This window comes from Molothrus aeneus, chromosome 13 (genome assembly GCF_037042795.1).
Source record: "Molothrus aeneus isolate 106 chromosome 13, BPBGC_Maene_1.0, whole genome shotgun sequence".
NCBI lineage: Eukaryota > Metazoa > Chordata > Aves > Passeriformes > Icteridae > Molothrus > Molothrus aeneus.
Genome location: NC_089658.1, coordinates 6,702,775 through 6,774,863, shown reverse-complemented (window position 1 = coordinate 6,774,863; position 72,089 = coordinate 6,702,775). Strand labels below are relative to the sequence as shown.

At 41.0% G+C, this 72,089-nt stretch overlaps 1 protein-coding gene across 1 annotated transcript; it reads right to left on the bottom strand.

The window, feature by feature from the left end:
* Positions 1–18,714: 18,714 nt before the first annotated feature.
* ALDH1A2 (aldehyde dehydrogenase 1 family member A2) lies at positions 18,715–70,878 on the bottom strand. The gene is made up of 13 exons (XM_066558572.1): positions 70,762–70,878; positions 47,817–47,921; positions 47,440–47,580; positions 45,714–45,843; positions 40,604–40,665; positions 37,768–37,896; positions 37,524–37,637; positions 28,494–28,596; positions 25,820–26,004; positions 24,936–25,100; positions 24,346–24,503; positions 23,514–23,588; positions 18,715–20,911 (listed from the first exon to the last, which is right to left on the bottom strand). Exons 1-13 carry the CDS (start codon positions 70,876–70,878, stop codon positions 20,839–20,841), a joined length of 1,557 nt encoding a protein of 518 aa, XP_066414669.1. The 3' UTR covers positions 18,715–20,838.
* Between the last annotated feature and the right edge of the window lie 1,211 nt (positions 70,879–72,089).

Genomic DNA, 72,089 nt, shown 5'->3' with positions numbered 1-72,089 from the left:
CAATGGTAGTGAGTACCATGAATGTTTATCATGGTGAGACATTATGGTGGGCATGTGAAGGATCAACTGATCAAACAGCAAACACAAACTTTTATCTCCACATATAGAGGAGGCTTCCATCACTAAGGAAGGAAGAGCCTGTGGAATTCTTACATTTCTAAGCAGTAATCATAATAGTGTACATAATATTCCCAATTTCTTCCTATTCAGCTCCTCGCAACTCTAAAAGATAGGATAGGGCTCTCAGACTGACCTGCTGTGACTCAGTTTGAGTCATTTCACTTCTCATTATCTCTGTTTTTCCTCAACTTGCTCATCTTACCCATTAAGCTTTAGGTTTTTAAAACAGGAACTTTCTCTTCCTGTACATATTTATCTTGTGTCTAACTCAATGGCCTTGATCTTGGTTGAGGCCTCTTGATGATACCAGAATACAAATAACAATAGCAGGCGCAGCAGAAACAATAACAAAGCAGGTTGGTTAACCTTTGATGGTCCTTTCCTGAGGCATCTCTAGGTATTAGAATACAGTCGCTTATTTGTTTATTTATTTTTCTCTCTGTGGTGATTTTGAGTTGGCATATTGTCATATTCCAGTGACAAGTCACCACACTCCATGCACTGGCTAGCTTTTTCAGTCACTGATCATTTTTTATTCCATGTAATTGTCTTTTGTTTGCAGCTGTTATTTTAAAGGTGACCCCTGACCCTGCTCAGGGAAAGAAATAATGAGTAGATTGCTGTCTGAGACTTTCTTAGTGTTACTACTCAGAGCAAGTGAATATCAGCAAGGGCTGGTACTGCTGCTCATCTGCACCTGCATGAAAGAAAAACTTGAAGGCTAGGGTGTGGTGGTGGTGGGTGTATTTTTTTTCCTGTACTTCCCCCCACCCTTCTCCAGCTGGTCCCTCATTTTGCTCCTCTCTTGTATTTCAGTTTCTCCTGTACTCATTTCTGTTGTGTGGAATTTGAGGTTTCTCAATACATTCCCTGCCCCCAGCCTGCGCGCTCCCCACGGACCCAGCTTCCTCTCGCACATTCCACACTGGATCATACCACTGTGGAGGCAAAGTGGGCTCAGGGAAGAGTCCATCTGAAGCCTCTCCGTCCCAGGCCCACTCCGTCATCATCCTCATTATCTTCACCATGCTGAGAGCACTTTCACCAGTGAAAATGCAAAGATAACGGTTCTCATGGCACTGAGAATTACAAATTCCTGAAATATTTCCAACATCAACCAGCAGAAAAACAGGGTGATAGAAAACAAATGGTGACAGGAAGGCATCAGGGAAATAGGGAAGAGAAATTTAGGGCTGTATTAGGCTAAGGCAAAAAAAAAAAAAAAAAGAGACAGAGAGAATAAAGCCAGGAGACAAGGGGGGAAAAAAAGCAGAAAGAGATGAAAAGCTGAGAAAATGTGAGAGCAAATCAAAGAATGAACAAATGAACCAGGCAGGCTGTAAAATGAAAGAGAATGAAATTAAGTGCATGGAACAAATATTCGGATAGTGATCAAGGATAGAGAGCAGATGCTGAATATGAGTGAGAGCCAAAACACAACAGGGATTAAAAAAATCTGTCAGAAGATTTGGGTAAATTCTTGTTAAGTTTGTATTTGGTTTGATTTGAGCAACCCATCCCTCATTTTAATTTCAGCTTGTCTGCTAGGAATCTGGTATATCCACAGCAGATTATTTTCAAGGGCTGTTGCTGGTGTTTTGCTTTGTGCTGGTTTTTCAACCAGTATTAATTGGGCCTGTCATCTGGGTAGGTCCAGGATGTAAGTGTTGTGACCTCTGTGGGAGAAGGTTTCTTCTATCACTTAATGTGTTTATGTTTGAAATACACGCTCAAACACACAGCCATCCAAACCTGCCTGCATCCCAGAGCACTCTGTTCCTGGGAAGGCTCGTGTTGCTGAGTGTGGTACTGGCACTCCCTGTATCCACCCTGGAGAGGGGAAGCCCACAGGAAGAAGGATCAGTGTGCTGATTGTCACTTCTGCATTAGGAACAGTTGTCATGTAGCAGTTCAGAGCACAACAAGGAGCTGCAAAACGAATCAGGCAGAAAGGAATTCAGCCAAATACAAACAGTTTTCCCTCATAAAATATTGAAGACAGGTACCATATAAAGCCTCATTTATGAGCTGCTCCCTGTTACAAACCATCTCTAGACTGGCAGCAGCACCTTTACCATACTGCTTTTAATAGAAGATATATCTTCCTTTGGTACTGTACTTTTCCCTAGAAGCTTGAGGGGAAAGTAATTTAGTTTAATAGCAGCCACCCTCATTTTGAAGCAGGCCTTGATTTAAAGCCGGAAGTAATTAAATGTAATGAAGCCCTAGGCTTCGGCACCAGGATCAGAGCTGTGTTATTCACAGCATACATACACATCCTTGTTGCTAATGTGTCACTACTCTGGTTTTTTCAATCACTGTGGCCTGGGTTTTTAATTCCTGCTCAGCAGGCCCTGGTACAGTATCTGTGAAGGTTAGCAGCTTTACAGTAATGGTCTGAAAACAAAATGAAGGCTTATCTCAGGTCTGGGGAGATTTCTTCTTTTCTTTATGAGAGTTCTGCTTATGATCTAAATATGGCTTTTTGTGCTCGATTTCTTTTATTGCTTATGCAGCAATGGTTTGTCAATTCCTAACTCTAAACAAAAGCCTTTGAGGCAATTATTCCCACATTTCCCTTTTGACAGCAAAATTTAAAGTAAACTTGCCTTTTAAAGGCACTTGCATACTGCTATTTTTTCTCCTTTCCCTCCTCAATAATTTAATCAGATTTCTCTGGATGTTCCCTGGGTGTTCTTTAGGTGTCCCTTGCTCAGCTTGGCATCTCTATGGCTCCTTCTGTTTGGCTTGTTAGCACTTTGGGACAGGGAGTTTGGAAGCTTCCTGAAGTCATTGGGAATTGTGCCATTGGCTTGAACAGGGACAGACTTTTTAACCTTGTGTTAACTCAGTGGTAACAGAAACCAAACTGACCTCTCAGTGTCTCTTTCAAGTTACCAAGATCCAAATATCAGATGTAATGTGTGACAGAATCCCAAAAAGAGGGTCATCAAAACAATCGAATCATACAGGAATGCTGTGGGATCCACCCGCCAGTGTAAATAACTCTGTGACCTCAGTTTCATTATTCTTCCTTTCTGATGTCAATAACTTCCCACCATAAAAGTGTACCATGAAATGGAAGATATTTGAGAAGTCTGCCTACCAGCATGGCTCTCATATTCAGAAGTTAAAGAAAAATATATCTTTCAGCAATATACATGTATGCATGTTTCTGCATTAATATGCAGAGAGACTCCATATTGGTTTTTAAAATTGTTGTTTTTAATATGTTATAACGGTCTATTGAAAGCTGGATCATACAAAGGTTTTTAATACAGGGACTCAGGAGAGCAATTTCAGCCATGTCCCTCTTCTTTCACCCAACAGATTGTGAATAGTCAGCCCGGGAAAAGGATTTTTTTTCCATACTGTAATCATTAATAAGGCTGAAATATACCAGTGCCACAAACTCTAATCTCATTGCTCCTCTAAATATACTGTGTTGATTAATTTGCCCTTACCAGACTATCCTCTAAAAAGCCCTAAGATTTTCATCATGTAATTACTAGAAAGGTATGGTCCCAATATTTTTAACAAGCAACTTTACTAAAATTACTCAACTAGGTCATGGAACTGGCTTAACAATGTGTTCTACTACTGGGGTGAGCAGCATTTTGTGAGTGGCCAGTTTGTTATTTTGGTGTCCAAACTAGGTATTCTACAGTTAGAGGTGAAGGATGCAAGTAGATCAGAGGTAATGGCAGCAACTTTCTTCTGGCAAAGCTGCACCTCCCATTTGCTGTTGCTTTACAGATGGGCTGGCTGATGGGTGCTATGGCCATTCCTTGTGTGGTTGAACTTGCTGGAAGCTGCTCCTTTCCAAGGATGCCTCTTTTCATCTTTTGTAACCCTCAGCTCTCTGCCACACACTAAGCCTCCTACAAGGTATTCATCCATGTGCTGACTTTTCTTGGCTGTGAATGCCATGGATTACTGATCCTAGTTTTTCTTCAAGTAATTACTTTTGCATGCTAATGGGTGAACAGTGTTGCACATTCTAGTGTCCTGTTTGAAAACAGTGAATTTTCAGAGCACTGTTAATATGGGTTGACATTCATGTAGACTGTTTGTTATGCCACAGGTTGTTTTAGCAGTCTTCTTGCTACTATCCTAGGTTTCTTTATATTATTCTTTTATCCAGACATCCAGCCTCTTTACTTGCTATGCTGGAGCAAAGCTGATCAAATGGCACTTATCTGTTTAGGTGGTGGAGGATAGCCAAGATCAGGGATTTCAGTGGCCAGGTTGTAGAGTCAGTTGCAGGTCAAAAAAGCTGTAATCATTGCACCATGGACTACACTTAAATGGGCTTTCCTCATTTACTTAGTGCACTTAGTCCCTGCTTGAGATTACAGTTCTCATATAATGGGGGATTGAAAAATAACTCTGCAAGGCATACATTGCTCATATTCTCATACTTATTTTTTTCCCCACTCTCTCCCCTCCCTTTTTTTTCTAGCACAGGCCATACACTTTAGAGTATAAGCTTTCTGTAGAAAATATATTAAAGTGAACACAGTTAATAAGGCATTTATGAAATAAGAACATTCTTGATTTCCAGGTTTGGGATGATCCTTGAAAGATCTTGTTTATTTCCCAGCAGACTTGTTGATCTTTTGCATGTATGCAGAACAATTACATTTCAAGGAAAGTGCTGTGTTATGGCCTTATTACTTAACAGATCTAATTGTTTCTTCCACTTTATACAGAGATGCCTTTCCAATTCAGTAGATCTTGAAAGATCATTCAGAGGAATAACATCAAAGCATACCTTGCATAGCAGTGGAGTCCCTCATCTTTGAGACATACTTTGCATCTCCTAAGAAGTGTCAGCTCTGCCCTCCACAAGAACACAGGTAATGTCTGATCTGTAAGACCTCCTGTAAACAACATGTCACCCCAACAGGCCCTTTTTGCCCTCACCAAATACAGGAAGGCCCAGGCCACAGCAATGGTCCCTGGGCAGATCTGGCTGCTGGAGCTCTGTTCTCAGCAAGGCTCAGCAGGCAGCTCCATGTTCACTGCCCATCTGGCAGTGTCTGTGGCCTGGAAGCCCCTCCATCTTTCTGATTTCACAGTAGACCAGTGCTGTCACTTAGTGAACAGTGTGAATGGGAATTATACAGCAACAAGTAACAGTCTCTCAGCTGCAGGGTTTAGGAACCTGCCTGAGGTATCAGGGAGAACTCTGGTCTCTGGCCCACCTTAGCAGCCCAGCCCCAGCCTGAAGTGCAGCCTGCACACCAGAGGCATATGCCTTCACAGCTTTTAAGTTTGGGGGTAGTGTTGAGCTTTTAACACAGTGTGCAAGCTTTCACTGCTTTTATTAATTACTTCTTCTCAAGTTTCCACATTTTATTTTATTATGTTAAAATTCCTGTAAGACAGTATGGTTTTTAAGCCCTTGTGGATTTTTTACATATTTAAACCCCTGTGGATTACATACAATACAGTGGTACAGCATTCATCAAGGTACAGGTCCAGTAGTATATTCCTGAAATCTGCCATGAGATCCATATGAAGTATATGGGTAAACATAACAGCATATTTAGTCATATCTTGTCTCACCTGATAAAAACCCCCAGTTTTAAATAAAAAATGGTGTTTATTCAAAAGTGATGCAATTTTCATGAAACTGCTTTATGCTTTTCATGAGATTAAGATGTAATATGCGCTAAGTTTCACAGCAATATTTGTGATATTATGAACTAGTTGTTATACTCATGACATTATTAGCTGCAATTTATTAAACAAAACACTAACAAACTGCAGTTACAATTTAGTCAGATGAAATTAACCTTACCATATATAAAATCACTTCTTAAAAATGCATGTAGTGTCATATTTCACAGTTACCATGACCAACTCTCTTTACTCCTCCAAACTGGAAGGCAGACGTGCAATCCAAACTAAGTAAGGGAAGATAAAACCTGTTCTCAAAGTAGCAACACAAAACACCTAAAAATACTGTTCCATATGAGCATATTTTCTCAGTTTGGAAAAAAATCATCTTCCTCTCTCCTCATAACACATGCAGAGGTCTCTGCACTTGTCGCTTGCTGCACAGATTTCCACCGGCTGCTATAAACTGGGGGAGGTAGTTTTGGCTGCTTTATCTCAAAAAAGCAATGGATTTCGTTGAAGTCTTTCCCTCAGGGGCACCGTTCAGCTGCTTGGGCAGAGCTGTTGTGCGGGCTGTGAGAGGAGGGCAGGGCTGTGCTCCACCAGGGGTTTGTGCTGCCACACCAGGTTGAGGGCATAGGGATGGGTAAGGGCTGAAGGTGAGGGTGTGACTGCTGAGCCCACAGTGCCAGCCTGCCACATACCCCTGGGGCTGGGGACAGGGGCAGGGTCCCAGCATTGGGGCTGGGGACATCTCCCAGCCAGCTTGGCTTTGCAGCACTTCTCTTCATGTGCTGTGTCCAGATGTGGCCCAGGTGAACCTGTCCTGTTCCCTGCCTGGAATGCTGTGGTGCGTGGGGCTCACACAGGAGGTCTGGCAGTGCTATGGGGACAGTAGGTGTGGGTGGGGGCGAACATAGAGAGGGGTCAGCACAGCCTTTGCAGTCTGGCCCAACCAGTCTGAACCAGCCACTTTGCAGCTCTCCAGGCCTGTTAGTTGGCCTGGAGCACATGTGGCCTTGGGGATGGTGCTGTGACAGAGATTCTGCCAGGCTGGTGCAGGTGGCTGACATTTGTCTGGCAGCATGAGTGGCAGCCCCCAAAACCTGGGAGGGGTGTGTGGGTTAGCTACAGAGAGGGAGCTTAAACTGAAATCTGCCTTTAGGTCAGTTTGTCTTCTTCTAAAATAAGTGTGTGGGCTACAACCAGAGTGGTTTTATAGCAGGTGAGAACAGCATGTGTTTGATACCACATTTAAGAGTACAAGAAAAGGGGGCTGTGTGTACAGTGACTGGAGAGCAGGACAGGAGGGTTGTGTTTGCCTCAGCTGGGGAATTCTTGATTTGGAAGTGCCATGGCTGCAGCAGCATCCCAGGGTGGGCGGGCTGAGCAGGTGCCTGACACCTAAGTGCTCACAGGGGCTCTAGGAGGCACACGGTGACAGCAGTGGTGATTGTTCCAGCATGTTCAAAAAACCCAGCAGAACATGTGTTCTGTGACTGCGTACATTTTCTGAAAGCACAAGAAATCATCTTATACCTGGGTCTGCTTTAGCTTTTTAAAGGAATATACTGAGTGGTTAAATGCCTTAATGGCAACTATGTGCAACCTGACAGCTGATATTTTCATGATGATACAAAGCTGTTAGATCTATTAAAAAGTCCAATAATCTAATCCCCTAAATAAGTTATATTAAAATCATGTAAGTACATAATGCAAACATTGTAGTTGTTTTCCCTCTTTACAGCAATCTTACAGCTGTTGCTTTGCTGGGATTAATTTGTCTCTGAGGGGTTTCAACACTGTCCTCCCCAGTGCATTATGAGAGCCTGTAATGTCATGTAATCGGTGCCATGTTATTTTTGTCGAAATCTCTGGGAGTGATGTAAGAGGAAAAAGGAAACTAGCTAACTCCCAACCATTTGACCAAAGGTTAAATTAGTCTTGGCCTTCTCCCAGCCGGACCTGAAGCTTCTCAGTCAAACATTTGTTCTGCCCTGCTCAGAAAAATGTGATGTCTTTTCTTGTCTTTTCTCCCTCCCATGTTTGTTTTGTTTTGCTTTGTTTTTCTTTACCAATGTCACTTGTTATCTTTAGTATTATGCACATATTTGTTGAGGAACGCGTCACTGGGGCAACAGATGTTACCTACTGGAAGGTCAGACCTTTGGTTCATGATTCTTTTAGATGCTATGGAATGCTATGGGCATGAAGACTACATTTTAAGTTGGTCATATTACCCTGTGCAAGAAAACATTTATTTATTGTGTGCAGTAGATGCACAATTTCAGTCCAATCCAGTCCAAACAGGCCCAAGCATGGCTCTTTGTAAGACTCCAGAAGCTGTTTATCTGCTTGAAGAAAGCTAGAAAATCTCACAGCAGCAGTATTTGGTAGGTGATATGAGAGTTTCTCTGCAGACTTGTTCCCCCCATGCACAGTTTGAGAACCTCCTGGCAGTACAGAGTAACAAGCATCTGTTGTCTGTTTTCATGTCCATTCCCATGTGCAGTGATAAGTTCTGGTTTAGATTTTTTTTCCTTCTTAGATATATGTGTACACATTTAAGGCAAAAAATGGTAAGTTTTTTGAGGTTCTTTAGCTTGCTAGTTAAGAATATTGATTGAATTGCAAAGGGCTGATATTGAAATGTTCTGTTCTATGTTATGGGGCTAGTAATATCTGAAAAGATTGAAAAAATACTGGTCTGGCCTTTAGGAAGTCTGATGGCTTAACACCATTCTTTGGTGTTGAGAATGGGTTGGGCTGCCACAAGAAGAGATTTCTAACCAGAATCAGCTGAAATGAGACTGTTATGAGTAGAAAAAATTGTCTGGTGCACTGAACTATGAAAAACATTCCGAATGGGAAGGAAGCAGGGGAATGAGCAGGACAACAAGTGTACTTGGGTATTAAGCCTTGGTGAGAGATCAGAGATGTTCAATATTTTGCAAAATCCAAGCATTTCTTAATGCATTTGAATTTATGTCTTCTTTTATATGTTTTTCTGCTTGTGTCTAGTTGTATATTTAAAAAACTGCCAGCAGTCCAAATGCCAGTAGGGGCCAATTCAGAGATACATGTTTTGGCTGCTTAAAGAATAAAATGATAAATATGCTATTTATATTCATCAGAATAAGAAATGTAGATTTTAAGTGATCAAGAAGAAGCATGATTAATAACTAAAAAATTGCTATAGTACTAATCCCATAAATTCCTTTGTTACACTAAATAATATATTTTCATGTTATTTCCACAGTGCTTTAAACAGCAAACAGTATGAAGATGCAGTCTATTTAGATTGTGTTGCTTTTCTTTTAGTTAAAAACATTTTCTGAATGATAGATTTGTATGAAAATCACCAGCAACTGTTATAGAAGCATTAAGAATATAATTGAGGCTTGTGCATTTGGAATTTATACCCAGTTAGATGTTTCCATCGCATTTGAGTTTCTGAATAAAGTCACAGGAATTTTTTAATAGTCCTGGGCCCTTTCAAGTTATTTAGGAGAATCTTTCAATCCTTGCAACTGAAGCTGCAATTAATTAGTGTTATGTATTGCTGTTTGCTAGTTCATGTGCACTGTATATGAGCAAGGATAGTTCAAAGGTTAATTTTCTTTTCCCTTAGCTCTGCTGAGTGGACTGTGGCCACCCCATGGGAAGTAAGGGTTCAAAAGTGACCTTGCAAGTTATTCTCCTTGGGAAGAAACAAGTTGAGAGTCTGGTTGGGGAGTGCTCTCCACCCTTGGGAAGAACACATCTTGCATTGCATCACTTGTTTGCACTGGCTTGAGCATATTATTGTAGTTGTGAAGGCAGCTGAATTGTTTGTAGTACTTGGTACCTTCTAGGAGGGTATTGCACCGTAAAAAGAAAATACCAGGAGCTTAGAGCAAGGAGCTACTGTGACCATATGCTGTTTGTTCAGTATTAAACAGCAAAAAATAGTATTGAGACTAGTAATAAAGAGTAGAGGAAAATAATGTACAGGACTGCATAAATAACACTGTGTAAATGCTTAGGTGCATAAGGAACCAAAATGGTGAAGTGGAAGGGTTTTAAGAAAAAGCATATCAACATGAATTATCTGATCAGTTTACCAAACCATTAACATTTAAGATGGTGATTGTCTAGAACTTAGAATGAACTAGAATGATCTTCTACTGGTTTCTGTGTATGTGTTTTTTCTCTGTATATGTTTTTCTAAAAGTATAAGGTTTTTTTACTTAAAAGCATGCACTTTTAATTTTTTTTTTTTAATTGTACGTTCTCAAGGCATTAATGTACGTGTGTTACAGTGGAGTGGTTTATTGGCACCTTGGTGTTTTCAGTCCTCAGGATTTAACAAGAGTTAATAAGAGGCTCTAATCAGGATTCCCTGAGGGTGACCCAGTGCATTGCTTACATAGCTATGTGGCTTTGCCATCAGTCATCAATAGCTGGGAGTTTAAAACATACAGCATTGAATATGATTTGAATTAATCAGGATAAGATGAAAATGAGATTCCCAAATTAGGAACCCGGACAAGATGAATCTTGCTGTAAATTTATGTGTGTGTGCTGGAGGTGCTGACACCTGCTCTGTGTGTCTGATCTCCCACTGCTGTCCCTAAAGGATCCAGTCAACAGGGTCACCTCAGGGTAGAGCTCTCCCCTGAAAGCCACTGCCTGTGCTGGCTGGACCTCAGTTAGGAATCTCAGGTAGGATTCCATCTCTAGACTCAGCTTTTCAAAGATTTTTAGTCAGGCTGCAATTAATTGGTGTTAAGCACAACCAGCTAACTAATCCCCGATTGCCTCCTTGAGTTAATGCCTCACAGATACCCAAATACCTGCATATCCTGGGTTTTTACAGGTGCTGCACACAGTCAGTTCCCAGTGAACTCATCAGGGATGAGCAGTGCTTAGGTCCTCTGCAGGCTCATCTGCTGTGGGGAGCAATTGTAGCAATGGGGAGAGAAAGGGAATAGAATTGTGTGCATCCGAACAAAAACCTGCAGCCTGAACGTGTGTGTGTGTAAAAATAAACAAATAAATAAATCACAGGTGTATCCAAGATGGAGCTTGCCACTTGGCTGTGGAGAAACAGGAATCAACAGACCAGAACTGCAGGAGGCTGATACAAGTGCTGAAAAGCTCATGTGTCTATGGCCAAGCCGTGGTGAAAGCTGATGGTACTATTTATTAGCTGAGAGATCCTCTCTGAGTCTAAATATGTAGAAGTGGGTGGCTGGTGTGGCTATGTGTCACAAGGAAAATCAGACCCCACTGCATAAATTCTCAAAAGATCATTAGTCCTAAAGAATTTCAAGGGCTTTCCTCAGCTCAGTTTGTCAGAAGTGTAAATTCTACTTTTACAGATCTTTGGACAAACTGAATTCCTCTGCAAGAGTCCTATCATCTCTGTGTATGTGTTTGCATGTATTCATTTTTCTTTTGCAATAATATAAGTAACAAGCCAGTACCAAGCCGGTCACTGCTCTAGGAGCCAGGAGATCCATGCCTAGTCCTAGCCTTTGCAGCAGATTGTCCTCTGTAATCTTGGGATGAGTTACTCCATTTTTTTCTCAATCACCTCCTTGTCTGTAAAATTATAATAATAATAATTTTCTTCATAGATATTAATTTTACTTTTAAAACTTTCAGAGCCTACACCAAATCTAGGATGTTTGTAGAAAATAATAATTTTCTTCATAGATTTTAATTTTACTTTTAAAACTTTCAAGGCCTGTACCAAATCTAGGATGTTTGTAGAGGACAGTGAGGCTGTGGTTTTGATCAAGTGCATATAAATAATCAAGTGAGTAATTAACAACTTTTCCTTTTTTTTTGTGCCATGAAGGAGGATTGACAAAGATGTTGCAAAAGAAATCAAATATTGTTGTCCCTGCAGGCCATTGCAGCTGAAATAACTTGATTTTATTAGAACAGTTTCAAAATGGATGCTTACCTTGTAACTGGAACTCCCACAGTTCTTGTAACTTTGGTTTGTAGATCATCCGAAGCCTATTCGTGTTGTAAATGTATTCCATAGGAAGTGATGATATCTACAGTCTCATGAAGAGAGGAGAAGTTTCTTTCCAGGTCTGAACTTCTTGAAAATCCCTGACATAAAGAAGCAGCTGAAGCAAATGCACGGGTTTGGATTTTATATGGATTCTGGAAATTCTGAATATTGTATGAGGTTTATGTAACTAGATGCTTTTTATGCAGAGGATATTTAAATTTCTAAGTTTAAATTTTTATTTAAATTTCTAAAATAATAGCACTTAAAGGACAGTTGTAGAGGAGGAGCTGTGCAGGAGATGTGATCAAGTGCATGACTGGGAGTGGGGCATGAGGCTGTTCAAGGTGTGCTAAGGACTGTGGGGAAAAGAGGAACTGAAAACCCATTTAAGCCTCCCACTCCCCATTCCCATCTGTAAATTTTGTCCTGGTTTATCCATTTTTCTCTCTGCTCAGCAGTATCCACAGTTGCTCAGATCCTCCAGTCTCAGATGCCTGTGGTTGCAATGGTTTGCAACTCAAGCTAAAGTAATCAAGCATGTCTTCCAGAGCTTTAATAACATTCAAAGCAGGGAAAGATTTAAAAACCTAGAAAGTTTACTTTTATTTTAAAGGTTATAAAACATGTTTAAACAATGAGTTCTGAACATACACTATGTTGCTGTGCTTAGTTGCCCAGTAAAAGTAGATTGCAAAATTATTTGCTGATAACTATATTATTAATTATTTGCTTGATAACTATAATTGAGGAAAAGGTATGTTGGAATGGAGAGGATGGTTAAGATAGGCTTGTGCAGATGTGACTGATGAATTAGCAAACACTGGCTACTGTGCCTGAGCCAGAAAACTCAGAGATGTTTGCCGCCTTGGTTCTGCAGTCTGAATCACCCAGGAACACAATCTGATTAGAAGATACTGCCTGGCCTTCCCAGTGTTTCCTTGCACACCTGGAAAACACCAGCAGAGACTACATGCACATTCAGGGCTTTGCCTCAGCCCAAACCTTTAGAGAGGCACCACTTACTCCAAGAGGAATTAAGGAGGGAGAAAAAAGTCCAATAGGAAGAATAATAAGGAAGAAAAGTTGCTTGTCCTGAAACTTTGTGTGAAACAAAGATAAGTTGGAAGAAGCCCATCAGTATGATGGGCAGAATCTGCTGGTGGCTCAACTCAGTTCTCTGTGCAACATGGTTCTTGCTGCTGAACACAACTTCCACAACAAAAGCATGAAATTTACCTTTGTTCTTCTGTGCTTTGTCAGCAAAACAGCTGAGAACAGCATTTCCAGTGGCTTTGGTTTGGTGACTGTATTACTACCCCAAAGAGACAAATAGTAAAACTGAAGAAAGTGCGGGATTTTTTCCACTCAGTTTTTCATTCTAAAATTGTTCATTCTGTCAGTGAAATTCTAAAAGCATCATGAAATCTCTTGGCCAGCCCATAATCCTAGAGCTTTTAGAAACTTTCAACAAAATACCCTCACCCAGAGAAATTCTGCAGTCTGTAGTATGAATTTTTCTTGAATAGGAGTGGGGCCCCACTCTTTTCATGTTTGAAACTGCATGCTAGAAGGTTAGCTGGTAATTAGTCTTCCCAGAGAGGACATTGTAAAAACAAATCATCAAGTCATTTGTTGCTGTTCTACCTAAGAACACAGTTAAAAGAGCCTCTTTGCCAAACCCCTGAGAAAGAGCTGGGGATGGTCTATGTGTTTTTACAATAGAAAGCAACCAGCAGTCCTATCTTTCAGCAGACCGTTGCACCAGCCATTCTATAACACGTGGAGTCCACCACAGGGAAGAAAACAGGCTTGGAATTTTCATAGGAAACAGCTACAAGGTGATTGTGAAAACTGAGAAACAGTTTCTCCAGTGATTTTTGTCTTAGTTGTTTTTATGTCTCTATAATGGAATATGAAATTAACTTCAAACATTGTCTCAGAGACTTGACTGTGAAGTTACTACAGAGGCAGGAGATCTGTGCATCTTTGTGTCTTTTTGAAAGGCATTGGGCAGCTGGAGCCTACTATCATTTTCCCACTAGAGTGATCTGAAATAGTTCATCAGAAAGGTTCACAAAAGGGAATCTAATGGGACTTGTGGCATGTCAGATGTTCCCTAAGGAAACTCCTGTAAGAGTCTGCTTTACCAGTGGTATTTCCTGGGCATTTTCCCCCAGAAACATGTTTGCCCTTGGGAGGCAAATGCTGCAAGGGGAACACTGTTGAGGGGCTGGGCTGCAGCAAAGACAGAGTAGGAATTGTTCTGGATTTTGCCACAGTCTCATTATGGGAGTAGGTGGTTCTGTGTGTATTGGTCTGTTCAGAGATCTGGCCAATTTAGCAGTTCCCAGGAGCAGTGTAGCAATGGCTTCATGTAGCTTAAGGTGTGCAGTGTGCACTGTGGAGAAACATGGGAGAGATTTTCAAGGAAGGATCTTGCTCCAGTTTAGTTTCATGCCAGGATGGAAGGGGTGTGGTGCTCTCAGCAGCCTCCTCCCTCACACCGGATGTGGCACCCCTGTGGTAAGGCAGCCCTGGGGCAATGCAGCATCCTGGGGTGGGAGCTTTCCTGGTCCTGCTCAGGAGCTCCAGGCTACTCAGGAACAGACTGGTAACTCTGTCAATGCCCATTTCTTTGGCAACAATATGTTTTTTTTTTTCCTTGATTTCACAGCCAGCTTGTATTCAAAATAGAATATGTGTGCATGTGATGCTGAAGGATTAAGGCCGATGAGTATTTGGTGACTGTTCTGGACTCCTTAGAATACTTGATTTGAATAGAGTCTGTCTACTTAGTCCCCATAGCTCTACACCTTGGGATAGGCATCTCACCAGCCAGCTCTGAGCAAGAACCATATTATTCTCTGGTGAATGAACAAGCTGTGAGTTCTAACCCAGTAGTGTCAGATGCCACTAGGCATCCCCTAGTGGGGAGTGCTTTAGTCAAAATCCCTTATCTGCAGTTTCTTGGTGGGAGCAAAGAATGTCTTTCCATTCAGCATCCTTCCCAGAAATCTGACTGTTTGTGATGTTCAAAATCAAAAACTAAAAGAAGACTTCGCTTGGCAGGCACTGACTGTGCTTTGAGATTAGATGTCAAGTGCCAAAGACTGTGGGAGAGGTTTTGGACAAACAGAAAGCAGAAAACAGCAGAAAGCTCTCAGGAGATCCTGCTCTATGTCCCATCTTGTGTTATGGTGAGAGTATGGAGAGAGAAAAGTGGTGGACCGTGAGCTGGAGCCTTTTTGCAAGGGCAAGCAGTAGAAACACATACTCTTTTTGTTTGGTAGCAGGAGTGAGGTGCACACAAACATCTTGCTAATTATACTGCTCTAGGAAATGGGAACTCAGCCAGGCATACATAGAGCAGGGAAAACCCTCAGAACTGAGATAATATGAGCACCAACCTCACCATGTGGAACCATAAGGGAGAACGAGAGGGGCTAAGCAAGGTCACAAAAATGATCAAATTCTGTGAGAGCACATATACACGAGAGTATGAAGACTTTGACAAAAGCTAGTGGTGGATCATTGAGAGGCCAAGGCAGTTAAGTTCCTGCTTTGTTACATAGATAAATTGCCAAAGGAAACATTATCCAAACAGTTCTACTTCAAAGGCAAAACGACAAGCTTTGGGGAACTTGCGGTACTTTCAATCTGGCCAATAACCAAGTGTAAAGTGTAAAATATACATGTTTAGGAAGTAGGACACATGCCGTTCAAGACAGGCCTTTCCCATGCTCTCAGACCAGTGCAGCTTCATTTGATGTGCAAATGCATGATGTGTGATCTGTCCTGGCAATGTGCTGCCTGCCAGCAGCACAAACATTTCACAAGCACCCTTTTGGGTTACTCCAGCCTGCTGTGTGCACAGCCTCCTTGGCAACCTCTGCAGCTGGAGCTTTTCTTACAGTCTGTTGCTGTGGTGGTTGCACAATCCAGGTTTATGTAGTGTGTCTCATCAAGAGACTCCAGGCAGTTAAAAACACCTTGAAAGCATCCTGGAATTGCAGGATTTGATGTTAGATACTAGGATTAAATGATGATGCAAGGAATGGTTACATTGGGGAACATATCAGTAACATAGGCTCAGTTGATCCTTAAGGCAGATTGTCCCAGCCTTCCTGGATATTGGTGACTTCAGGGTATTACAGATGATGGCAAAGGCCCTCCATAATGTGTTTTTAAATTTCACATGAAATCAGGTGAAAAAAGTGTTGCCTGGAGGGCTTCCTGGCACTGCAGGCACAGCCAGAAATACATGTACTATGCACAGTACAAGCCAGCCTCTGTTATTGGATGAAACTCATCCTAATAATCCGTGAAAAGTAACAGTGCAAATGCTCACCATAAAGAAACAGTGGATTGTAGGTGTGGTCTCTCTTCAGTACTGGCTTGAGTGGATTTAAATGTATGATACCAGAAAAAAAAGTAGTTGTGGTCTTTATGATGCAACTGAGCTCTGGAATACTTGTGCTAGTGGGATGAGGCTGGCTTTTAGTGAGGGTTCAGGATGTAAACTCAGCTGGCAGAACTGATCAGAACCAACCATTCTTAGGAACCAGGGGCATGCAGACGTGCTTTTCCTCCCTCTCTAACAGTAAGCTGAGGACGTAGGTAGGGACATTATGGAGCAGCTGTGATGACGTACCCCAGTTGTACCAAGCCTTGTGCCTCCCCTGACTGTGTTGGGGCAGATTCCCAGTCCTGTGTGTATGTGCAGCCTAAGGCATAGATAACCAGGCACTTGGTGCTGAGCACTACCCATTGCAGCAGTTGTGGCTACACAGAAAACTTAACCTGCTCTGCACCACTGAAATGCCTGAACTTGTGCTGCAGCCAGCTGTAATCATCTGTTACTTGTGTTAACCTTGAATTCCAGCATGTCAGTTCCAGTCCTCGGAGAAAAATTAGGGAAGTGCTTATTGAAACCAGCATCCCAGCACTCCACACTGTGCTGGGTGGAAGAGGGAAGTGGGACCCCAAGCCTCAAGAGCCTTAGTAGTAGCATATTCTAGCCACACTTGAGTCATGTGAGATTATACCTCTATTCTCACTTTAGACTGATCTATCCTTATAAATGGCCCAACTTCATGCTTAAGCCCCGTGGTTCCTTCAGGAGTTCCTGAGCTTTCTGGCTGAGCCACACACAGTTCCCTGATACCTGTGCACTGTCAGTGGACACAGAAGATACAGTGAAGATACAGAAAGAATTATAGACTGTGTGTTTAATGAGGACAAGGGAGGAAGATGGGTTTTATGCAGCTGTAGTCTAATGTGCTGAGAGAAATCTGTTTGAATGGGTTGGGAATGCTGATGGCATCTAATAGCCACAAAGGCTTTTCCTGCTTCCTGATAGATATAGCACTGTGAATATCAGTCATTGTGGTCTGAAGTTGTTTGGAGAAAAATAACTTCCTGTGTTGATGGACTTAGCATGCAGTAAATGGAGACGTATGGATGCAAATGTAAGGTGGTAAATGTAGCTCTCCAGAGCTCTACGTGTAACCATGCAGAGTCATAAGTAAAAAGTACAGTGCATTGCTTGTCTTTGACCTCCTCTCTAGCTCAGCTGGTGCCCTGGATTCAGTGTTACTATGGTTCTTTATTTCCAGGACAGAACTGAGAAATAACAGGGTGCTGTGACACACAGTGCCACTGCATATGCAAGGTAAGAGTTTTCATCCTGGCCTCTGTGGGGAGAAGGAGCAAGAGCATTCTCTGTAACAGGGCACAAATAAATCTGTGAATGCTATCCAAGTAGTGTCAATATCTGCTGCTTTGTCTGAAGGCCACAGAACTGAAACTTTTTGCCTTTCTTCACATCCTTTTCTAGAAGAAATACACAATTAGTTCCAAACTCTCCCTTTACTACGCCTCTACACTTATATTGATACATTCACTTTCACTGGCTGGAACTTTGCTCATTTCACTAGAAGATACTCCTTGTTTTCAGTGTGTTCCAGAACAACCTTCCTTCTTTTGTTTTGCTTTCAGAAAAGGTCTCTATTTCTTGTGCCTGTGTGACTGCTTGGAGTGCTGAGACAGGTGGCAAGTGGGTCAGAGAGATGGGGAGTATGGAAAGTGCTAATTGTGTCCACCCAAAGTCCCACGACAGAGTTGTCCATGCCACTTGTTAAATAGAAATGATACTCTGCTTAATATATACCTGATATTCCAGACTTTCAGGAACAGTGCTCCTTCCTAAGAATGCAATTTCCTTCCTATTATTGAGTTTTATTCTCTTTTATCCCATCTATTCTAGTCAAGTTACTTCACTGTGATTGCCTCTCCAGTGTTGATTAAACCAACGGTATTACTCTGTGACACTGAGGTGTGACCACTGCTTGAGATACAATGAAGTAGCTTGGCAGTATTAACTGAGTAGTTACTTTACCTAAATAGGCACCATTTCAAAAAGGAATGCAGTTCCTGGCAATGAAAGTAACCTGGAATAAAGGCACTGCTTGAGGGAGTGCTGTGGGTAGTACCTGGCTATGTGAATTCAGTCTGTCCTTGTCCCATTTTAGCATTTTGAAATCAAAATTAAGTAGACTATCTCTCCATAAAAGCTCTGAGTGATAATTTAATAATCTCTGTGAAACATCTACTAAGAGAATAAAAAGGCATAATGATTTTTTAAAACATCCAAAAATCAAGCTGGGATGCAGCAGTTTGCAAGGGTGCCCCACTGGTTTTGATGACTTCAGAACTGCCCCAATAGCTAAACTTTATGACCAGAAGGGTGAGGATGAACTTTGACTATGACCTAGATCTGCAATTCACGAGTGTTTTCATACAGCTGCAATAATATTCCAGAAAATGTAATTGGCCTTTTACTTCATTCACTTTTGCAAATGAAAATAAAGCTACTGTGAGAGCAGATCTTTTGCTAAGAAAATATTTTTTTTAATATTTTTATAGCTCTGTCAACAATAAAGGAGTCTCACAGTCTAAAGTCTTTCTCTAAACCTTTTTAATGGAAAAAACTTCATAGAAAATATCCTTTTACTTTTTTAATAACATATAACTATATACATGATTAAAAACTGTAACAAAAAGCTGCAGGGACTGGAAAAATGTTTTGTTGGATCCATGCAGATGGTACATCTAAAAAAGGATTTCACAAATCCATGTACATCAAATGGAGCTGCAGTGACAGGGTTGAAAAAAATGGCAACTCTATATTATTTACCTGAATGTATTGGGAATAAAGCACAGACATACAAAATACATGAAAAGAATACAAAAGAGTACATGGTGTAAATGCTGTAAGCACAGGAAGTTTCTTTTTTAAGCAAATAGGAGAAAAGAAGTAAAATCTCCTTTTTCACATTTTATACTGCAGTTTAAAAGATAACTAATCTCTTACTTGCTGTATTTTGTTTTTCTTCACTCTGACATACACTACAGTAGAAGTATATGGCATTTGAATTTAACAACTCAGGAATACTTTGATTTATCTCCATGTCTGTGAATGTACTATCAGTTCTCAATAATGACATGTAGACATATTGCTTAGAAACACATAAACAGTTTGACATGAGTTACAAAATACTGAGGGCCACCACACCACAAAGTGCTGGAGACTTGTCCTGATCCAGCAGTATGTTGAAGGACACATACAACTGCAAATCTAAGAGGGATTCCTCAGAGACTAAAGGAAGTTAAGAACATGCAGAAGTTAGTTTCTGATCAGGGCTGGAGTTTGAACAGTTCATAGCATAGGAAAACTTACAGGCTGTAATTCTGTCCTTACATTTCAGATTGTGTAGCTGCACTGTGTGGATTATTTACTTCTAAAATAGATTTTCTTAATTCTAAGTTAAAACATAAATGAAACCTCTTTAAAAGAATCTGGGGAATTGATGAGCTCTGCAGCTGAAAAAAGACAGAGATAGTGTTTAGTTTGTCAGTGACAGATTTGAAGAGATTCTGTAGGCAGCAGGTAATAATATGACAGGCTGTAAATACCTCAGCTCTGAAAGAACTTGCTTATATTTTTGTCCTGGATCCAAAAAACCCAAATAATTGAAAGCTCAATACCAGCCAGTAATATCACCTGAGGTGCACAAGCATGGTGAGGATGGCAAAACATCATTTAGTAAAAGCTGTAACAAGTACTTAATGATTCCCAGTGTAACCACAGGCAGTTAATAGCAGACAAATAAATGGAGCCTGTGCGTGCATATATTTGTTTAAAAAAGAAAAAAGGTGAAAGCAACAACAGTAACAACAACAACAACAAAACTAGACAAGCAGTGAAAGCTAAAATATTCTGTGAAGCCTTGGAATCTGTTCCTGTTCTCGTTAACACCCACCCACCCTGTCTGGCCTTGCTCTTTTGGCAGGCAGGTAAATCCCTTCAAGTTCCTGTAAGTGAAGGACTTTTTGCTTATAGCAAGACATAAAGTCATTATGAAAATAAGCTTTGAAATCCAAATTGCTGTGAGCCATGAAAGCCAAATCTCACTGATAAGTATTTGGCTTTCATTGGCCATGCAGCAGATTGATTCCCTCCCCAGTCTGACCTCTTTCTGTGGGCATGCTAATTGGAAAGTTGCCACTATACCGGGTTTGAGGCCATTACCATTCAGAGTCTTTTATTTTTTAAGAACATCAATGACACTTGCTTGTGTTGTTCATTGCTAGTGTTCTGGGTAAAATTTGGGTTGTAGAGCCCTGATTGAAACTACAATGTTAGTACAAGGCAGGTCTGTTTGAGAAGGCAACCTGAAAGCAGTAAGACTTATTTTGTTTATTTAAGGAAGAGATAAATGTGTGTGTGCATGCATTTGCATTTAACAGTTTTATAGCTGGAACCATTATTGAATGATGCCCAGTAGCAATTTTATCTCATTAAGATTTGTTTTATAAAGATGTAACGATTCTCAGGAGAGTTTTATGAAAACATGCAAAGTTGGTTTGCATTACGTACTCAGTTATGTGCCCAGTATATATGTTGCAACTTAATTTCTTAAATATATATTGTGTAACACTTTTTATTCCTGAGTGCTGGTCTCCATAAGGAATAGAGAAGGTGGCATCATGTGCTCTTCTGCACAACATGGTCCTCTGTAATTTTAGGAGTTCTTCTGAGGGATCTTTATTGTCACAGTTTTAACTTCAGAATATTCTCTCAATCCACATTCACCCCTGAAGAAGAAATTGCAGCATCAGTTTATACCAGGTATTGTTTATCAAGAAAAAATCTGTGATGAATTCTAAGGCAAATATTTTTCAAAAGCTGAAAAGCTACACTTGCTGAATAGGAAGATGGGTTATGCCAGACATTCAGAGCAGAAGAGTCAGTGTGTGCTCAGTTAAAGGGCTTGATTGTCCTCACAGCCTAATACAGGCAGCAAAATCATCCTATTCCATGGCCACTCTGGGTCTGCTGGGATTGCACTTTGGTGTCAGAGTGAGAACAAAGGTTGGGTCTGTGAAGAGGAAGGAGCCCATGGGTCAAATCTGCATGGTGCTGTCCCTTGATTGTGTAGGTGTGAGGGAAGGGGAACAAAATGCTTTTTAAGAAGAAATATTACATATTCTCTTCCCTCCCTCAGTCCAGGAGAAGAAAAGATAAGAGATTTACAACTCCAAGCTATCCTCCTGCTTGCATTTGTTTTTCAGAATGCAGGTGTGCAGTGCTATGTCTCAGAGCTATCCATACAATAACAATTCTTATGACATTAAAGGAGAGTTCTGAAGTAGAATGGCACTTCCTTCCCTTGAAGACATTTGGACAGAGGCCAGAATTTTGGGGATAAATATTAAATAATATAATATGTAATATGATATGGCCACGTATGGTTATGTGGGGTGAATCATCCAATTTTTAATTACAGGATTTAAATTTTACATCTCCCAGGTAAGAAGCTTTAAAGAAACATGAATGAAAAAACCCCAAACCCCATGTCTTCTGGACCTCTTCAAAGATACAAGAATATTGTAAGTAGTCTTAATGCAATCAGAAATCACTGGTATTGTGTACCCTACCAGGATGCAGATACCCTGCTACCTTTTTTAGGAGTATAAAATGAGCATAACAGTTCTCAACTTGGTGTTGATTCTTTGCCCATGTGTGATGATAACCTGTGAATTTAAATGCTGGACCAGAACAAGTCCCAGATAATGCAGTGCTGGCACAAGCAGCACAGTGGCCCAGTTATGATCTGCCTGTAACATAGTGTCACCTTAGCAATGACACACTTATGTATGGACACTGTTTTCTGTAATTGCCTGACTCAACATTATTTATGCTGTAAAATGTGTGCCTTAAAAACAAGAATGTAGGAAACTGGCTTTTTAATAAAAGGTATGCAGGTATTAATGCAGGGTGGAGAAGGTGAATTAGAAGGTGGTATCTGATCAAAGAGGTTCTGAAAGGAGTAGAATAATTACTCATAGGTAGGTTTTCAGGCATCTTTGTAAGATGGAGATTATTGCCATTCCAAACATTTATTGTTTATGATGAATACTTTCAAAGCCTATAGTGGGAATCAAGTGTGCAATTACCACAGATTTTTCCATGAGAGCTGGGGTGCTGCCTGGGTTTCCCCCTTTTCAAGAGCTCTGCAACATTGATATGTGAATATTTTGCTTGCAGTTGAACCTCCCTGGAGTCAGTGGGGTCACCCCTGGGTGTCAGGTTACTCATGTGCTCTATCAAGCTTAGTAGTTTTAGAATATTTTCACAATGATAAGAGTTAGATGACCTGACATATTTATGCCAGTGTGAGATCACCTCATAACTCATGAATGTGAATGGTATGAATGTGTTATTCAAAGTACTCCCTAACGAGGGAAAATACTTCAGACTTCATAAAGCTTATTTTATAGATCAAGTTGTATACTTCAACATATTTAAAGTTTTAAAGAGTTTGACCTTACTTTAGTTTTACTGCTGAGTTTGCCATTAGCCATAAGCTATTTTGAAAACTTAGGTGAGACATATCTGGTACACATACCTCCTGCACAGAAATTAATTGAATCCCTGGTATGTAACCAATCTGGGGCTGATGCAATTGCTAAACTTCCTTGTGATTGTAATGAGAATGAGAAACTGGTAAGACTTTAAATTAGGTACATGGGACGATATTTGAGTGTGGAGCTCCATTTCAAAATATTTGGCACTTAGTACTAAATGGAATGATAGAAAGCTTTATAATGGCAAGTGGATTTTTTCAAAGAGGTGTAAACACATTTGTTTCCTTCTCTTTGCCTGATTTCATTGTTTAAACATCTGTAAGCTGATAACTTTTTTATAAAATTCAAATGCACCTGTATTAATAAATATAGTGAAAACTGAAAAAAGAAAAGGAAAAACTACCAAGAGAGGCACAATACATGCCAAAACAACTCGGAAACAAGTACACCAAACCAGTCAACAAGCACTCAGCAGCACCAAAGGGAGAGTCTTTCTGAACAGCAATGCTTAATATTGCTAAAAAATCCTTCCAGAAAACACAGGTTACAAGTTCAGAAAAATACTCAGAAATTTTCAGTTTCTTTCAGGATAAGAAGAGAATTCCAATAAATTAGTTTGCAGTGTTAATAAAAAAAAATATAAAAGGTGGTCTTACAATGCAAATCAATTGCATTTAGAACCAGTAACGATGATTAAAAGTTACCTTATATTATGCCCTGATTTTCAGGCTGGAATATTTCTGGATCTTAATTTGCATGGAAGCATTCACTAATGTTTATTAAGTTGTAGAGTTGAAAACAATTTAGAAAACAGCAGTGGAATACTTACATCTCTCTCCCATTGCCAGACATTTTGAATCCTCCAAAAGGACTTTGGGCATTTAAGGCATTGTAGCAATTTATCCTGTAACAGGAAGAGGCATTAAGTCCAGCTGCACTGCCAGAAAGACCTTTGGATAACTCAGAGAGAGGCTGAAACTTGTGGAGCTAAGGACACTCTATACCTCTTAGTAATAACAAACTTGTTTCATGTTGAAAAGAAATGAGGGATTTATGCTACAAAAACAACAATCTGCTTCTCACTCCTAAGGAGAATTGGATTTGACCTGTGAAGGCAGGAGGAGAGCACCATACCCTTGGACACATCTTCAGTAATGAACTGTTAATCTGCTGCCAAACCTCAGTGCCAGTTTATAGCAATGAGCTGTTAGATTTGAGTTTGCTCTCTTTCTCCCTAATTTCTTGCAGGTCTTTACTCAGGTTTGATATATTAAATTGCAAGCTACTAAACTCTAGAGTTGGCATCCCCATTCCTAAAGACTGGAGAGGAGGTGTCCCCTCAGTTCCTTAATGTTGTAGAAAGTACAATCCTCTGTGCCTTTAGTAAACCCTGCCCGGTGTCCTGTGCTCCCCAGAAGGGACGGTGTACCCTGCTTGTTCTCAGTAAGGCTGCTCAGCACTGGCTGCTCCTGGGAAGCAAGGTGCTCTCCAGCTCCAGGAGCATTCCCCAGCACTGAGCAGCCACAGAACCCCCCACTGCTGTCCATGGCTTGGCCAGTGATCCACCACTAGGATGGGCTGCAGAGGGTGCAAAACTGAAGTGAAATCATGATAGTGAGTCAAACTCTTGTATCTTCAAGAGTGGGATAACTTCTGCTTACCAGACTGTCCCAGCCTGCATTGCTGAAGAGACTGTCAGGGCCTTGTTTATGTCATTTGTAAAGACAGCAGCTACCAGCCCAAAATCAGAATTGTTGGCTCTCTCTATAACTTCATCCATGGTTTTAAATCTCAGTATTTCTTGAACAGGCCCAAAAATCTGCAACAAAGATTAATAATTAATAAAATATCTCCCTCAGAGGCATTTTATTCTTGTTTTATTCTGCTTTCTTAATTATCTTCTCTCTCCTATTGTACCCTTTAAAATTTCCCACAGCAAAATTTAGTGATAAATAGTGACAATATCTGTCTGTAAAACTGCATGAATTTTCCAAAGCAGGTGCCTCAGGGGAACTTGTCCATTCCACCCGTATCTCCTCTTTGATATCTGAGACCTTACAGTCAGTGACAAAAATGGAGCTTCCTTACCCAGCTGATGTCACTTGCTGTGTGCAAAAGGAATTCTGAAAAGATTTTTTTTTTAATATGGTCATAATTTTCACTCTGAAGATTTTGTCTTAGGAATTAAACAAAAGGAAAAAAAGTAATATTTAGGACATTTTAAAAAGCTCTTGCCCACACATGTGAATACCTCCTCCTTGGCAATCCGCATGTCATCTGTTACATTGGAAAACACTGTAGGTTCAATGAAGAATCCCTTTCTTCCCAGCCCCTTTCCCCCACATTCAAGTTTTGCTCCTTCAGTGATGCCACTTTGAATGAGTTCCAAGATCTTGTTGTATTGTTTTTTATCAATCTGAAAGAGAGAAAAAGCTGTTTGATGTACTTGACAACCAAGTCTAAATAGGTGTTTTTAGACAAGTCAGGTTCCAGTGAATCTGTTCCTGCTTCCATTCACTGCTCTTTGAGCTGCAGATGCCAAAGATCTGCAAGCAGGTGCTGACTGTGACCTCAGACTTCTGAAGATGTGTCACCTTATGTCTGTAGCTTAACCCACACTCTTACTAAACAATCTAGTTTACAAGCACAAAATAAAGCAGATCATTATGTTTTGCCCCAGATTAACTTCCTGAAAATGTTATAAGCCGAGCTGATTATTAGTGGTAGGAACATTTTCTAAAGACTTATTTCTGATTATGCCCATCTTCTGCTTAGAATTTCTGGATATCCAAGCACAGTAACTGTTGTAGACAGTTCTTGACAGTTAAGTGCTCACAGAGACTTTTAAGAGCTTCTCACAGTTTACAGCTGTATTTTGGGGGCTCAAGATCCAAATCTTGTTCTTAAAACTGGAAGGCAAACATTGATATTTAAACTGAGATTTTTTTATTTAACAAGGAACACCTCAGAGCTGCAGAGCTTATTTACTCCTTCAGAATTTTAATCTTGAAAACATGTATCGTGTCAGCTACCCTGGACTTTGAGTGAATGTTCATTGACTGAACTCTGCCTTAGTAGAGTTTAAATACTTCCAGGCACCTCCTGGGCTGTAGAGCCAATGCCCTAATCCTTTACCTGTGGACCTTGTTCTGTAGTTGGGTCAAAAGGACTCCCCACAACTCTCCTCTTTGCACGTTCTACACTTCTTCTGACAAACTCTTCGTAGATTGATTCTTCCACGTAAATCCGTGAGCCTGCAGTGCAGCATTGACCTTGATTGAAGAAGACTCCTTGGTGAGCTTGTTCCACAGCATAGTCCACTGAAAAACAAGACAGCACATGTTGCACTGGAACAAATGGACAAATCTGCCTTTGCACCAGTGCTGTGTGTATTACACAGTGCCCCATTCCCAAAACTTCAGTAGGAGCATTTGGCTAAATAAAACTAAATCAAGACATCCAGTAGTTGTGTCGGGTCAGAAATTAGCATGATTCCCACTGGAAAAGCTAAGACAGGGCCTTAGCAGTCAGTAGGAGTAAGGTATGCAAGAACAACTTCACCCATGTCTTATATCCAGCAACATATCATTTACCAAGTAAAACCCTTAAGGGAACCTCAGAAGCAGGATGTGCCCCACATAAATACATCTGACTGGGTCACTATATGAGAAGAAAATTTTTTTGTGATCCTAGGTTGGCAATGGGTTATTTATACTCCATGTGGGAGAATTACAGCAAAACAAATACATGGGTAAATTTGACTTTGATAATGGCAAGACCTGTCCTTCCCAAAAAGCCAGATTCTTTTTCTGCAACATAGAAATTTCCTCTTGGCCCATGCAGGTGACTGGGTAAGGCCTTAAAATTATAGGTCTGTTACAGAACAATCAACCTTTGGTTTCTACTCTAACTTCCTTGGAGGTACAACTGACACATTCTGTTCAAGCAGGAGAGAGGATCTGGTCTTATTTAGACATTCAAGGCCACATTCTTACTTTGGGTGTAATAACTGACTAGACAAGAATAATGAATTAATCCCTAAGCAGTGATGCCCTACAGCACTGTAATACCTCTGTTACCAGTTGTAGCACTGTGTATAATCTTTTATGGACTAAACAAAGCAACAGTGCTTTAGTTTCAGCACATTCTAGACAACTCTGTCTAAGAGAAATGTCTTTTTATGCCCTCAGTGTGGTCTTAAGAAAAATTATATGGGGTGTTCCTTGGACCACATTTAAATTTTCCCTGGCAGCTCCATGGAGATTGAAAGCACCAGTGGATAGCTGTGATTAACTAATGTTTCTTCTCTATTGTTAACAGTTTTTCACCATGAGGGGCTCTAACCATTCTTCTCTGTTTTTTTGGTGCACTAAACCTTCAACAGCTTTATCATGCTTTCTGCTAACTTTTGGCACACAGTGTTCCTCAAGCAGAACAAACAACTCCTTTGGAATGGTGAGCCAGTTGCTGTTTTTAAATAATCAGAGCTTTGAAGTTTAAATCTTAGGCCAAGTACTGGAGGTTGTAATTGTGGGAAGACCAGAGAGCAGTTGTCCTTTCCCCATGGAAGGTCATAACACAGACCTGCCCCTGGCACAGGTCGCTCTACTGGAAATGTTCAGGTGTTCAAGTGTGAGTTAGCAGGTGAGGGACATTTGAGGTATGGTGATATCTGGTGGGAGGTGGAGATCAGGAACTGGGGTAGAAGGCTGGAATATCTGTGTCTGACTCCAGCTGACAAGAGCTTTTTTAGCTTACCAGGATGACTGGCTGAAATTTCAATCCTTGACTTGGTAAAGCATTTCTTTGTAGAAAAGCTGCTGGAAATTGTCAAGCTTTCCCTAGTTTTCCAGATATTGATATATTTTGAAAACGGATACAGGATTGTAACCATCTCTTGTAATTCAAAATCATTCTATTCAAATCATCATTCAAAATCATTCTTCACTATTCACTTCCCCCTTTTAAATGAGAAGACCAAATCCTTATGTGTCTATTTATTGGGGTTGCAAAGTTCTCAGAAAGGGCATTGAGTACAGTGTGCCTGCAGCCAGCCTGAAACAAGAGCTCAGCACAAGGTGTGAACCATGTCATTCATCTTAAGGGGTGTTAACTTCAAAACCTCCTGCTGACAATTTAGATATCAACATTGTAACTATTTCATTGCTGATCATTTAAGTAGAAACTTCCAGTTTGTGTTTATATCCTGAGCTAAACAGCTGTCCTGTGCCTTCTCAGGTGCCAGAAATCTCAGCTGCACAACATCAGACATCTGCCAAAATTTTCAGCTCCCTGCAGACAGTGGCAGTGAAGATATTTCAATACACAATTCTTTAGTAGTGAAAATTTTAAAAATGGAATAATCTCCCTTTACACCTACTTAACAAAGGAACACTGCACTGACTAGATTAACAAGTCAAGTGTACATAAAAGTTGTCCCTTTTTATAATTGCTTTGAACCGAAAAAATCACAGCATTTCCAGATTTAAAGCACTAAATCACCTTGCTGCGGAGCATAAGATGGCAAATGTGTGTGGGACTAACTGTGAAAAACACCATGTCTATATGCTTGGTTATAACCTTTATTCTGCTCTCTTGTTGACTATGAATCTGTGGGTCCAAAAGTTGTATTTTATAAAACACAGCACATCTTAGATGGCTTCTGTAAGATTGAAAAGTGCCATTAGATACAGCTGTACTGCTTCACTTCACTTTATATGAAAGATGTGCCCTAAAAATAGTTATTAAAAAAAGGAAAAAGACATCATGCAATCACGTTTTTAGCAAAAATATGGAAGTGCTGACTTACAATCAGCATCTGCGAAAATAATGTTTGGGCTTTTCCCACCCAGCTCCAGTGTAACTCTCTTCAAATTACTCCTTCCAGCTGCTTCTTGGATCAGCTTCCCAACCTGAAAGGAAATGGAGACACATTTTACAGGGAATGTAGTCATACAGTTCATTTTAACAGCCAGGGTTGGCTATCAGTAGAGCAGAGCTTTAAATAATCCAGCAGGTTCTTCGTTCCAAACATATTCTCGTCAGTAGTGGGCAGCTTTCCTTTTTTTTCCTAGAAATTGAGAGGGGATAAGGCACAGCACTAAGTTTGTGCACCATTCACCCAGATGCAGCTATGCTAAAATGGCTTGGGGCTTTCTTTTAGGGCATTTTAGGAGGACTGAATTAGAAATTAGAAATGGATGTGATTACGATTACTTCCTTTACGATACAAACCACTGACATGTACACAAGGCTTAATACTTCAAATTCTGATGAAATCATCCTCCTCCTCTGCAGGATTAACAGCACAGAGCAGAATACCAAGTAGGCAAGAAGTTACAAAAGCACCATCCCAGACCTGACCCACAGCTGCACCACAGATAATCTTAATATGGGTTGAGGAGGTCAAAATCACCTCCAAAATGTCTTTGTAGATTGTGGGGTCAGCTGGAGCAGCCACAAATTGCAGATCTCACCAATGAACATGAGCATAGATTAAATGGAGTAGCAGTCTGACAGCTACAGATGTGACATCAGTACAGTTGGAGGGGTAGCTGTGCTCCCTGGAAATTCTCCTCTCCCTGGATCAACAAATCCAAAATAGATCAGTTTTTGTACAGTTGTAGTGTAACTGTGACCATTTTGCAGCTAAGGAAGTCATCACAGGTAGATTTAGGCTCCTACATGGTAAAACACAGGACTAAAAATACCTATTGAATATTGAGGAGCCTAAGAACCTTGGTAAGTGCTTTATTTTAACTGGGACATGTTTTAATGTCACACAGAAAGTTAGAAGTGAAGTGAGATGGGAGTGAGTCCAGAGCTGGGCTTTTTTCTCCATGCAGTACTCTGGTCTCTCTGTTTTCTATTTCTAAGGTTATGTGAGTGAGATTCCCTGAAGCAAGGGGTTAATGGATGAGAAGCTGAACCTCTTAGAGAATTGAAGGCAGTCTGCTAGAGAAAGTTATGTCAGCACTGGAGTAATCAGAAAGCAAATGAAACAGAAACCAGGGCCCCCAAAGAGAAAAAAAAAAACAACAAAAAACCAAAGGAAAAACCTCACAGGATAATGAAGGAATTGTGAACCACTTCATGTACCTTTGTGATTAACTGTTTATCTGGTGATACCACAGTTGAGTGTGACTGAGGTTTTTTCTTTTTTAAAAAAAAGAAAAGCTTTTTTTCTTTACTCGTGTATTGATGGAATGGAGTGTTGACATTATCATGAAATTCCTTGCATATCCCCTTAATTGGAGCTGATTTTATTGCTATGTTTGACTGACAGCCAGAAGTGAACCTGAAAAAAAAGGATCCTTCTTGCCTTCCACCCCCACCACATACATCGAGCACGTCATCTGGAAATTCCAGCCTCTCAAACTGTGCTGAAAATGTACCCTGGAAACCGGAGTTGTGTGTTTATAGCCCGTGCCAGCCAATGCCATTCACACCCCCACTGCCTTGAACCTCCCTCTCTCAAAGAACAACAGCCAGGTATTTCTCCTCAAAAATTCACAAAGAGCAGGACAGACCAAGAAAGCCAGAGCAATGTGTCCAGCCCTCATCTCCCTGCTTTCTGTTCTATTTTAATGTCAAAATGCTTTTGTACATGTAAGTAAAGACTTTGAAAGGATTCTATATAAACAAGTAATTGTCAATTATGCAAGTCCAAGTATAGTATATGGTAAATATTCAAGGGATTCAAAGGGATTTGAGACAGTGGTGTTAATTTGGAAAAGTGTAGTCTGAGGTATTTTTAATACAGGGAAGTTGTCAAGTTTCCCAGTAAAAACTTAATAGAAGGCTTCACTGTGTCTTTCCTGTTAGAGATCAGTGTAGACATCAGGATGGTGGGGCTCATGCTGCTAAGCATTTTTGTTCACTGTGCTCCTGTTGTGCCCTGTGCACTCACAAGTTGAGAAAAGTCTCAGGGCAGGCACCAGCACCGTGGTTATTTAGTGACAAAGGCGGCCTTTTGTGAGTGGCCCTCTCTTTATGGAGGAAGACAGCATGAAAGGGATAAGTGATAGTGTTGCAATCTGCCCGGCCTTTCAGGACACGCTTCCCGCGGCGTCTCAGCTCCATCCCTCAGCTCCCCATAGGCAGCACAGCCCGGAGAGGGAAGGCTGGGAGAGAGGACTCCCCCACAGATAATGGAGCTGTGTGATTATTCAGCAGGAATGTTGGCAGAGAAAGCCCTGACTCCCCAACCTTGTTTTGAATAGGCTTCAAGATTGATATCAGGAGTATCCCTGGATAGCTTGTGATGTACCAGAACCTTGTAAGCTGCATGGAGGGTGAGGCAGATGTAATTTGGTCCATCTCAAAGAAAACAATTTGTTATGCAGACCAACAAAAACAAAGATTAAAAAATTAGTTTGAGGCACTCCTGTGCAACAAAGCTATTTGAAGGATAGTCCTGGAAGGGTCTGTTTGTGGACTGTCAATGGTGTGACACCATTGGGCAGTGAGAATGTATCATGATCTAAAACATTTTATTGTTGTTTATTTATGCCTTCTCTACCTGAAAGTTTAATGTCTCTTTCAAGAGGAGGCTTAAGCAGTCACATTTTAAATACTTTGTGCAGAAATTTAAAAACCTTTGTTGCCTTTCATGTTCTCCTAATTTTCTGTTTTCAGACAGAAATCAGTATTTCTAAAGGGTACAGGTGGGTTTGCCTGTTACTGTTAGAGTACTCAAAGTCTCATGAGTCAAAAGCAAACCTCCAAGGTTTGTGGTACTTCCTCTTCAGCTCTGTCATTCAGAATGTCTGGGTTCTCCTTTGCTCTGAACCTTCCTTTGCTCACAGATAAACAGTAAATCATCAGGGAACAACTGAATATAGGGGAGCTGCAGTCTAGCTGAACAGCAGGTCATTTTCTTGACACTGCCACAGACAGGACAGTGCAGGGAAGAACTGTACAGGGAGATGTATGGATTAAAATACTCCATGAACAGTGCAAGATATGGCAGAGGAGATATACATCATCAGTTAGGCATTTTAAATAATATACTCTATACCTTTCTTGGGACTTTGAGAGATTATCTGTAGGACAGTAAGTAGTTTAAGTTACAAGAGATTAATTAAGTTTTGTGGAGATGATGTGGCCAGACAGAAATTTTCAATGTTTTCTGGAAGTACAGTTTTCTCTCTCCAGCTATTGAGACACTGGATGTCATTGTTTTGGCAAAACCCTCAAACCCATGCTGCTGCTCACTCAGTTTGCCTTATTTTTTATGAATTCCAGATTATATTAAAATCTTTCTGACAAGCATTTTAGAGCCACCCTGGTTCAGGGTGTGTCTCCTGCAATGACAAGCAAATTTGGAATACTGGCACAAAGAAGAGCAGCTTTATTTGACTGTACAATGCCCTATGTGAGGAGCAGCCCTGAAAAGAGCATCCTGACTAGTGCAGCACTAGTGAAAAGGCAATCCTGAACACAATTCCTGGAGAGAATCCTAAGCTATAAATGCCTCACTTGTTCCATAGGTTAAATCCTGGCCCCTTGGAAGTCTGTGGCCAAACTCCTGCTAATGTTGATAGGACTGATACACCATCCTATTTGTACTGGGTTTAAGAAGGTGATTTCTTTTGATAGGCAAAGAGGCACAACAGTTGCCCAGGAACAGCTTCCTAAATGCTACCAAAAACACAAAGGAAGGAGAAGGGAAACAACTTCTTCTCATTCAGGAGCTACGAGTTGTCCAAGATAGGATCCAAAAGATTCTGCAGGAGCAGGAGTGAATGCTAATGTAGCCTCCCAAAATCCTTACACAGGACATGTGTGTAGCACCATAAGCTCACAGACTTCTCAGAACAGGTCAGATCACCTTTAGGATTCTTATTGCTAAAGTTGAAAATGCCAGGTTGCAATTCTTCATGAAGCCTAAAAGCAGCAAGAGATTGTGTGATCCAGAAGAGCTCACACAACCCACTGCCTGTGCAGTAGGAAGACATTCTGTCTACATCATGCATTGGGACATTCATCTCACTTTGGAAATGAAAGGAGAATCCTGCTGAGTAAATTAGAATCAGTGGTAATACAGCTGTTAGCTACAAACATTTGTTTGGCATGAATCAATCTCAACTCTCCCGTAGTTTGCTTTGATGGTCTCTCTAGTATCTTGTTGACTAATGATGAGATCATGGTTTGTTAATCTAAGTGCATAAAGAAAACATTCTGCCAAGCAAAATGCAGACTCTTTTGCTGGGGTTTATTGCAGTTGTTTATAGACCTTTTGTTTACACAGGCATCCAAACCAATTTGTTGGATATTTATTTGGGTTACTCTGCAGAGCTGCCTGAACACAGACCTGAATCCTATCTTAAATCTGTCTGCATTTTAATGGGTCGTAGTTTGAACAAAGTGGAAACCAGCCACTTAGGATACATTTCTTGTTGGCCAGAACTTCAAATGTTTTCTGTGCTATCTATAATTCTCATCTTGAGAGCATTTAACAACTGGAGGGAGTTGTAAGCCAGTCTGATTTGGAGGTTACACATTTGGTTTTAAACAGAAGTTATTAGAACTCATTAAACTTTTGCAACAATCAAAATACAATTTTTATCCCAGGCAGGGCTTTAAATCTGCATTCTAAAATATTTATAACTTCTTACTCTCCATAATAATCTCTAACTTTAAACCCAGAACATATTGCCCTCAACTATTCCCTGTGTACCAGGAACTTCTGGGTACACCACCCCCACACCAGTTCCAGTTCAGGTGGAGCACACAGGGAGAGACTTGGGCAGACAGCTCACAGCAGGAGAATGGCTGGATTTGCAAAGCCTTAACTGAGCTCACAGATTTGAATGGGAATAAAGGCAAATTAAGAGTAAACCGGCTTCTGATGACTGCTTTTCTCTGATATTTGAAGGCCTTTCACCTTTTTTGCAAAGCAAAAGTTCTTTTAGAGAACAAGAAAGTAATATGAAGGTACTTTGCATTTCTGGTATGTGTAAAAATTGTCCCCTCATCAGCATTTGTCTTGGAAATACATAAAGCCCACTGTTATTTCACTGGGCAAGAGACTTGTAGAACATCTCAACTTCTGAGCACTGCAGCCTAACAGCAGACACATGGGAATGCCAGACATCCTGAGTTTGGACGTGTTCTTAAACTCAGAAATTGTAAATTGCTAGTTCTAATTAAATAGTTGCTAATATGTTTTTTAAAGGAATTCAGACAAGAATATGTGAAACAGTGAAGCTGAGGCAGAGAGGGGCAGTGCAAAAGGAAAAGGCACGTACAGTAAACAACAGGGATACAGCTGAGCTTTACCTCTCCCTCTCAGTGAGTGGGAGCTCCACACTGCAGCTCGGGACCAGAAGGAGCAAGGAGAAATTCAGTAAGATGTAATGAGATATGTACATTGATTATGGACTTTCAAGGAAAGGTAGGAGCAACTGTTAACATGATCATATTGGCTGGAAGAAAGTTTGGTTATGGCAGTTTAAATTTCATCTGATTGTGAAAGATGAGGAAAAAATGTGTCAGTGAAGTCTGAGAGGAGATTGCTGTAATTAAGGAGGATCATAGATTAGCCCTGGTTGACTAAAACCAACACAATAAAAATAAACATTTTGGTTAAAATGCCTGTACCAAACAGGCTGCTGAAGAGTGAACCGAAGCAAGCAGAGAAGCCAAGAAAGCTACCGGAACCTAAGGAGGCACAGTGTTTTAGGTGGGCTTTCATACTCAGTATGATTTGATTTCTTTCAGTGTGACAGATGTCAGAGTGAAATCCATAGACTGCCAGGTGTTTGCAGAACCCTTCCCTTTCCAAGTGAGCTGTGGAGGGAAGAGCTTTGGGGTCCATGTACTAGGGGATTGGGAGAGGAAGATGATCCATGGGAGAGTGTTTCATAAGAAGCAGATAGGCTGAGGGATGCAGGAGTTGGCAGACTGTTCTTTTAATGTGTGCAAGCTAACCCATAAAAGGAGGGGCAGCAGGAAAGATGGAGAGAAGTGAAATCAAACAGCAATGACACAAGAGAAAAAGAGCTCTTTATGCTTTTTCATGCATTATTTTGTGGGGTGGGGGGGAGTAAATAGCAGTATTTTTAAAACATTCAGAGCACCTGAGAATCTAAAACCCAGAGAAGAGAGTGCATCTGGATAGCTCTAAACTAGAAATCAGAAGCAGAAATTGAAAGTTACTTCTGTGTTGTCATTGCATGGGCACAGGATTGAAGCCTCCCAGTCATCAGGAGTGTCAAGAGGCACTGGACTAATGCACAGGTGACAAGGCAATTGGCACATGGAATCCAAGTGTCCACATGCACCCCTGGGCTCTGGGAGTGTGCAAGTCATTGATTGTCAGAAGCTGTGAGGCTGCAGCAAGGAAAGGATCACTCTACACATGGATCACGCTCTTCTTCTGTGAGCATCTGGTACTGCTGCTGGTGCAAGATAAGATGTGAGGCTGGAGGGCTCTGTGGTGTGCCTGTGTCAGGCTTTATTGAGGGAAGGTTGTGAACTTGGCCTTTTGGCTTGGATTTCTATGGATTGGGTTCTCCAAATATTGGAATATATTAGCATTTTTTTTTTCTGTGGGAGGAGCAGCCTGTTTTCTGCCTTTCAAGAAAACTGCAGAAAAAAGATAATAGCCCATTTTTGTGATTTTTACAGGCAAATGGATAGTTTTCATTAGCTATATGTATACTTCAAAGGTAAAGAACTTACATAAAAGAACCTCATAGTGAAAACTTGAGAAAAACCCTTGCTTCAGAATCTCAATTTGAAGATCTTTGTGTTTGTACTGATAGGTTTTATCATTAACTTGCCCATCATGAAGTGCCTTAACTAGCACATGGATGGAATGGAGGAATGGAGTTAATACCTGGTGTTTATACACCTAATGGCTATTGGAAATCCCCATCACTGGAGTATACAGTTGACATGCTTCAGACAAGTACCAGAGAGACAAAATATTTCCATTATTATTTCACTAGAAATTGAAATCTGCTTTGGGGGAGTCAGAGGCTCTAGTCCGGCTCATATCAGAATGTGGTGTTTAAAATGTTACAATGTTGACTTGCTGTTACAAAAATTCAGTGTTACAGGAAATCAGAAACAATATGGAATAGTTTACACTAACTCTGCATTACAACGATCCATCTGTTCTTGCTTTAGGTTCTTAGAGAATTGCTTTTTCATCTCTGTAATGCTTTTCACTTCCTATTAGTAAGGCTTTTAAAGGTAGGCACTGAGTTAGTATAAAACCCACAGCTTTTGAGTTTAAACGCCTATTAAAACTAAAGCTGTCTGGAACTACAATAAAAATTTATTTTGGCTACAAGAGACAACTTTGAAACCTAACCCATCTGTATTTTTCCTCTTCCAAACAGTGCAACATCCTGTATAATAGAATATTTATCTTAAACAGAGACCACATATCTTTATAAAAACAATTGTTTCAACTTAATTTATGGGGGGTAATCAGCTCATATTAAAATTTTCAGTATTCCAGGATGCTAATCTTAATTGGATACAGAAGATGTAATGACTAGAGTAATTCCATAGAATAATCTGAAATCTGATGTAGCCATTGACTGTATGGCTAGAATGTAACCTGTGTATATTAGAAGCTGAAGTTGTCATTAAAAAAACATGTGCAGGCATATAGTAATTGCAAAACACCTGTGTGTGCAAATTAGGCATACGACTGCAGCTACATTTTATTGGTAATTTAGGTTTGTGTGAGACTTGCAAACTCAATTACAGAATAATTCCACCAGAATAATTTATTTGAAATAATTGAGCTGATCTCTGCAATCCTTGGGCCCACCAGGGAGATACCCACACATATCTAGCCAGGTTGCATGGTCAGTGAATTTATCAACACAAATCAAAAAGCAAAGTGCCTCACTGTGGAGAGCAGTATCCCTGGGATGTATAAAGCCTTCCACTGCCACGAGTGGGGGTCAAACATATCAAAGGGAGACTGGATCCCTGGGGTTTAGCTCCCTCCATACAATAGTTTGTCAGATTCTGAATTGAAAAGGGCTGGGTTTAGCACTCTCTAAATATAACCAGCCCTGAAACTCCCACAGAGATTCCTTTCTGTCTGCCTTCAGACGATGAGATAAGGCCCCTTCTCCTGTGACTTCAGTCTGGAGTACCTCTGTCACCCCCACCCCAACCCTGATAACAGGCAGCTTGGCACATATTTGAGAGCAAGATGTGATGAGAGTTTGGGGGGTTAGTCTTGCTTTAGATTGCAGCCTTCATCTTCAGAGTGAGCCTCCTCTCTAACATCTGCAGCATAAACTCCTAGCAAGGCATTTTGGCATCCAGGAGACAACTGTCTCCCTTCATCCTCTGGCCAGCTTCTTCCCATCATTTTGGGAACGGAAACCTTGGACAATCTCCTTTTCTCCCTGCATTCCTTCCTTTTTAGGCCTCCTCCTCATCCTCAATGTACTTGTATGCAGCATCAAAGTTGAAGTATATTTGCACAATTTGCCCCCTTCCTCTCCCTTTTCCCCAAGTACAGCAGGACACACAAATTATGGATGTTAAAGCAGCACTTATGTGTGCTGTGATATACACGGGATGTTCTGCCTACTTGCATGTGATTCACATCCTCCTAAGCCCACAGGAAATCCCAGCAATATTTTTCCAGGCATATCTCCTGTGCTGAGGTGCTGAGCACAGCAGGGGCTGGAGGAAAGGAGCTGCTTGTGCTTGGGAAGTCCTGTGGTACATAAGTTTAGCTGGGAAGCACAGACCACTGTTATTTAGATGTAGCTCTTTTACCCAGTGGCAGTAAGAAATGCAGCACAAGGACTGAAGTATTTATTCATGTTTTACAGTAATGTGTGAATCCTCTTACCTCAGTGGATCCAGTGAAAGCAATTTTATCAATGCCAACATGAGAGGCTATGGCTGCACCAACAATTGGACCAAATCCTGGCAAAATATTGACAACTCCTGGTGGAAAGCCAGCCTGTCAAAATAGGAATGAATGAAGGTAAGCATGACTTATGAGAACTGTTAGAGCACGTTAAAGCAGGGGTGTGCTGGTGGTTCCCTCCCCACAAGGAGAGACAGACATCACTCCCCTCAATTATTCTTACCTCCTTGATGAGGGCACCCATATAGAGAGCACTGAGTGGTGTTTGTTCTGCTGGTTTAATAACTACTGTATTGCCACAGCACAGAGCTGGAGCAATCTTCCATGCAAACATCAGCAGGGGGAAGTTCCACTGTAGGAAAAAAAAAAGTTGATGGAAAAATATTGCCGTGGTGTTTTGTTTTCAAGATGTCAAGCTGATACCTCACTTATTTCTCAGGCTGATCCTTAACATAAATCTTTCCCAGCACAAAGCAAGGATTTTTTTTAAATAGCTGCCATTAAGAAAGCAACAACAGTGACTTCTCAGTTCTTTCTCTCCTGTTCAAAGAAATACAACCCCCACCTGCAATCTCCATAAAAAAGTTCTGTTATATGTTAATTTTTTAAGTCACAACTTTTTATTTAATTTACTGTTTTGCTGTTGGCACTTTTAATTCCCCCATGAAAACAGGTCTTGCTTCTGATACATTTGGAAAGAACTGTTCATGTTGAAGCAGTTTTGGATGTAAGTTTCATATCCCATCTTAAGATATAAAATTTATACTCAAAATTATATAATCCTTAGTTGATGGAATTACAATAAAAAGTCCATAAATGTCAATGTTTAATCAAAGCATTTAATTTTCTTGAAGACTTCTTACTGAAAAATCTATATGGAAGACATTAAAAGGACAGTAAAAAACAAGTTGAGAAATGCTTTGCTGCTATAAAATTTTGTATTGTCATTCATTATAACTTCATTGAACTGCAGTAGATGATGTAGTGGATTATATTAGTTCAATGCACAAACATGCCTTGGATAAAGATAAAAGTAACAAGCCTTGTGCACCAAGGCCTGATCCTAGCAGGTTAAGTGGATAGTCCTGCTGATTTTAGTGAAAATGTCAGAGTAATAAAATAACTGTGTTTTCACAATCACTCTTACAAATGCATACAACAGTCTCTTTTAGAAGGAGAATAGCAAATATCAGTCACAGAGTCAGCCACTGGCCAGAACGTGTTGCTGCCTGATGCATATCAGCTGCCACTCTCAGACATCTCTCTAGCCCCTGGCTAGCTTGAAAAAATACACAACTGTCTTTCCTTCAGAGAACACCCAATTTTTTACTCCCTCTGTTGTTTATAAACTCCGGAGACAAAGTGATGTTTTAATTCCATCTCCAGTACATAAACCTGGGAGGGGAGCTGTCGGGCCAGCAGTGTGCTAACAGCCTGCACTTCTAATGGCATTGCAAGGAGAGCTCACAGCAGTTTTATAGGGCACTATATAGCCCTGTTTATGCTATAGCACTGCCAAAGAGCATGTTTTGATGGAAGCTGGGATGTGAAAGAGGATGAGGAGTTCAGTGTTAGACTTGCTGTTTAATTTTATTTTTGAATAATGTATTTGCTCAGGCAATGGCCAAGCACATGCAGCAGCCTGGGCTGTCCTCTGGGACTGGTAGCGTGGAGGAAATACAGAACAGATCAGCAGTGGTGTTAGAATAGATGGATATGACAGCCATCTTCAGGCTTTGGAGAACAAAACTGAGGGAAGAACAAACATGTATGGTAGATGGCTGAGTACCCTGAACAAAGGTTTATACATCTAAACTAAATAAATCCTGCTTTCGGCATGACCCTCAGCCTGTGGCCAAGTTTCTTCAGCAGGTCTGTCCGTTCAGCTCAGTGAAACAAGCATAAGAGATGTGCAGCAATGCTGGGGTTGGATGTTGGGGTTGTCATTTACTAAATGCTCATCCATGTGCCTGGCTGAGGAACAGGGATGGAGCTGTGGAATCTTTCATTCATAAGGACCAAGTTAGGAGAGTGTGTAGGTGTTTGCAGGACAGCTGTAGCCACAGACTCTCTGAGTCATTGCACGTTTCTCTGGGCTTCTCCTGAGTGCCAAACACAAAAGCCACCCCTTAACAAAGGCATGAAATAGCAACAAATATAAATAGGAGAAAAGGGCTTTACATTGTTAAAGTAATCTTTTCTGGCTGCTCCTCTTGTAATGGAATTGCTCCGTGTTTCTGTTTAGTGGCTTGGTGGTAATGTGAACAAAATAAAAAATCAACATCAACAAAAAAAATTCAGAGAATGGCCTGATTAGTCCCTCAGTGTTTTGTCAAGCAAAAAAGCTTCCACACAATATTTTAATAGCTGTATGTGAACCTCCCATTGAAACTTCTGCCAAAGCTGGTTAACTGGCTCTTCTGAAAAAGTTACCCTCTCAGTGCAATTCCCATGCAGTGTTCAGCAAGATTTTATTATGAGGGTGTCTGCTGGGGTGTAGGGGGAGTATTGGATTTGATGAAATGATGTGTTTCTCTCTCCCAACAAATAAAACAAACATTTCATGTCTTCTGTTAGCTACGCAATGTTAATTGTAATGATATGTCTCCTGGAGTTTCCTTTTCTCCTCCAGCCTTGTAAAAGAAATAGCAGGAAAGAATGGAATTAAAATACATCACATTCTCCCAGGAACTGAGGAGCCTGTTAAATCACAGTAAAAACTAAATAAATAAAGAGACTACCACAGCAAAGCATCAATTTTCCATAAGTTGTGTGAACATCCATAACCACTGACAGCATATTAACACTGTGTTTTGCTTTGCTTGTTTTAATCATGTGAATTCTATGACTTGAGAACTTAACTCCTAATAACAGAGCCTAAACCCTATTAGCATGTTCAAATAAGCATTTGCAGGGAGGCTGTTAAAGATATGTCAACAATATGAGCTCAGCTTTTTTCGTAATGGAAAACACACATAGCTGAAGCCCGTGTTTTATGTGTCTTTAAAGAGAGCTGGTTCAAATGAAAATAAATAGAAAGCACTAGTAGAGATACTCACAGGGATGATCTGTCCGCACACTCCGATGGGTTCATGTCTTGTAAACGTAAAATAATCTCCATCTGAAACAGATGAGCATGCTTACTCTCAAGTGCAGTTTGACTTGGCAGAACAAAAAAAAAATTAAAATAGAGGGAGGGAAAAAATTCTAAGCATCAGCCTTTGATGGCAGTAAAAGAAATAAAGAAGTAATGGAAGTGTTTTTTTGTGAGCCAGCATGGGAAGCCTAGGTTCAGGAGCAACCTAATTGTTCTTTCTGTAGAACAAAAGAATCAGGCTTCCCATTAGAAAGTAACCTGCTTTGTTCCTTGGCAACGAGCTGTACTGTACATAAAATTGCAGTAGCATGGAAGCACTTATGGCCTCAGCTGATTTAAGGGTGAGAGAAGTGAAGAGTCACAAAGGCAATTTCCTGAAAGGCATGAGTGGAATACAGCAATCTAAAGGTGCATCTACAGCCCAAGTGTGGGGTAAGAGAGCTGACTCATCTGACTCATCTGCCATTGAGGACACAAGCAGTGTGAAGTGATGGAATAATGTACCACAATCTCTAGATGTGCAATGAAGAGGGAAAGTTTGTGACTTGTGTCATTGAGCATCATATACTTCCTGTGGTCTGGGAGCACATGCTGAGGTTACATATGCAGGTTTCTTCCCAGTTAACAAAGAGCCAGAAAGGGACCTGCTATTAGTTAAAGGATCAGTTAAGGTACTGTCTAACCAGTAGCTTTGTTAGTGTGCTCAGCCTGCATCTGTGCAAAGTAGAATTTACTGCACCTTTGTACCTCAATGGAGTCTCAGAGCTGTATAAACTAGCCCAGACTCAAACTATCTCTGAATTTAGGTCAGATGTTTTTCAGGGAGGCTACAGCTGAGGGAAAGGCTATGCTAAAGGCATGAGCTGAATGTGCCCCTTGGCCTGTAGTGTTTGGTCATCTAGAAAATAGCAAATCTTTTAACTTGGGAAAATAATTTCAGCTAAGTATGTGAGAATGATGAGGTTACCTAGGCTTAATGGCAGGAGATGATTTACCAGGATAAGAAAAGGTTAGACAGCAGAAAGGAGTAAGAGAAGGAGGAGGAGAGATTACAGGGCTTTTGCTCCCATTGTTCTGTCTGACACAGGGTATGTGCTTTCCCTCCCAGTCTGGGCTGGGAAGTGGCTGCCCCAGCCTCTCCCCCGTTCAGGCCAGAGCTGCAGCCGCCCTTGTGCAATATTGACTTCACAATGGACAGCGTGTTTTGGGAACCTGCTGCAATATCCTCTAAGATATATCTGGTGACAATAAACAGGTTAATCCTTAAAGTTTCTTGGGTTTAAGGAAAGACTTCAACTTGAGTTTGATTAGAAATAACTTATTGTCAGGTCTGCTTATTTCTATCCATCTACTTCACAGGATTTGCTCGGTAGAAACCTGAGCTAGAGTAGCTAATATATCAGCTGGGGGCCAATACAGAATAATTATGAGAAAGGTAGCAATAGTCTGCAACCAAGACAGAACAGAGAAAATAAAGGAGGGAGGGAAAGAGAGAAAAGAGATTCAGGAAAAGGCAGAAAAAAATAGTTTATCAGTTAGTTTGTGCTGCATTGATAAAACATCGTTGTAGCGTTTTGATCTCCAGATGTTTGACAATTCCCCAGTGGAGATGAGAATATTTGTGACACAGACTAAGATGATCAGTTTGGTCTTCCAGGTTATCTTTCACAGATGCTAGCAGCAGTTCACAGACCATAGGAAGATTCATCAGATCCGACAGAAGCAAAGTAGAAGTCAAAATACAGAGAAGTACATACAAGCAAAACTGTCTAAGTGCTCAAGGGAACACAGAGGAGTCAGCTAAAAATACCAGCTTGTACTCGGTAGTACTGTGAGAGGTGGGTTCTCAGCCAGAAGGATGGTGGCAACATAACAGTAACACAGTTACATTAGCACTGTCTGACTTTAGATTGGCACTGCATAATCACTGCCACATGTCTGCGTGCTTCATCACACAGAGTTATAGATAACCTGAGCCTCTTGCCAAGGCAGACAAATGGTGGTTAATTCTGCCCAGCGTAGGCAGAACGTTCTTTCCGCAGAGCGGTGCCTCCCATGCAGAGCTGCTCTCCCTGCTGTCTCCCACTAGACTCTAGACAGCTGCCCTTTTTGACACCTACTTCCAAAGTTCATCATCCACAGATTTTCTGTCAAGATGGCGTTTTTGAGGTTGCTTTCTAACAATATCTTTGGGAACATATGTGACTTGAAGTTATTCAGAAGCCTTGGACATCTCTGGACAGGCCAAAGGTGGATCTAAGAGCCACCCTGTCCACAATGTTGAACAAGCTGTTACCATGACAAAACAGCTCAAGAATTCAATGAGCTTAATTCCATTATTCTGAACAGTGAGCATCAAAAGGTCCCTGGTGCTTAGAAATTATACAGGAGACTTTTTAAATGTTTGAGACTTTTAAGTCATGCTAATGACCCTTATTCTAAGATGCTGTGGCTGATGACTGTTAGTCTTTTCCTTTACTAGCTGGCTGCCAGAAGAACATTGCCTGAGAGGGACCTGATCCCACATCCAATCTAAAATTTTGTGTTAAAAGGGTATTTTTAATATACGCAGCTGAAGTAAACTGACATTCTTCAGTCCTCACTGATATTAATAGAGCAAGATCAATTTGCAGCTGCTTAGCACCTGGCCCAAAGACTTTCATTTTTTAATCAGAAAGCAAGTCCCATTTACCCAGGGATCTCACTTTGGGACAGCAATATCTTCCACAGATGTGTTTGCTTAGATTTCCATCAGGAGTCTCCAGCATGGATATTTTATTTGCATAACAACCATAATACAGTCCCATGCCTCATATAGCAGGACACAGCAAACAAGTGGGTGAGGAGAGCTGAACTGGTTCTTTAAACTGTATCATAGCATATATTGCTTTAAAGATACATTTCTGCTTGCATTCAGTTTATTAGTTTAAGTTTCTGGTCTAGCCTCATTCTGTTTTAATTTAAATCATCAAGGCTTTACGCTTGGGAGCAAGCAAAGGGCAGTCTGAAGGTTTTGCAGCTCTGGGGCCAAAAGGAATGTGACTGTAAAACACACTTCTTCTCCTACTTGTCTATCAATTGCCTATTTTTATTTTAAAGGAAAAGAAAACTTCAACAAAAACAGCAACAACAAAAGATTGGGAGGTTTCAGATTTATGAGCACACTGAATAGAAAGACAAGATTTAATAGAGGGGTTTTTTTGGTTTTGTTGTTTTGCTTATCTTTGGTGAGCTGATGGTAAATGAACGTAAAGAGCACTGCTGTTTAACAGTGGCTTTGCCCTAAAACAGCTTCATGAGAATGACAAATTTATGGTGCAAAAGCAGAGGAATAAAGAGAAGTGTTAAATGAAGAATAATTGATCCCCTGAAAATCTGTGAATGGAGTTATGATTCTACACTACTGAAAACTGTGTTAGCACAAGGTTTGCACTGAGGAAGGCATGCTGAAAATGTGCCTTCCTTTCACCCAGCATAGTCCACCTTACTGAAAAAAAAAATCAGGTTTGATCCTATAAGGTACTTGAAACCAAGAATAAGCAGAGAATATTTATTCTTCTTAATCTGGCAGTGCCTTTTGGTGGCTGACCTAATTTCTGTGTATCTGTGGGGCTAAAGAGCGAGAAGGAGGCATTCACTGACCAGGGAGAAAGAGATTAGGGAACAGGAAATTTGCTGAATACATGAATTTATGGTGTGGTCTGCACTTTTGTATGATTAAATGTGAAGTGCAAGCAGCAAAACTGGGATTTACGAATCTCAGCCTAAATAACTGTGGAAAACTTTGACTCCTTGCAGGAATGTCTACACCTGAAATATTATTATTGTCATTTCTTTGGTGAAAATAAGATAGTGAAGATAAACATCAATCAGTGTACGCTGCAATTTCAATAAGATGAAACATGAAAATGAGTAAAACTGCAAGAAGAGTTACATGAGGTTTCCCTCCTGAAAATTTTGGAGGCATATTTTCAATTTATCTGCTTGCCTCACTTGGGTAGTTTGGTGCTTTGCTATAGAGAGGTGAGTGAGTGCGTTGCAGATGCTGTCCCACAGTGAAACACCAGGGAAATAGCTGGGCAACAGCAATGGGCATGTACCCCTGAGTGTGCCCTACTGGCCCTGCTGGGGAAAGTGGAATAAACATGCATGAGCAATGAATATGTGCACCATGAATCTACACAATGAATGTTCATTTTCCTTAATGTTTTTCCAGAGATTTCCTTTATGCAGGTGAAAGATACACTTACCTTAATGACTGCACCTACATAAAATAATTTCATCCTATTTTGCCATGTTATGTAATCATAGTATTTGGTACATCTAGTCCAGACTGCAAATGAATTTGTTTGCATCAGACAATGCAGCCTGTATTTGTTCAACAGCTGGGAGGGAGGGGCAGGAGGAAGAAACTTCTTAAATAAAAATAATGGTAAGGATTTTTTTGCATCTCTCTAGCAAAAGAATAAGAACATAATAATTTCCTAGCATGCAGGAAAGTTTATCTCATATATACAATATAAAACTCATCCCACTGAATAATCTGAAAAAGCATCTATAACAAAATATATCTCATATGTATGTAGTTCTCTATAGTAACATTAAGAACACTCTCAAAGTATAAGTTAAGTTAGATCCAGTGTTAGTCCAAGGTAAAAATATTTGCATCAGCAGTAAGAAGTCATATACAAACAAGATCTATACATAATGATACTGTTTCTTAAACAAGCACCCAACACTATTTTCATGAGTTCCAAGGTATTTTTCAGGCTTATTCCTCATCCATTTTTATACGTGTATCAATATTTAAATGTAGGTATTGAGCCATCTCCTTCTCAGGTGGATGCATGCAAAAGAAACCAAGCCCTCCTCACATGTGCATGTGGGGCAGGCCAAGAGCAGGGCACCCAGTCCTGCCCTTGCTGACTTTCCAACATCTGCTTCAGCAACTCACTACACACTGTAGGAGCAACCCAGGCTCCTCCTCTGCCTTCCACAAAGCTGTGAGCTACTAAGCTTTAGTCTGGCCATGAGAAGGTTTAGGTGCATAGCTGTGCTTTAATTCCCCTTACCTACGGGAATGGTCATTCCATGGATTTTGTCTGCCCAACCAGCATAATACCTCAGGGTTTTTATGACTCCTTGGAGATCTACATAGAAAGCTTGCAAAAATGGTTTGCCACTGTTCAGTGATTCCATAGTCTGCAGGACAAGAAAAAGTTAAGAGATGTAAGCATTGTAACAGTTTTGGACTATTGTATGTGATTCACCATCTTAACAGCTCTTGAACCATGACAAAGATTTTAATGAAGACCAATCAGTTGCAGCTTGGTGTAATTTTAACCCAGAAGGTTCAGAACAATTATCTGATCCCCTTTGTTACTTTTTGCAAAACCCAAACTGGTTTCTTCTGGAGTATTCTGGAATGGCTATGATTTTAAGAATATTTGTGTATGTTTATGTGTGTCTGTCTTGTGAATTTATATGTGTATCCACATGCATGTTCATGTGCCTTTGTGTACTTTGAACCTAATAGCCACTGTGTTTGGTCCAGATCTATAAATGCTGAATTGCTTTAATCAGGAGCCAAGATAAAAATGCCTGTCAAACTGGGTTCTGTTATGTTAATGATAACAGCTGAGAAGGGGCTCCTTGTAGCCCTGTATTAATGATCTGAATCCATAAAGAGAAGAATGGACACATCCCTCTTTATATAATTGATGTGAATATAAAAATTTCTCTATATGGTTGCCAAGACTCCTGCTGAGGTCTGAGATATCTATACTGTACAGCCAGTTTATTTATTGCCATCAAGTAAACAAACTTTCCTCTAGGGAAGCTCATAAATTAACAAGCTATCTTTATTTTTTAGTTAATATTCCTATTTTTAAAAGTATCTTATAAGCTATCCTCTTAGGGGTTCCTAAGATCATTTAGCAAAAAAAATCCAATAAAATATCCTAAGATGTTGAGTAGCTTAACTCATTCTCAATAGCTGTCCAATAGAAATCATTAAGAATGGGCAAAGGACGCCCCTGTGTAACACACCAACTATCAAATGAGTTTCTATAGAGAAGAATGGAGGCCTAATTCTGCACTGACTTATATCCCCAAGAGCAATTAATGGCACTGCCTGCAGTGCAGCTCAGTAAAGAACTTGGCTCCAGAAATAAAAATTAAATGACAGGCAGAGTAAACTTGATTTGCTGTGCACTTCCTTCTCCCCATGGCGATTTTACAGTATGTGCCGGCGGTAAGATGATTTAAGTGTTGACAAAGCTGGAATTAAGATGTTCACGGGCTTAGTTCAAAGCACTTGACATGCGGAAAACAACATTAACAATGGCACCGTTGCGATGGCTTCATCCCAGGGAGGAATGGAGCCGCACTCGGAACTCGTGTCACCATCTCGGTGTCCCTGAGCACCCCACTTGTGTCCCTGAGCACCCCACTTGTGTCCCTGAGCACCTTGCTTGTCCTTCCCTTCCTGCCTGCACAGATCACCCCAACCTGCCATCTCTTATTCTAGAGGAGTTACAGGCGTGCCTGGTGGGCACACACGTGTACACACCCCCGCTGTTGTGGGATATCCAATTTAAAGCTGATCTGAGCCCACTGGGAGCCTCTTGTTGGCCTTTATGGGTTTTGCACCACGCTGGAAGTGGACAGAGCCATTTCAGCCAGGAAGCTGCATCTGGTTTTCACACACAATTCATATCAACCCATTCATGAATGAATTGGCTCTCAGAATGTAGAACTGACAACTGATTTGACTTCTGATTTTTATGTTTCACTTACAGCAAGAATTGCCCTGTCCCTTTCCACCAAGTCTGCTAACTTATCCAAAAGATGGCCTCTTTCTGAGGCATCCATTCTCCTCCAAACAGAACCCAGGGAAAAAGCCAGCCGAGCTGCCCTCACTGCCTTGTCCGTATCAACCTGGGAAGAAGGAAGAAGAAAATTGAAGACACAAGGTAAATAACAAGAGCAGGTTTATGGGATTTGCTGTTATACAACCTTAGTCATATGTGATGGGTTTTGGAACTATGATTTATAAAAGAACTGCCCAACAGTGCTATTCTGGACTCGTTGCTTTGATCTAGTTATACATTTGTATTATCTGTTATACATTTAATTTATACATTAAACGTATAGCCATTCATGGGATACATTACCTTGTCAGCTTCCTGAATGTCACAGATTTGTTCTCCTGTTGCTGGATTATATACTGGGAATATTCTTCCACTTTCAGAATTCTGCCACTCATTATTGATAAAAATCTGGAAAAGGAAGAAAAGTCATCAGGTCTCTTGCATGAACAAACAGTAACATATATAACAACAAACTCATGAAAAAAAGCTGCTGATTCTAATACAAAAGAACTGAAACTTATTTTTGTGTGTGAAAATTACAGTTTTCAAGAGTTCAGGCTGAGGTCAGCCCCTGATGTCTTTCTGTATTCTATAGCAGTGTCATTATAGAAGCAACACCAAAGTCTAAACATTGGTTGATGTTCAAATTTGGTTCAAAAACTGTAACAAATAAACTAAAAAAAGAAATAGCTGTACCAGAGAAAAAGCCTTGAAACTGCTGGAGACAAGACAAGGATTTGGAGTAATCACTCAGTTCAGTAAGTAAACATTTAGTCACTGATACATCCCAGTCAAGGCTGAATAATCTCAAACATCACAGTTCTTCAATACACAGTCAGTCAATTATGGCTACAGTGACGGCTTGCAGCACAAAACTAACTTGCTTATCTGCTAGGAACAATGGAAATTGTTACATTCTCTCCGTGTTGATATTTTAATTGTCAGGGGCAAAACAAATTTAAATGGTAATGGTGCTGACAACAGCTGTCTTGAGAAAGGTAATGACAAATGAGTTTATTTAAAGTAGATTTTTACTGGTAGCAGCATACGTGTCTGTTATTTTCTGCTGAATGACTTTTAAGAACAGGATGCAATTATTTATTAGCAAGTATTAAAGAAGTTGCTACATGAAAATGAGCGAAAAGTTTTCCAGGTATTCAGACTCTTTCTGTCTTTTAAATCTTTCTAAGAATGAAAGTGTTCAAAAAATCCAGGAACAATTTGGGCTCCTTGGAGTCCAGATATCAATGTATTTTTATTGGATTCCATGAAATACAACTTTAGATGTGCAATATGGTGTCCTGGCCTCATTGAAATACACAGGAATTTTCCCCCTGACTCCACTGAAAGCAGGAGTTCACATGTAGAGAGAAGGAATGCTCACCACCTGGTTTGGGTTTTTTTTGCATACAGGGCTGTGTTTATAGAGACAGGGAGCTTTGAAATCTTGAGGAGTTCCAATCAGAGATACACAGGTGAGAGAAACTGGCCCATCTTTGTACACATGAAGGCAAAAATACATCTGTAGAGTTTTCAGTTACTAGACATGAGCTTGCTCAAACCTACTGTCCAAGCCAAAGGGAAGTGCTGTAGCTGTTTCGTCTCAGCAGGGCTTGTTAGCTCAGGCTGGGTGCCACAGTAGCTGCAGTGTCACAGCTCCTGCTCCAGAGCTCACTGTGGCTGTGTGTGGAGGAACCTGTGCCTGCCTGGAAAAGACCCTGCCAACAGAACTGTACACAGGGACCAACAAATCCATGCACTTTTGCTATTATGGATGCATTTCTGTTTGCTTCCTCATCTTCCCTATGCCTCAAACTTCAACCTCTTTGCTGTGTGTGCCCCTCCATCCAGTCCAGAGTCTGTCCTTTCTTTACTCCTCCTTGCTCCTTCTGTTTAGGTTTTCAAAGGTTGCTGAACTCAGGACCTACCACACCACTGCCATTGCTGTCCTTGCACACGCTCTTTATCCTGAACCTGTGTCCTTGGACTGTGAGCATCCCAGACTGTGCTGGTGTCTTCCTGCTCAGGGATGACACTGTTCAGCAAACCCAAGTACTGCTCCCTGTTAGGATATTCTGGAGCTAACCCAAATGAGATAGTGAAAGAATCACCAGTATGATCTCTAGTGACCAATGCCATAAGCTGAGATCCTCTGGTGTATCACTGTCACTTTTAGACTGTAAGTGAAGCAAAGAAACCCTGAGATCTGTGACCTGTGTGGAAGAAGGAGTTTACTTCATGCTTTCCACTGAGTTTCCTCAGAGTTAACTCTGCACCCAGTGAGTGTTGGGGGGTGCTGAGGAGGGAGGGGGAGGGAGAAAACTTCCAGCTTCAGGAGCAGATGGCCAGAGAAGATGTAAGCATGTTTGTTTAAGGTGACAGGATGTACATAAACACATGGGCTTCTTGTGTGAGCTGCACTGAAAGAATAAAGCAGTTTGGTTGAGTACAAGAACCTGAGAAATCGTGGCAGCCACAATTCAATATACTTCCCTTAGAGCAGTGGTCTGTTCTTTTTTAAATAGATTAAAAAAATTTAACTCCATTCTGCTGGGATTAACACCTATCTTCAGGTTTGCTAGTACACAGGACATGTACTTGTTCTTGAAATACATTTCACCATAGGAATGAGAAATAGTGCCGTGGAATTACAAAAGAGTGCTGCAATTCAAGCTGACTGGAAGGAAAAGCTGTATGATTTTATTGAATGCTCCATTTATCCCACTGACTTAGAAAAAGAACGGTAAATATTTCAGATAAGACATGGGAAGGATCTATTTGGCATAAAGTTAGAGCTGAAAGCAAGAGAAATTGCTACTGTTAATGGTTAATGTTAGTTTCTTCCTGTTCCACTTTCTATAAACAAGGTATTGCCTATACAAGCTCATTACTGTAAACTGAGCACATTTAAATTGGCAGTAAAATCAGAGTATTTACTCTAGTGCACAAATAAAGTACCTAGTCCCATGTTTTGGAACAGTTTCAAGTCTTGAAATCCAGCAGCTGGCGGCTTTACAAGCAAAGCCTTACACTTAAATAATTCACTTTTGAAAGTTTTAGGTGTTCTGTGTCAGGTAGTACCATTCAGCAGATATTCCTACCACTGAGACGCAGATTCTTTTGCAATAAATTTGCATTCACAGGGGCTTTTATAACTCTTCCAGCACTACTGACTCCAATGGCTGTTGATTAAATGTATATATCCTGTACATTTAATCTGACTTTCATTATGGCCACTTCGTAAAAATGCCATGAAATGGAGAAGCGATGACACATTGCAAGAAAAAGGAATCCCTGCAAAGCCTCAAATTGGGTTTTTTTTCTCCCTTATTTATAGTGATCATGCTAAAGGCTAACTCTAAATCAGAGGGAATATTTGACAGCAAATGTTCCTATCTATGGATTATATATAACCCATCCTAAACACCAGATAAAAAAGGGGTAACCTTAGAAAAAGAAGGGCTTGCTTCCATGTAAATCATGCTACAAATTGGACAACACCCAGTGAGTTCATTGTTCAACCTCAATTGTGAAGGCTATTCACATTTACTATTCCCCTGGAATCAATGTTAATTAAGGCTGACTGGGGCTATAAATCAGCCTTTGGTTTTTACAACTTAATTCAGCATTAAGCATATATATGTAAATAAAAGGTAACTGATTAACCACTTGAGTTTTCCAGGAGTTCCTGAGGTAATTTGTTTTTGTTTGAGTCCTAGTGTTACCTTTTGTGATATGCAGTAGGGAGAAGAAAAAGAAAAGTCTATAGTGTGTCATGCATTTGCTATGTGGTATTGTGGTAGTTAAATAATCTGGCCTGTTGGGTGCTATCAATAGCATTGTGCCAAAAGGCAAAGGGAAGAAGGGAGCACTTGAAAAATCTTGGAATACACAAACGTTTTGTTTGCCATTTACTCTCAGTAGAGGCAGTAAGGGCAGTAATGTCAGAGCAAGAAGATAAAAGGCCAACTTTGCTGCTGGACTGAGGTGTCCCTGTCAGTGCAGCCATTTAGCCAAGAACAAACCCAAGTGGCAAAGCAGCCAAGGCCTCCTGTGAGTGGAGTCTGCCTGAGGCTGGTGTGCAGGGGGTGAAGGAGGAAACCAAATACCTTTTCTGTTCCCCAGTGATGCCAAAGGGGCCAGCAGAGCAGGGGAGCTGGGGGTGCAGATGCTGGGGTGTGTGAGGCTAGCGGGTGCGAGGGGCTGTTCCAAACAGAGCACTGTGACAGCTCCCAGAGGTGGGAGCTCCCAGCTGCCTCTGTGAACAATGCCCCTTGGAGTGTCAGCATTCTCAGGAGATCTCATGGGCAATTTCTGTTCCTTTTCAAATGAAAGATGGAAAGGGCATGGATTTTCCTAAAGAGAACAGTCACATCTCTCCTGGTACTGACAATAACCTCTTGCTCATACACTCATGTTCTCACAGATCCTGTACTAGAGCTTTGCAAGATAACAGTCCCACCATGTATTCACTAGGTTCAAATCCTGCCTGTGGCTAATTAATTATATATGGCCTCTGTTGCCAGAGTTCACAGGGCTGATCAAGAAATCAATCTGACTAATCCTACAGGTCAAGTGACTGTTCAGAGCCTTGGAGATACCTCATCATACTGAAAAGTGTACAAAGGAAAAGTAAACTCCAAAGTTACCATGTAAAAATTCCAAGCTACTTTGAAACTGCTGACATGTAGTTGGAAGAAAATCATACATTGCATTTTGGACAAGACCTGTATTTCACAAGCATTACACACTGAGTTCAATAGCATTCTGGATGCTCATCAGTTTTGAAATCAAGCCAAGAGTAAATGTTTGTAGCATAACACAAAGCAAATTTAGCTTTGCAAATAAACAGCTACAATCTCTTGTTTCAGTAGCCATCCATCCCAGCTGGCTCAGTAATATTTAGCAACTTAATGTTCATTTTAAACCATGCAGGTAATTGGAGTGATAAGTATTCAAAGAGGAAGGGATGTGTACATACCCAGGCTGACATTCTGATCTGCTGTGCAGCAATAGCAAAATTTAGAGCAGGGAGAAAATGCGTTTTCAACACTATTTACCAGCAAGGAAGTACTAAACAACTATCTTTATGAGTGTGTGTATAAATACAATTAACTAAAATAAAACACAGAACTAATACCTCCTTTGCAGCTTTTAGTTGAAGGAGCTTTATTTTCATGGCACTTGAAATTCCCTCTGCTGTGAGCCAGGGGCTAGCCCCGGATTTGGGAAATGGAACTGATTTTTACATTCACTGGGGATTCCTGCATGCTCACTGCCTCTCTTTTTTGTATTGCCTCTCCTTAAAACATACAGGGAAAAAAAATATTTTGGGCTCTCTTAATTCATAAGAGTAATCAACACAGGTGGCAACAATGTAACTTTTCATTTCCTTTCTTGAAAATGTTCTCAAATGATGTGTGAGTGAAATGATGATCTACATTCTTAATTTGATATTGCTTAGTGATGATGTCATGAGACATTTTCTTCAGGCTCCCCAGCTGTTTAACTCAGAACTTCAGGCAGTGCACAGACAGTGGCCCTGCATTCAGCTCTTTGGAGGTGGAATTATTTTCCCATGGATTTAATAAACAAGGTTTTTGTGCTGTTGCAGCTCCTAGAAATGTTTTTTGGTACAGGAAGAGGATTTTAACATCCAAATAATAATGGCTTCCCACAGGAGATCTGGTTCTGGATGAATGGAGGAAGGAATGGGAATTTCCTAACTCAATTGATTTAGTAGCTGGTTATAGTTTCATTCCATCAAAGATCTTTTTTTCATATGTGGCTTTTTCCTTAGAGAGCTTTTGACACTAAATCTGCTGGGATGGGGGAGGGGGCATCAGATGCCAAAGTACTTTATAAGAGAATCCCAGCTGCTTGGCCCTCAGCATCTTCTCAGAGCTGGAGGCACTAGAAGTACATAATGGCACTTCTTTTTTAGGGGGGACGGACAACAATTTTAGAGGCATGCAAAAAATCCAGCAGCAGCATTTCCCTTGGTAAATACTGCATAACATCCCAGATACCGGGCACCTGTGCCTCAGTCTGGTCAGGAAATTTCATATCCTTTCCCATCTCAGCAACTTCATTTCCTCTCCTTGGGAAACATTTCAAGAGTCCTAATGATTAGCACAATTGTAAGGGAATGAACTAGGTGGGATTGCCAATCAGAGGTGCAGCTTGTTTATTTTCACAGGCCTTGTTTTCCTTCACTTTTATGGCTGTCTTGATACAGCAAATCTCTCACATTCTAGAGTGTGTTGTGAGGCACTCCTGGGAGTGACTGGAAACCAACAGCTGGCTATGGAATCAGCAAACCCTGCTTTATAAGAAGGCACTAGGAAAGCAAAGGCCAATCCTAGCAGTCTGCTGGCTGAATGACCAGTGATGGATCAGCAGTGCCATTTAATTTTATTTTTAAGAGGGTTGTTCAGTTGACCATCAAGATTCACAGCTTCTTGCTGGCAGTTCACAAAAGGTGAGTAATGGGCTTTAAGGCCAACCTCCCCAAGGAGGTTGCAGGACCCTGCTTCTGAGCCATGAATGAGCCTGTCTGGGCAGTGCCAGTGGCTCTGCAGCTTTCAAGGGATAGCCCTGCACAAGCCAAGGCAGCCTGGCTGGCCCAGCACCTCAGCACAGCTGGTTCTCATGTTGTTCATTACCCCTGAGCAGAATCATCCTCAGAAGTTACCCAGATTTGGGTTCTTCAGTGAGATGCCTTTCAGCTGTGGAGGAACTGCAATTGTGTGAGAATAACAGTGAACTGCAGAGGAACATTGCACCAAATCTAATTCAGGCAAGCAAGCTCCCGTGGGCACAGCTGGTTTTCAGCTACAAGAGGTCCAAGAGGTCCAGAGTAGAACAAAAGTAAAAAATCCAGCTGGTTTCAGTGGGAGCTGAATCAGGCCCCAGCTGAGGAAAGGGAATCAGTGGCAACAGCCTCCAGAGGGATGTTTGTACTGGGAAACAAAGCTGTTTCACTGGAAACTTGACACATGCTCTAGAGCCTGTGAGGTCTGAAAGGCCAAACAAAACCAGAACATGTTGATTTTTATTTTTCCTCTTTGGCTGCTGGGTTGTCCTTCTCTCTCCTTACTCTCACCCCCCTCCCCCTGCCCCCATACTGTAAAAATACAAAAAGAAAGAAAAAAAAAAAAAGAAAAGGAAAAAGAGCTCTGTTCTAAAAGCTCTGTGTGCTGTGAGGTAGTTCATCTTTTTTTAAAGTCTCATTTGGACCTCAGAGCCTGATTAAATAATGTCATTGCTTTTGGACCTGGTGTACCATAAATGTGGCTTTCTTTCATAAATTCAAGCTTGAAATTGCACTCAAATCTAGAGGGCAAACTTGTGAGTGCATTGAGAGGGTTGGAGAATTTTAAACCTTTAGAAACATAGTACAGCAGGAGGATCAAAAAAGTGGAATCAGAAATAAATTGCCCAAGAAGTGAGTGGTTTCACTGTCTGTGCAGCAGTGCAGCCAGCTCTGGTACAATTTTGCTTGTGCAAGCCCAGTCCTGTGCCAAGGGGAGGTGTCTGATGAGAAGACCAGGGTGTTTGCCTTCTCTGGGTGTAAATCCCAAGTAGAAGGCCTGAGTCAACTCTACCAAAATTAAAGCCAGTGCTTCATACCAGTGGACTTTGGATCAGAAGCCAAGTGTTTGAAAGAGGTGAATACATCAAGATTTGGTGACACTTTGGCCTGTGTAATTTAAGTCAGGCTTCAGTGTGGCTGACATGAGCTGGAGGAGGATTCCCATGATCGAGCCCTCATGGTGGCAGGAGCTTGGGATCTTTTCAGTCCCAGAGAGGTGGGAGGAGAGGGCAGAGCAGGACCTGTCTGTAGGGGCTGCTGCCCTGTTCTGCTCACCTGGATGTTCGGGTGCTTAAAGGCAGATAGAGCAAGTGCCCCACTGAGCCAGCTCACAGACAGAAGAGGTTTAGGGAATGGTATGCTAGGAAAGGGGTGTGATGGGAGGAGAAACCAGAGGAATTCAGGGTCTCTGAGCAGCAAATGGAATCAGAGAAAGGCTTGAAGCCTCCCGTCAGTCTGCTGTGAAAGTGGAATGTAACATGATTTTTTCTCCCCTATGTCCCTCATCCCTCACGCCAAATGTTTGACCTGCCTGTCTTCCTGTCTTAATTAGTCTTCTGTCTTTCTGGGAGTTGGGTCTGTTCTTCTGCAAATGGCAGCACATCAGACAGGGGAAACCTGTCATGTTTGTTTTCTAAGCTGTAGGGGGTACCCATTTGAAAAAACTCCCAGCTTATCTAAACATTTTTGTTTGTATGATTTTGAATTAGGAAGTGTGAGTAATTAGTTAAGAAGATTAAATAAGTCTTAGCAACATGCAGTAGCGTGCTTACTTTCCTCCTCCCCCCCCAAGTATTTCCTGCACAAAACCCAGGCTGCCAAACTGTGATGATACCCTTTTCTATTTTAGTTTCTCACTGTGCCACATGCTGGTACAGCATCCGTTATTTCCATTCAGTCTCATTAAAGGGATTATTTTGTGCCTGGTTGTTCAAGAAAATTAATCTAAAGAGAAGAAACTTCAGATTGTATTGTCTGTTGAACTATACCCACCACAAACATTTTACTCCTTTTGGCTGCCTTATTAAACCTGTGGGAAAAAACTTTCATTGCAGAACATAAAGGCTTTCGTCAAAGTAATTTTTACTTTTTTCAGTTAATGAAGAATTTGTCTGCTGTTAGTAGAACAATACAGGAGCAGTAACATAGCTCAGGTAATATTTCATGTATTCCTAAGAAACTAAGCTCCCAAGCTTTACTTATCCTTTCATCAGTGGGACTCTTTAATTGCTGGAGAACATTTACTCAATTTAACAGCATCAGAAAACATTGCTTGTGAAACCAGGATGACTAAAACATTAACTGTGCTTTCCATTTTCACTAATTACAGACAAACCATCACTGGATGAGTTGGGTAAAGATGGCAGTGGTTTTTATGGAGAATGATCCTTGATGTCACTTATTGCACCTTAAAAAGTGAAATAATGAAAGATTTTTAAAAATCCACTAAATCGAGACTGGAGAGGAGGAGTATTTGTTTACATAATTAATTATTGGGCTGTCACTGGGCTTTAATGAAGTTGTGGCTATTAAGAACTTGATCCTGGAAACCCTTCCACAAGTGCTCATTTGAAATGGTGGGAATGAGGAGGGGTTTGTACAAACAAGACTCGTATTACTCTGTGTAGTTCTCCTGTGTTTTACATTGTTTGTGCATTGCCAGTCTTGTGTGCTCCTTATGTGTGACAGAAAACAGTGTGAGCTATTAATCTGTACATGGGAAATATGTTCTGCCATTTGGAAAAATTTAATCGCCCTTGTAGGTAACTGCCATTTTAAATGTTCATCACCAGGAACAAGTTCTTACTTAGAAATTAGCTGTGCTGCATAAATAAATATTCCTCCTAGGATTTCAGACATTATAGGCAACACAGAAAAATACAATAAGCAAATTTATTTTGACTTAAGGCTCTGCCTGAGAAAATTACCTTATAACTACACATGAGAAATTGCTGGAATGTCAGCTTCATTTGCAGTGGCCCCTTATGGCCTGATCACCCTCCCTGGCACGATAAATCACTGGCAAGATCCTTACCTTAACACGTTTGATCTCAGCTCAGCAAGACTTGGTTTTGATGTGAAGAACTCCAGATCTGTTAGGTCAGAGACAAATAGCAGAGCCACTGACCTGCAAAGTGCTAAGTCTATATTAGACCCAAGTGAGCAGCCTTAAGCTCCTGAAAAGTTTGCCTTCGCTTCTACTTTGCATCCTGAAGCTTTTCAAATATTACTGTTAGCATGTTGTGTTAATGATGCCAGAGACATTTCCTTTTGTGCCATTCTACATGTACAGAAGCCACAAAAAACATGTGCTGTGAGAAGCATTATCTTGGATAAACTGTTAGAATTATCTGCACTTTAGAGAGACATAAAATAAACCTCATTATTTATTGGTTTCTTTACTTAATTTACACAAATGGCTTGCACTGGCCTTTTTCTTACTAGACCATGCCTACTGATATCATAAATAATGATATTCACCAGCACACCCATTAAGATGATGCAAAGAACCTGTGTGTACATATGTGTACATACAGAAATTCAAACTACGCCTAAAAACAAAAAACTCAGCTTGTGACATTTACATTCAAAGTCTGAACTTGCACAAAGAACAGTTTTGTGGCCACTCAGTTTTGCAGCCTTGGTTTGAAAGTATTACTTATTGTCCTGGTTAAACAGTCACTTATCTCCACGATAGTAAGCAGGAGTGTTAGTCTACCAGAAAATTGGATGTTCTTAATGGGCTTTGGGGGAGAATAGCTTTGCATCATCAGCATTAAGTTAAATCACATTAAGTACCCACTTACAACATAGGGATTACCACTCATGACATCTTTGGTGAAAGCCTTTAAAACAAATTGTTGTGTTTGTTAGAAGAAGCTGTGAGATAACAATTCCCAAAAGTCAGATTTATAAATTCCTTTTGCTCTTCAAGAACATGCAAAGGAACCCAAAACCTCTCATTCAATGCTGCAATGAAATCTCTCAGGCTGAAAATTCTTTTCAATAAAAAGTCTTGGTAAATACTAATTTATTTACTTTAGAATATTCTTCTGGAGAGAAGAAACTGTTAGACTACCTTTCCTCAGAGTTCAGTTCTAATTTCTCCTCCAGTTCTTTCTGTTGATTGAGTCATTGCCTTTTACATGTACAAAACTGGAATAGGTCATTCTGCTTTTTATTATTCATAGGGCTGATTGGGGAGAACTGGGTTTAAACTGTCAAAGTATCCTGCTGTGCTTGGATACCTGACAGATTTACACCTCAAAGTACACTGTGGTACTAAGACTAAAACTGGATGTGGAGTGTTCTTGCAAGAGCTGATTACAGTCCCAATCAAACAGAACACCTGAGGATATAAAAAAATAACGCCTATGTTTGATAGAATTTAACACTTTTGTATATGACCAACAAGTTATTCTGTATAGAGATGAAGGCCTGCATGAAAAAACGAGCTCTTATATGAACTTTAAATAGAAATAGACTAATGACTTAGAGTATGAAAATGTAAAACATGACCCTAAACTTTTGCCAAACATGCAGTATTAAAAAAGTGGCTCAGGGCAAACCCAATACCTGGTTATACTGAGCTCTCCTTAAATGAGCAAAGCGTGCTATAAATCTTGTCAATAAAGAGCCTTCTTTTAAAAACCTGAATACTCATATATGCAGTCCCAAGATCCACTCTCCCCATTTCCTCTAAAATTCGCATTTCTTTTCCCCATTTTAACCAAACTCCATTTTTCTCTGCTGGAATCTCTTGTAAGGATGCCAGAATATGGGAAAACCTCATTAGTTTCCCTGCTGTCTACAAGACAGGATTTATGCCTGTAGTAAGCACAATGACACATGATCACTAAATGGCTAAAATCACTATCAAGACTTGAATCTGAGAAATTTTTCACCCAGACATTGCAAGTACTATTGGTGTGTAAAGGTATGAAGCCCAGTATTATTTACAGCAAACATGTCCCCCAGTGCCCCACCTCTGCAAGGAGCACAGCAGTGACAGCTGTTGGGGAAGGTTCATGGCATGCAGCCTTTGGCAGGGACCTGGTGGAAGGTAGAAGGTATGTTGCCAATCCAATCCAGTGAGTAATAACTGAATTCCCATGGGACCTGGCTGAAGTCAAATGTTGCTGTTCCTGGTTCATTTCTTTTAGTCTCCCTAAAGACCATTTAGGCAAACAGCTGGAAGAGCTGACTACAAGGGTTCCCAGCCACAGGGAACCAATCCAGGAAAGCAGGTAAAGGCTTCTAACCAGGAAACAAGTTATCAAAGGATTTGTCCTGTTGCTCCCTCAAGGAAAGAAATGAACTGAGACAGAGAGCAAGAGCATGAACACATTGGTGCTGCATGCAGAATGCAGACATTAAAAGCAATTGTCTTGGCTCATGGGAGGAAGAGCTGAGCTGCACCAGTCAGTGGGCATGTTCTGCACTGGGCTCCTGCTTGGTATCTAAATAGGAGGGCTTTCCTTCTCCCTCCATGCTGGAGAGCCTTACTAAAACAAAACCTTTGAGATGTGAATAGAAGCAATACCAGAACTGGAGTTCCAGTACTGTCACCGCTTTGCACTGATGGAATATTCCTCCTCCTAAAGAGAAGTACAGAGGGGAACAACATCACCAGCTTCAGCTCCATCTGAACTCATTATGCAGACTTTGCAGCAAGGAGGGCACTGCCTCCCTGACAACACTCAGAGGAACAGCAACAGAGACAACTCCTGATGAAGTGACACAGAAAGAGAGCAAAGAGCGCAAAGAAAGGGGTCTTTTCATCTATGCTGTGTGTGTGTGTGTATAGTGAGTACACAGACAAGTGTGCAGTTAATAACATAGAGAAATGCAGACATGCATCCACAGGTAAACACCAGCTCCAAAATTCATCTGTATTGCCATTTCCCAGAATACCATGTACAAAAATAGAGGCTTGATCTTCTTGTAGTCTGGCTGGTTTAGCAAGAGATCCTGCCTCTGACACTGACCTACTGTCTGAGTTAGTCATGGTTACACTCCCACAAATTTAAACTCCCCCATCTGTGAAGGAACCTTGTCACAGTTTTACAGTGAGGCTGAATCAATTAATGCCTTCTGAAAGATGTGATGGAGCAGAATATTAACACTTGCAGTTGAGTGATAACAGCTAAAAACATCTTAAGTAATGTAACAAATGGATTTAAAAACTACTATCAAAGGGTTGGACCACCAAGACTCCTAGGCCATCATCAGCATAGTTATAGCACATTTAGTGTTATTCTTAGATCACTGTTTCAAATTAATAGTGAAAAAAGCAGAGCTTGATTTTCACCTCTCAGGAAAACAGATCCAATAAACATCACAAAAGAGAAGAGGCTGTTAAGTGGCCGTGGTAAAGAAAGTGTGATAAGGACAAAAAGAGGAAGACCAACAAAATGTCAGGCACTGATGGAAAAGGGGGTAAAGGCTTAGCCAGATATCCTGAAAAACAGCTGTGCTTGTTTCTCAAGGTCTGTGCAGGCCATTCTGGTACAGGACTGCTGCAACAGTGTGTCACAACTGAAGCAACTGGAGAAAAATAAAAAGTGTCTTGATTTGTAAGGTAGTGGTAATTTCTTGCTATTGTAATTTCTTTACTTTCGAGTTTCTTTTGACAAACTCGAAAGTAAACTATTTCTGTTACAGCTGAAAAAAACCCATAAGCAAATGTAAAATGCATATGTTATGGTAAGCTTTGAAAATATCCAGTAGAATCAGGACAGTGCTTTTATGTCTGGGTGCAAAGAACGTTTAAAATATACTCCAAATATGTTTAGACAACAAAATGAAGTGGTTCCTTAAAAAAAAAGAAATCTATGTATCTACCTGTCAGTTACATAAATGCCTTCTCAAATCAATTTGACAATATAAAGAAGTATTAAACCCAGTTTAAAATTAAATTCTATTTTAAGGACATTTTACACTAGCAGAATGGTAAATAAAGTGAGGTGCAGTGTCACGGGAAGTGCTTTTGTGACTGAGCTGAAAAGACTTTACAGGGTTTTTCAACTAACTAGATCACAATTTTCATCTAGGTCATCTTATAGCTGGGAAATAAAAGCACAAGTGCCTATAAACCAGCCTAAGAAAGCCGAGTGTGAAAATGGGTGATCTGGACTGTATCACTGAGAGGAAAAACCAGCGGGTTTTGAGCATTAAGGGGATGAGAATTATCAGAGGCATACCACACTTTTTACGTGTAAGCTGTGTAGGGAGGACAAGTCAGGCTGCAGGGGGGAGAGCTCTGTGTGTGCAACGCTTTGCGTGGGCACTGCTTGGAGGGGAGAAATAACACAAAACACGGACCCACGGATAGAGAAGCAGTGGAGATCGTGAAGGATAATACTGGAGTGAGGTACTGACTTCAAAATAAGAGCAGCTGAAGTGACATTGAAGTGGTACTGAAGAGGAAAAAGAGTATGAAGGCAGTAAGGCTGGAGCCAAAATAACTCCCTATTAGTTCAGTGAAAACTGCACTCAAATAGTGTGTAGAGAACAGAGTTTTCTGTATCCTAATGTAAACAACATTTGACATAGTCCTGTCAAGGACTAAAAATTGTGTCTGAACCCCTGAGAAATGGTTACCATGTAAATAATTCCAGCTTCATTGCAGGAGAGAAACACATGAAGAAGCCATACTCTCTGGGATACTAAACTTCAAGAAGCAGATTTTTTTTAAAGAGGAAGTAACTTAGAAACTCCCTGCTTGAAGCTCAGAAATTAAAATCCATAGAATCAGCATGGAGGCTTAAGAATGTGAAAGAGTCAAAAAGGATTTGCATTCCCAAGGTTAAAAACGGGAAGCACAAACAAAAAATGGGGTGGCAAAGAAGGAAGATAGGAGAGGAAAAGTAGGCTGGAAAACACAAAGACTGCAAACACAAAAAATAAAAATTGCTACTAAACATACTAAATAATCTGAAGAAAATTACTGGAAAGGTAACAAATAAAATAGCCAAGAGAAGCCTAAATTAAATAAATAAGCAGATATGGTCTGTGGAAGGGTCACTGGATTCTGAACACAACCTGGCTATGGAAGGGAGACTGAAGATAATTCCAGAGGTGGCTGTGTATTTTGGGGAGATCCTTATTTGGCTATCCCAAGGTAGATTATATTTCTGTTCAAAAATTAGAAAAGCAGAGCCACTAACTGGAAGACTGGAAACTGACAGGTAAAAATACTTGTTCTGGGGAATCATCTTTAATAAAAATCTAACACCAGCAGTACACCAAAAATCATTTAAGGGCCGAGTCCAGGACAGGTCCAGTGCTTCACTCCCAGCTGTGCTGCAAGGAGTTGAAATAAAATTCCTGAAATAAAAAGAAATCCTGATTTCTTTTTATTTCAGAAAATGCTAATGCATCCTGAAATCTACTGCATCAATTCTTCCAGTTTTCAAAAGGCATCAGGAATTGCATAAAAGCCACTTAGAGTGTACCAGGGTGATGGTGCGGTGATGAGGAGGATGACGATGATGCATTAAGTGGTGTTTCTCAGCTGAAGCATGAGAAAACAATGCCACAGCACAGACCTGGAAGGATCTTCCAATTGGAGAGATCTATTTCAGATGAAATGCACACCTGACATTCTGACAAATTTAAGGCATACTGACCTACTCACAATAGGATAAGATCAGCCTTTATAAGACAGTCTAAAAATACCTGTATTTACACAGAATGGTAAATAGCTCTGCTTTGGAAAGAAATCAGTCTCATATAGAGATAAGACCTTACCTGGGTAAATACATGTCTTTGGAATTTCTGTCTGGGAAGGCACTTTCTGATAGTTTCTGAGTAAAACCCAAGGGATTTAGGGTAATCATTGCCTCAGGACCAGAGCATGGTAAGAAGGCAGTGTCCCCCTGGCATCCTCTTTCCAAGTTCAGCAAAGGGGCTGCAGCCTGTTTTACCATGCAACTCTTCTAGTATTTTTGTGGCTTTCCAAATGAATTTTTTGTAACTCACTTATTTTAAATTAGGGCATACTATAAATCCACATGGAAATTAGTAAACATATCCTTTCTGTAGCCACACCACCTGCTGTGGGCCCCTCACAGCTGTCCCACAGCATCCCCTTAGATTTTGAGTTCAATTCAAAGTCTTCATTACCTACAAATCCCTCACAGATTAAGGTCTATGTACTCTAGTGGTCAGTGTGGTCCCAGTGTTTTAGCCTCCAGCTGAAGCCAATTGAGATTGAGCTGACCTTAAACATTTTCACTTGGGTCACAGAACATGATGTGGTTGGTTCTCTGCAGTATTTTCCCCCTTCAGTCCAACAAAGCTGGAATACATTATGTTTCAAGTCACCAATATAGTTCACCAGGCTCTCTATGAAAGGCACTGACTCCAAGTAATCAAGGATTGGGTTCTCTTTTTCTTTTTTCATTTGGGAGACTATTGCAGCAATGCTATTGCAGCAACACTTTGATGTGGCTTCACATATCACACTTGTAGTAATGAAGTGCTCCTAACCTTAGTTCACCATGTGACTTATCATTGATGTGTTGTATTCATGTCACAAAAGCAGACTGCTATTTACAGAATAGACTCATGAATAGAAATATGGTTTTGGACAAATTCTGAAATAGGGAACTTATGTTTTGGAGAAAACCAGATAGGAATATGCAGATTGAACAGCAATTCATTTGCTAAACATAACAGTAATGAATGATTGAGCCCTTGGATGGCAATCAGTGTTTAGACTTCATCATTCTCTGCCTAGTACTTGGTAGTAAATCTTCACACAGGTATCCATGCACTTTTTGTGCTTTAAGTAGGGCTATCTTGTCCCTTGTCTGAGGATTCCTCACTAGAGAACTGCATAGAACTGCAGCTTTCTGAAGATTTTTTAAACCTCTACACATCTGTGCTTATATTACTTTTACATGGCTTTCTTACGATCTTGTCTTTGTTGAATTGCATTTTTTTGTCTGTTGTTTCTTTCAGCTGAACTAGATTTGATATATTGGTTACTTGTTTCAAGGAATGAGTTCTACTCCTACAAAAACCCCAAACAGATAAAAAACTGTGGGGTTTTTTTTTGAATTGGGGAGAAGAAAAGAATTTTCAAAAAATAAATAGAGAAATGCCACAGTCCAGCCTTACAAAAGATAGCTGCAAAACTGTAAAAAAAGAAATATGACTTTATGCAAGACCTGACAAAGAATTTATGATATGGACCACTGTACTCATCTTTTGTCATTTATCTCTGTAAATGTGTGAGATTTCTTGGAAGATAGTTAGTCAAATGAGAAGCCGAGATGAATCAGTGGATACAATTTATTTAGACTTTAAAAAGGCTTTTGATGATAAAGTCCTTAGCAAGAGGCTATTAAGGAAAGTTAGTAACCATATGGTGAAAGATAAAGTCCTGCCATGGATTAAAAAGTGGTTAAGAGATAAGATAAAAAGACTGGAAATAAACGGATAATTCTCCCTGGAAAGAGGTTAATAGCAAGGTGCCCCTTCATTACTGTGACTGGCAATCAATATCTTGGCTCACCTGCCTTTGCAGATCATTAATAGTAAAGTAAAGAGTTTGTAGATAAAAGTGTTCAGGCTAATCAGAGTATTGTAGAAAATATTACTGGGGCTGAAGTTAAATGACATTTGGGCAACTCAAGGGAGATTAAATTTGCCAAAGGCAGGAAATGCCAAGGCTCTTGGAAGGAAGGGTTCAGACAACTTCTGGATGTGGATCTGTGCCATGATTTGCAATGTCCATGAACAGCTCACTGAAGGGAAGTGTTCACATGCCTTGTAAAGAAAAGAGAATAACTGCATCCAGTGGGTCCATGGTGTGGTCCTCCCAGGCAGTTTATGGCACTGAATAACTTCAAACTGGCAGAGCCCATTAAGATCTGCTGGGAACAATTTTGCATCTCCACAGGGAGATGGACAAGCTGCATCAAGAATTTTTGGACAGTGGGATTTATCAGAAAATGCAGATCTACAAGATAGAAATGTAATATGAAAATGCACCAGAACTGGTCAGCTTCTGTGGGAAATCTTTCTGGAGGACAAAATGAAACAGAGAATTAATGAGGTTGGTTTTTTTTGTCAGAATGAAAGAGTGTGAGAGCGTGTGTGTTATTCCTTGCTCTTGTCCAACATCATGATTATTCTTGAAGCAAAGACTCAAATCCTACTTTTCCTTCATTAGTGTCCTGCCTACTGGGCTATCAAGCTGATCTCTGAGACCTCATAAATACTTACAAGTAAATTATCCAACAACAGATGACATGAAATTCTTCCACAATATGGCGAAGTTGGCAAAATTTGGACCCATTCCCCATGAGAAATTAGAGATCCATATTCAAGTTTCTGCTCTGCTTGCGTCAGGGGGATGAATATGTCTGCCCTTCAAGTCAGGCAAGTGCTCTGTTTATTACTGGCCTTCTGGTTTTGGTATGCAAATTAATACATGGATCTTTTGCATTTGAATACTTGAAGTGTTAAACATTTTTTGCAATGAGAAAATCAATGAGAAAGTCTTTCAGTGCATCATCTGACCCTACCAACCAGACAGAGTCAGCGATATATTACTGTCCAGCTCGGTGCATTAAACCAGGGTGCATTTTCCCTGAAGATCCAGCAGATTCAGCACAGTAAGAGGTCACTGCTGCCATAGTTACCCTCAGTAACACAGTTCTCTAGCTGGGGCCAGTTCAGCCCCGTGTTTTCTGTGTTTTTAAGGCTCATGGCTGCTGTACTGGAATAGGCAAAGGCAGGGACTGGATACACGTAAGACTATGCTTGTTTCTTGTGCCCTCATGCAAAACTTGGGTAAATTGGGTTTGGGCAGAAGACCATAAAGGTTTGGGAGAAAAGAATAATCCCATATTCAGGCTACTAACTGGAAGGAATTGCATAAATATTTTCCGATCACTATCTGAGTTGATGGATTGTAATACTAAAACCAAGGTATGAATACACTGGAAGATAATTCAAACTGGAGATTTAAACAACAGTTAATCCTCATACAGTATACACACTGAAACATCATTTGTGATGATACAGAGCAGCATCCCTAGTGTCAGCATCAGAGGCTGAAGTGTTCCACAAAGGGGTAAAGTAGCTGTTCTATTTGTCTACTCTTCATGTAAACTTCTCTAATTTTCTGTGCCCCATCTTTTGTAAAAGAACTGTGCTCACCTAGGTGACCCAAAAGCCAAGCTGTTTTTTTCAGGCATTGCTCAGTGGATCTGACTTCAAAAGGCACCAAAGTAGCTCATTTAGGGAAAGACAGATGGGAAACTGCATGTATTCCTCACTTACCTGAGTTTTGCCAAAGCTTGTCTTCTGTTCAAAAAATAACAGATTCTGCATATTAATCTAAATAAAATAGATTTCCCACCTTCTATCGTAATGCCAGTCTAGAATTTTATCTGGAAAACATGCTGAAATTTTAATGGAAAGGGTAATGCCAAGGAAGCACAATGACGATGAATATACTGAAAGCTAGAAATAAAAGACTTCAAACGCAGATGCTTATCATATGACAAATTGAGATGTATTTGTCATCTTTTGTCTACTCAGAAGCAGTTTGCCTATACTTCATACAACTCCTGTATACAGCTTTCTGTTGCAGTGCTGGGTAGTTTACCTGGCCTGTGTGTAGAAACTGAACAGATTTTAGCCTGTGGTGCAAGGGTAGAGGCAAACCCACTTAGACAAGACAAAGAAGATATGGTTGTCAGCAAAATCACAGGCTGTTAATAGAGAAATGTTTCATGTGCCTCCTCACTGCCACTGTGCTGTAACTTCATCCCTTTAGGGCACTTCTTTCTAAAAAGCTCTCAAAACCACAATTCTTCAGCTTTTCCTTATGCTAAAGTTGTTCAGCTCTTGCTCAGACTTAAATCAGTTGGCAAGCAAGAAACAAAACATAAACCATCCATCTGGATTAGTGTGCTCAACATAATGCAAACTGAGAATGTTTATTCACTCAGCTACCTGATGTAGTGACAGAGCTGTGACAGGAGAGAGCCCTGGGCTCCTCATTCTATACCAGGCTGTCCTTGAAAGAGTCAACATAACTTATAAAAACCACAATGAAAATATTTTGTAAAGCAGACGTGAAGATGCCATTATAACATGATTATAACAAAGGAAGGACAGCCACATCATGCAGAAACACCTTTAGCTCCTCAAATGGAGACAGCAGGAGGGAAACACTGCAAAGGGCTCAATCCACTGGGCTGATTCCATATCTACTGTCAGATACTTGGGAGACAGTCTCAGGAGGGAAAACGGAGTTTCATAAAAGTTTGAAAGAGAGAAGCCATCAGTGTAACAGTGCGAACCTTCTGACCACCCTCAGAAGCTGTCAGGTTCTCTGGGCTGTGCTCCCCATCCTAAACATGCCAATGACATGTCCTTAGCAGACATTACACTACTGCTTCTCTCACACATCTGATATTTCTGGAACAGCCCTTCTGGGGGAGTTTCTGACACAAAGCTGACTTTTGTAGAAGCGTGACTTATTCCCAGGGGGAGGGCTGGATCCCCTTCCTACCTAAGAGCCCCCTTACATATGGAGCACAGCACTGCCGGCACGCTCCTGACAAGCCTGAGGAGGGCTTGCTGTGCCACAGGGCTGTGGAACAACCTCATTCCCTGCAACACTCCTAGATGCCCTATTCTGCACATGCACTCTCTCCCCAAATGCTAATGTTAAAAAGTAAAGAGTTACAGAGTCATCACAGTGAAAAGAGAGATAATTCCAAATGTAGCAGTTCTAGTCCTTGCCAGCCACGCAAAACTTAACCCTGTGTGCTCGAACACTCACCTGCATGTCTGGTTCACATCCTGCTCACCAGTTCTTATTACACACATCTACAACACTTTATTTTTCACAGACTGTGCCAAGGCATTAAAAAACTGGGAAAAACATTTCTAATGACTGGTTTTTTTAAAGCAGCATAGGCTGACTTCCAATACTGAAGTCCCAATAGCTACTACTGCATATCTTACATAAAACCATAGCATTGTGGAATTTTCATCACTAAATCATGTTTTTCTGACCTACCCAAACATACATTGCCTCTGGGTGCTCTGTCAGGTGTATGGATGGGAAGGACTTCACATATAGTTTTCTGCTTATTTCAATAAACTTACCAAAGTAGTATTTCACAAGTTTTAATAATTCTGCTAAATAATTGAATAAATGAGAATTACACAGGCGATATTTGTTTCATCTATGTAGTTGGAACGAGTTTTCATAGAAACTCCAAGGGTAATGCAGTTATTAAAAGATTAATTAATAATTTTATTTTTCCCAGTACATATTACAAATCTTTAACAAAACTCACTTAGGGAATCCTGGAATTTTAACATGTTCTACCCTAAAGAGCCTATCTATTTACCAACTTTAGAATTACAGAAATAGAATGTAATTGGCAAAATATATTTAAATTTTTTTCACTAAGTTTAAATGTTCATAGATACTTCTATTTTTCATAAAGAATTAACTCCCAAATGGTTATGTTTTTACATTCATAGACACCTGTAATAAAGAGTTCAAGAATTCTGTGTCCTGGTCGTGTATTTAAAATTCCCAGCTAACACGCAGGAGAGAGACTGCTAGGAATGCTTACAGATGTCTGATTTTACAAGGTCTGGGGTTGTTGTTTTTTTTTTTCCCTCGCTAAAGTGCTTTAGTCTAACGTTATTTATTGTTTATGGAAGTTGTTTGTCATTTAGGACATGAAGTGACCACTCCCTCAAAAGAAAGAATCAAGTTACAATCCATTATTTCATTTTTTGATTGTTTTTCTTTGTAATAGGTGGGAAAGTGGATCCAGGATAAAAGTCCTGCCCAAGACAAAACTCCAAGCTGAAGACTCCAATTATCTATAAATCACTTGAATTTCCTGCAGAGAAAGAGAAAAAGGAGGAAAGTGCGAGACAGACAGAAAAACAGAGACAGAGGATATGCCAAGGGAAACATTTGATACCTGTCCTAAACCAAAATTTTCTCAAAAGCAACCAGAAGTTACCTGATATCCAAGCTTAGAAGAAACACATTGCTGTTATTTTTGGCTTAATATTGAAATGAAGTAACTTTCTTTTAATTGTTCCATTAGTATAAAATGTGTAACATTTTAGATCTGAGATGATGGAATTGTGTATTGATTTGTTAAAGGTCACTGTACTTTCTCACAGAAAGAAAGCTATGATTGCTGATGACTGCTGTCCTTTTCAAAGGTTTTTAGAAACAATTCTCCAGTTTTAGAACAGAGAAATGCAAGTACATTTTTGATGCAAACTGGCTGTGATACTACTCCCAAGTACTTCCCATGAAATCCTCCTGAAGCACAGCTCACACTGAAACCAGCAATGAACAGAATTCATGCCAAATACTCTTTGCACAGTATGATTGCTCCCGAGGTGTAGCACTACACAGCATCCAATAATTGCATTCCTTACTTATTTAACTATTTGAAAAGAATTTATGAGCAAGAAACTATATGCATTTTTAGATTTGCATACTGCAGTTTGCATTAAAATGCAATGAAATTTAAAATAGTTGACTTTCCTCTGACACATTCTTCTAGAACAAGAAATTGCTGTAACAAGTTAGAGGACAAATTAATTTTGGCACTCACTAAAAAAAAGAGAAAAGATGAAAAGCTTTTAAAGTGATGATATGGAAGAAAAAAAATTACACTACATCAGCCAAAATGAGTCTCCTATCAGCATTAAAGCTCCTGAAGTTGTATTTCCAGTAGATAAAAATGTTATCACCTTTTTCCAGTGCTGATGTGCTTATTTTCCTATTAAGTTACTTGGTAATTAGAAACAAAGTCTGACACGTTGTAATCTCTTTATACAATAGATCTGAAACCTCTCCAACAGAAATTAAAACATTCTTTAAAGATACTGAAGATGCAAAGATTAAAAATATAGAAACGAATTTTAAAATGCAAAATGCATTTACAAACAAATGACTGTTTTTAAAGCCCATTTTAATCAACAAAACCAATTTAGTCTCATAAGACACCACAGAAACCCAGCAGATTTTTCTACATTTCTACAGTGGGTTTGTTCTTAACCCTCTCTTTATGAAAATCGCTCTTTAAAGGTTTGTAGGAAAACATGCCCTCTCGCAATATTGTTCAAGGGTGTCTTCAAGAATCACGGAAGTTCGTGGAGACCTGTTCCAGTGCTGTAACAACCTGGTAGTATTAAGAGTCCTCCAGGAAATGTAAAAGAATCCCTTGGGTACACAGGGTAATTCAAGAAAGAAAACGTTTTTATTTTCTGATTGAGATACTCAAGCATGTATAGTAACGTCCTCTGAAGTACATCAAAAGCAACCAAAACATACCCGAGAACTACTGATTTTGCACTGAAAATAAACCCCAACGGCTCTGTAGAAAACAGTACATTTACAGAGAAGTGGCAAAGCCAGGTCCAATTTGCTTTCTATTATCCTGTGGTTTTTCAGATGATTACAGGGCTAAAAATCTTTTTCTTTTATTACAGATCCAAGGCAGTCTTTTAGCAGTTGTTTTTTTATATCTCTGCACTCATGTTGGGTAGGGCAGAATGAAACTGATTTTAAGCAAAATCCCTCCTTTGGAGAGAAAACCATGAATTTCTCTGCCAGAACAAACGAACACAACTTACCTTGGTGTATTTGATTTCAAGGTTGAGAGCGGGAGAAGGCAGCAGATGCAGAGATGCCATCAGAGCTGCAGGATCTGCCTTCACCTCCCCTGGCATCTCAATTTTACTGGAAGTCATAGTCTTGGGGGGGTTTTATAATACCACCGAGCCCCCCGCTCTGCCCTGATGCTGTGTTGTGTTTTGGGTTGGTCCCCCCCCTCCAAAGCCCAGCGCTGAAGATGTTGCTCTCCTCCTCTGTATATAGGCAGGTGTCAAGCCGGGTCTCTTCTTATTGGACATGGGGGCAGAGGCAGGGGGGCAGGTCCATCCTACCTAGGGCGAGAGCGGCACAGCCCCGCTCACTGCGGCGCAGCCTCCCCGGGCCCCCCCGGCCCCGCGCCCGGCCCGTCCCGACCGGGGGATTCCCGGCACCCCGTAGGAGCCCGGAGCTCCCTGGCGCGGCTCGCTGCCCGCCGCCCGAGGAGCGGACCCGGGGAACGGCCGCGGGGAGCGGAGTACCGGGACTGTCGTGCTCCCCCTCGGCTCCCCGGGGCCGGGCGGGGAGGCGCCGCGGCCGGGAGAGGCCAGTCCCGGCTCCGGCCCCGCCCGGGGCATCCCGCGGGGAGCCCCAGCTCGACACAGGCTGGGGATCCCCGGCCGCGGCGGGATAGCGGCGGAGGGGGAGACATCGGGCTGCACTGGAGAAGCCCTGCCGGGCCGAGGTGACCGGGACACGGTGCCCCGGACCGGCGGCTGCGCTCGGGCGCGGAGCCAACGGGGCAGGGCGGGCGACCCCTCGCGGGACCCGAGGAGGCGCGGAGAGGGCACGGGCAGGGCTCAGCCTGGGCGGCAGCGTGTCCGTGCCCGCTCCCCGTCCGGCCGCCGCCGCCCGCTGCTGTCCGGGGCCGCCCGCCCTGCGGCCGGCAGCTCCGTGCCTCACCTGGCGGCCGCGCGCCCGCCCTGCCCCGCTCCCCCCGCCCCGGGCGCTCCCCGAGCGTCCCCGCCAGCCCTGCCCGCAGCGCGGCCGCTGCTCCCCGGGCCGACCCCTCTTTTCCTTTGGCGGCGGAGCGGCTGCTCCCCGAGCCTCGGCGCTGCCGCCCCGCCGTGCCCCGGTGCCGAGCGGCCCCGCGCGGGCCCCACCTGCCGCCGCCACAGCGCCATCGCCGGCCGCCTGCTGCCCCCTGCCGGCCGCCGCAGAGCGCGCGGGGAGCGGCGCCTCACGGGCAGGGCAGGCCCGGCGCGGCCGCGCTTTTCCTGAAAGTTCTCTGCAAAAGAAGAGGCTTAAAGGGCAGAGTAATTTGTTCAACAAAAAGCCACCTGATGCCAGCTGTTAGTTTTGGGGGGCACTC

Coding starts and splice junctions, on each gene's coding strand:
- ALDH1A2 (XM_066558572.1), bottom strand. CDS start 70,878: ATGACTTCCAGTAAAATTGAGATGCCAGGGGAGGTGAAGGCAGATCCT. Junction 40,666..45,713: donor TGGAATGACCATTCCCGTAG/GTAAGGGGAATT, acceptor CATCTGTTTCAG/ATGGAGATTATTTTACGTTT. Junction 37,897..40,603: donor TGTGCGGACAGATCATCCCT/GTGAGTATCTCT, acceptor TTTTTCCTACAG/TGGAACTTCCCCCTGCTGAT.